The sequence below is a fragment of the Dipteris shenzhenensis genome, chromosome 32 (assembly GCF_047967505.1).
Source record: "Dipteris shenzhenensis isolate YYH24624 ecotype China chromosome 32, Dip_SZ_1.0, whole genome shotgun sequence".
NCBI classification, from domain to species: Eukaryota; Viridiplantae; Streptophyta; class Polypodiopsida; order Gleicheniales; family Dipteridaceae; genus Dipteris; species Dipteris shenzhenensis.
This window is the reverse complement of record NC_141627.1, coordinates 11,560,180-11,626,530: the sequence shown is the minus strand read 5'-3', so window position 1 is coordinate 11,626,530 and position 66,351 is coordinate 11,560,180. Positions and strand designations below refer to the sequence as shown.

Below are 66,351 nucleotides of genomic sequence, written 5' to 3'. Positions count from 1 at the left end.
TATTGGGCATGTATGCAAAATGTGGGAGCATGGAGGATGCACAACATGTCTTTGATGCCATGGTGCATTGTGATATGGTGTATACCCCAGAAGGACGATGGTGTGTGGCCTTTGGAGTTGTAGGTACCAAATTACTAATAAGTGGCTTTGGAGTCACATTCATTTGTAGGGACCACTTTGGTGGATAATATGTGAAATGTGGAAGCATAGAGGATGCACATCATGTTTTTGATGAGTTCCCTCATGATGATGTGGTTTCTTGGACTACCATGATCTTGGTTTATGCCCACAAGGAATAGGGGTTATGCCTCATCATGATGTGGGTTCATGGGCTACCAATATTCTTGGGATATGCCGAGCAAGAAGAGGGTATGATCGCTTTGGAATTTGGAGTTGTATGCACTGATGCACTAGAAAGGGGCCCAACCAATGATCCAACTTATGTAGTTCCCTTGAAGCCTTGCAATAGCTTGGCAACGGCACAAGAATGGGGATCAAGAGGATGGAAGCTATGTGAAAAGAAGGTGCCCAGAGAAAGGAAAGAGAGAGAGAGAGGGGGGAACACAGAGAGAGAGAGAGAGAGAGAGAGAGAGAGAGAGAATATATTATATATTACCTATATATTATATTATATAAAATGTAATATATTATATATTATATAATATTATATATATAGAATATTTCAAAAGACAATCTCTATTTTGGAAACAAGACCTTGCCCTACCAAGTACACCAAATTCATTGATGGTAGTCTCCATCCAAAGGGATAATACTGATGTTGCTAAGGGGAGAGAGAGAGAGAGAGAGAGAGAGAGAGAGAGACGTGTGTGTGTGTGTGTGTGTATGTATGTATGTATGTATGTATGTATGTATGTATGTATATATATATATATATACATATATCTTAAGGAGGGAGAGCTTCACGAGAGGCTGCCATATGGACATCGAGCCAACGTGGTAGGTATGTAGAGGTTTGGGAAGAGGAGGCCAGAGGTTCAGAGGAGGTTCGGAAGAGCAAACTCACACGTGGCACTTTGTATGGAGGAAGAGACTGAATTACGAGTCCAATGGCCAAGGGCACATGTGGGGCACAACACACACAGGTCTGACCAGTGTGCCACTAGAGACGAGCAACAATGGGCAAAAAATAGAGGGGCTAGAAATGACGTGGAAGAAGGCACAAATGACAAGTGAATGCTGACAAGAGGTAAAATTTGATCCTTTGCACATGTCGAACAAGTTCCAAACTCAACCATGCTCTTTACATTATGGAGTAGGATATTATGGAGTAGCATGAGTTTTCAGGGGAACTAATATCATATAGAACACCAAACTCGAACGTTATTATGATTGTTTGTTCAATGTTGTAATTCATGCTAATTTCAAGATACAAGGGCTAAAGGATATCATAAGAACCTACAAATGTTTAAATGTATTATGTATGATAAGAGTGTGAGTATCAAGTGATAGCATAGTGTCTCTCACTTATTTCCATTTTCAAAGATATAGTATGGGATCAAGAGGATGAGTGGAAGGGATCATTGTAAATACCATGTGTATGAATGATAAATACTTTGGTCTGAGGTGAGAGTTATTTATATATGGCACATAATGGCATTTTTTAGAAAATAGGAAGAGAGAGTCATATAAAGAGGTGGGTCTCATGTCCATGTTTTCAATAATGTAAGAGAGTTCACATGCCAAACATGTGGAAGGCATGTGGAGGAGTATGGGAGAGTGTGGAGTCAAGAGGAATCCTTCTAGAATTCCTATGTGGAAGAAGGAGGATGGTCATTTGAAAAAGAGAGGGTCCCTATGGGCTCCATGTGGGGATACCCTTGACTCTCTTAATATTTTAAGGCTCTTGATCATCTTTTGATGGGACACATGTCAAGAGTAGCCAAGGACATGGATGGTGACATACATGCTTATGTGATTGATGGGGAAAGGAATCTACAAGAAGAAATTGTAAATGGGTGAGGGATCCAAATGGAAAGTTGACTTTATGAAAATGTCATTCAAGAATCAGAGTTCACTTTCTCACATTGACATTTTCACATAATAAATTTCACAATATCTCTCTATAATGTTGCACTAATAATGCAAAAACTACTATTAAATCCTAATTTTGTATTTATTATTTTTAAGAATCCTATTCATGTTTAAAAAATTACTTGGGTTATTATTTTAAATCCATGAAAAACCACTTAATACCATATAAATGATTATTAAATTAGTTTAATCCATGCAAATACACCTAAAATTCAATGCAAAAAACTAGGAGAAAACTATAACACTCTTGAAGATTTAAGAAATTAAAAGGTTTATATAGACAACAGACATGGAAGACTCTTTTATACCCTAAAATATAGATATAGCTATGCTTGTTGTTTTAGATTATCATAAGTTTACAAGAAATATTGGTCTGGATGAGTGTTTGTACAAAGAAGTTTGTCACAGCCTTTTCAATAATTTAATTCTTCCTTCCCAATGAGTTAAGCACAAATGGGCAATCCTAACATTTTCTTATTTGAATGTCCAATTCATCATCACTTGTCGCTCGGGTGCCACCTTCATTCACTCTCATCTGACCATCCTCACCTTTAGTCTTTATTGATGCTTGAATGGTGTTACCATGGGCATTCTTCATTTGTGCTATCTCCTTCTACTTCCTCCTTAGCAAGCATTTTTAAGAACTCTGTAATGTTGGAAATGATTGGTTGTGGTATTTTTATTTTTTCTTCATCATCATACCCCATGTGCTTCTTTGTTTCTTTCATCCTTGATTTCCAAGATCCTAATACTATCACTGTGGAAAGCTTTGAAACTGTTTCATGGTTTGGGACTCATTCCTTTTTTAACAGGTAGTATATAATATATTGTTATCTTGGTTCTCCTTCCTATCCCGTGGCTCATACCATACCGTTGTAAATGTTGTAGCTCTCCCCTAGTCATCCATGCTCACGTCCACCTCTTTTGCAACCCAAAAGTTCACGTTCTCATGTTCATCATCCGATGGTAGAACGGCAACAAAACAATGGATGCCTATGTCTATTTGTGGCATAAACTCTTTCTACTTCGGTTCACAATATGGACATGGCAGTAGCAATTCAAACTCATTTTCAAAGAGACCACAAGCTTGGTGCAAGTCGTTACCAACATTTCGCCAAAATAAAGGCTGTTCTCTCTTTCTCGCATTTTCTCAAGGTAAGGTTATCAATTGGTAGGTCTTCCTAATTACAACAACAGTGTATTCCTCCAATCAGGAAATCTCTTCAGCATTTCCTCTTTGTATGTAATAAAAGCTTTTAAGCCTTCTATTTCACCTTTGGATTTCTTGCTGAATTCTTTTATAGGAGACTATGTTGGATGAATTTCTTTGCTTGGAATTGAAGTTAAGAGACTATAAGGTTTTTCAGGTTCCCATGTTTATCAAGAGAATAGTGTTGCCACTCCATCATCACTGATTTTTCATCCTTTAAGGAAAAGTGAAAGTAGTGTGGAGTGCTATGACCTGTCAAGGCATCACCACCTTTTTTTATGAAAGATAGAATAAAGCTTTTCTAATCATACATCCTTTCAATCATGGAGCATACTGTACCTTCCTTCTTGCAACTACCAACTTGCCTCCCACATTTTCTTATCAAGTCATCCATCGTCTCCATGTCCTTGGGTTTTAGCTCTCTTGAGATTGTGCTAAATACCTGATTGATATCCTCATGTTTGTGCCCAACCAACAAAAACCCAACTTCAATATCATTGAAGATTCAATGAGCAATTAGCATTGAGAAAATTACAAAGAAGAGTACATTCTTATTCACTAGTCCACAATTGTCTGACTATATTCTCAAATTTGTTGGTAGGTGACCTTTATCTGCATGTACACTGTGAATTGCCTTCATAAGGATGTCACAACTTGATTGCTACTATCATATAGATGCAAGGAATCAATCCATATGTCTACAAAAACTTCTATCCATGCACTAACACTCCACAGAAATGTGTCTTGAAAAAGTACTTTCCTTGTAGCTTAGGTGGAGTGTTAATGAATCTAGGTAATGTTGTTGTATTTTGATCCATATCATCTATAATAACGCATATGTACTCATTTGGATGATAAATAGCTTGCTTCTTCCAAAATGCATATCTTATTCTAGAATGTCGAACATGTCCATGATGAAATTCTCTCTTTTTTTTGTATGCTCTTTGTTCCAGAGACATTGCACTCTCAAGTGCTCGCGTTAGATCATCACAGTCATTGCTCTTTAATGACATTTTTTGCTCTTTGCAATTTTACATATCCGAATCTCTTCTTCCACAGAGTATACAAATTGTGAAAATATGTCCGAGCATGCCCTCTTTGCCTCTCTGTTTCTCTAATAGACTTAAATATTTCTTTTTTTGTCAAACCTATCAGAAGATGCATTTTAGATAGATGGGGTGAGTAAAGCATTTTAACGAATGTAGTCTCTAAACATTGATGTTACCGAGACCATTGGAGCTCTTTTTTTAGGCCTTCCTATGTTTCCATGAATGCTAAACTTTACTCCATACCTTGCTCTTAAGGGGTGCACTACTAAGAAACCCTAGGTATCATGTGCGTTCAAAAGGTATTTAAAAAACCCCTCACCTTAAAAAAAAATCTCAATAAAGATACCCCTCTTTAGTTATGAACTAATTGTTTTTTTTCTAAAGTTGAATTTAAAAACCCCTCTTGTTATTGTAAATCTGTTAAATTTTTTCCAAAAGTTTCATTGAAATATCCCTCCTTTTGAATGCACATGGTATACTAAAATTTTATGAGGTGAACCCCCCGAGACTTTTCTTTATTAAGCCAAATCCCAAGATGTTCCATGTGACAATCCTGTAGTAATGCAAGATGCATTATTGCAAATACTTTTTTCCTTTATGAGAGGATTTATATGTTGTCAGGAACTTTGCTTTTTTTTGTCATAATGATTGCACCGAATGAAGAATTCGTAGTTGATTCGCGTTTCTTCTTCTCCTCGATTTGTAAGCAGACTGTGCTTAGGTTCTATTCTCCTTCGTGATAATTATTACAAACTACTCCAAATTAGAAATCTCGAGCAATTGCAATTGATTGTGTTGAATGAAGTAATTGTGGAGTCTGAGGCCATGCAAAGATAGGTGAGGTTCTATGAGCCTTTTTGGTGGACTTTTGTTTCTTATTCGTGAGTTCTTGAGAGAGAGGATATTCGTTCGAGGCTCTCGAGTTCAGCAAGGTGAGGAAGAGGAGGAGGAGGGAAGGGGGAGGAGGGAGGGAGGAGGGGGAGGGAGGGAGGGAGGAGAGAGGAGGAGGAAGGGAATTCAAAATTTGAATTTGAATTTTGAATTTGCTGGCTCCAACCTAGGAGTAAGAGTTGTGTAAGAGGTGCAAGAGGTGGGATCACTTGTGAGCTTAACCCACCTAGGTGGAGAGGGGTTAGGACCTTTTGGGCCCTACTATGGCCCTTTCATTAGGACTAATCCATTTCTTATTCCATTTCTTATGGGGCCCTTTTGAGACCCCATTTCTCCCCTAATGGTTGTCCCATTGGTCTTAACAAGTGGTATCAAAGCATTTGTTTGAGCAACGTCCGTTGACTCGTTTGGAAGGAGGTTCATGGTTTGAGTGGGAGCAGTTATGGAAGAAGGCAAGTAAAAAATGAAGAAGCTCAATGGTAAGAACTACCAACATTGGATGATGAAGATTGGCGCTATACCAAGACATTTTCTTGCCATTAGGTGGAATAGAAAAGAAGCCTATGAGTATGTCATCTAAAAACCAGCAAGTTCTTGATGGAAAGGTGCTAGAAATGATGTGACTGTGTTTGGAAGAATCGGTGGCTTTCAATGTTCTTGAATAGAGGACAACAAAGGACTTGATGTGTGTGCTAGATACATTGTATCAAAACCATTAGCTTCTAACAAGGTATTTCTTATGAAGTGTCTATTCAATCTGAAGATGTCAGAAGGTGGATCTATAGTTGATCATTTGAATCAATTGCTCAATGCTTTGAGCTTGTGTATGGGCTATTGAAGCCATCTAGTCAGCTTGTTGAGGTAGATCTAGAAGTAGATGGAGGTCTTTGAAAAGACACTAAGCCTCTCAAAAAAAGGGCTTTGAAGAGAATAGCTGATTCTCTCTCGAAGAGGGACTGTCTCTCTCTCTCTGTCAGAGAAGAAATGACATATTCAAAACCTCTTCCTCACACTCTATTTCTCAACAAAAATTCTCTCACTCTTGACAAACTCCCATGAACACGTGAAAAACTCTCTCAAATGCAAAGGTGTCAAGGATGGTGTAAATTGCACCATCTACATAGGGCATAGAGGCAGACCCTAATCCTAACCCTAAGGGATTCACATGTATATCTTCATGTTCATGTTCAATACACTTAGTGTACAAGTATCTATATCGTGTGCACTCCTCTCTCTCTCCCTCTCTCACTTCTGCTATCATGGTATCACAGCTAATGGTGCTCCCACTCCCTTCGTGAGTGTCAAGCCCTCCTTATGTGAGGCATCTTCCATTGAGATATTTTTTCGTCAGAGAGAGTGAAAGCCCTTGCTTCTGTCAAGGCACAAGCCCTCTCCTTGAGGCATCTTCACAACTTCTTTTTTGAGCTATGGAGATAGACTTATGCTCATTTTAGCATTCATCCTTCTTACTGTTGTTTGAGGGATTCGAAGGTTTTTGTACTCAAATTTTTGAGTTTTTGTAGGGTGTTTCGAGCTAGAGAGTTCTCTGTAAGGTTTAGTGTAAGGTTTAGTGGGCATGTTCTTGGTCCCAAACCCTTCTTTGTAAGGTCTTTTGTCCAAGTAGTGAGAGGACTTTGGTGACCTCCTCCTATAGCTCCCTAAGGAACAACTCGGCTTCTACAAAGCTCATGTTGCAGCCAATTCTAGCATCCAACTGGCTCATCAAAGACTCCTCACAACAGCAAACTTCAATCCCATAAACAAACTAGCTCAGCGGCCTTGTCTCGACCCGACTAGCTACTCGCCTCCTTCATGCCCCATCATCACATCCAATGCTAGAAGCTCCCATCAGCCCCTCCCCAACTCCTAAGGCGACCAACAGCTCAAGCATCTCACAAAGCAATCTGCATGCAAATGAACTGCATCAACAGCCTTGAACTCCAATGAGGTTCATCTTCTTGTCTCCCAACATCCTTGCCATAATTAGAATTGCAGCATCAACATATCTCCAACGATGGCCGACTTTCAACAACAACTCCCTAAATTTCTCCCATATGCCTCCTCGATGCCGTTCACAGCAAAACAACCGCCTTCTACATCGCCCACTCCAAACAAAGCTTCAACGGCCACCACAACCAAAGCCTCGGCCAAACGAGCCTTCCCACGAGTGCAGCAACGAAATGCGGCCTCCAAACCTCCAAGCAGTAGTGCCTCCACACAACAAACTCCTTAACGATGGGGTGGTCCAAAGCAACGGGCCTTCAATAAACATGACTGCAATACAACGACCCGCGATAGGTTTCCTATGGCTCCGCTCCTACTAAGATTTTCAACCTTTTCCTTTTTAGCACTCTTTTGTGTTAGTGCTATGCATATATGATCACATGATGTTGATATGAATCCTCAACAATAGGAGATGCTAATAGCCTTTTACAACAATCATAATTCTTCTTTCCTTTACAATGGCCTTCCCAATTCTTGGTTTCTTTATAAAATAATGAAACACATGACAATAAAAGAAAACAATTGTCCATGAGCATGAATTTATCAATTAAAACCAATGGATCAAAGGCAAGACAAACCTCCCTTTCAAATCCCTTAAAGCAAGCCCTACTAAAATCTTAATTTACAAGCCATGAGTTTAATTTAAGTTCACCCAAACTACATTCACAACATGAACTCAAGATCATCATTGTCATGCATACTACTAAATGTGTCACAAACTCTAAATTATGAGGTTTCACTCTCTCCTATTACAACCTATTAATTAATTAGATTTAGTGCATGGAGGCTTAACTAAGCTATGTTTATGTCTTGCTTAATTTATTTATGCTTTAATTAAGCTATGTTTCTCTATGGCTTAATTTATTTATGGATTAATTAACCTATGTTTCTCCATTGCTTAATTTATTTTATGCATAGACTATGTCCAAGGGGAGCTTCCACAAAAGTTCAAGAAAAGACTCGACCCCAAAACCCTTTTTATCCCATGAGTAAGCCCTACCACTAAGCTATGAAGTAATATTATATGCCCATTATATAATAGTATTACCAATGCTCCCTCATCCCCCTCCCCCTTTGAGATGTCCTTTCCTTTTTAATGCGTGGTCCCTCCCCCCTCCCCAATCTCACGTCCCTCCTTCTTTAACGCCCCTATCCTCCATTAGTCCTTAATTTGTCCCTCCCCCCTCGATACCTTAGTTTAATTATGGTCTTGCCCTATTCCTTTTCACCCCAAATCCTTTCTCCATAACTAATTAATAGGAATTTTTCATTTTTCATATGATGGGGCACCTATGAGGTTTCATAGAGACAAATCTATATATATTAAGTCAAACAAAGGTGAAAAAGGAAACAAATTACAATAGCTTCTATTATGCTTTCCTCTCAAGTAGGTTGAGATGGCTAATTTGCAAGTCTTTTGCAACGCATCCTTTTGGTTTGGCCCATAATTTGACCAAAACATGAAATTGCAATTTTCTAGACCAATTGAGTACAACACAAATACATTACAACACACCAAGGTCTAAACCAAGTCAAAAAACCCTCCACACTTGCTTGTGAATACCACTTCACCATCCAAATGGGTGTGGCTACTAGCAAAGATCCATTTTAGACAAAATTCAACCCACGCCTTGATTTGCCTCCCTCAGTCTAGCCCCCGAGGTCCCTTCTCCTCCCCTCCTTATGTCTAGACCTTCTTTTCCCTCTTTCCCCTCCTTTCCCTTGTTATCTTCTTTCCTTCCTTTCCTCTCCTCTCCCCCCTCCTCTCCTTTCCTCTTCCCTCTCTGTCCCCTCCCCTCCTTCCCTCCTATTTCTCTTTTTTTATCCTCTTCCCTTTCCTTTTTAGGGAACATTTAGAGCTTTCATCGCTTTCAGCTTTTGCTATCCACCCTCCCTCCCTCTTATGAGTTGGACAAGTGAATCAGAATGTGCATGTTTTGCATGATCTTGCATGTTATTCGAAAAGAAGGGAACTCATTTTGGGACCCTCTAAGAAATTTACTATTTACCTTCTTTTTTTTTCACTCAAAATATGAGAAATGCCATAAAATACGAATACTTACTGCAAAAATGTTAGTCTAATACTCAGGCTTCACATTAAATGCATATATAAGATCCTTGATTTTCTATGCAGTATTTGATGATTCTAACATCGCTAGCATGTTCGAAGCGAGCCAAAACCCTCGAATCGACCCTGAAGGCATAAAAAACCAATGCTCAAAGATCCGGAAAAAAACAAAAATGCCCAAAATAAAGAATTTGCATGATGACATGGTTTGGTCAACTGGCACTGTAATCATCAAATTGAAATATAGCTTTTCCTGCCATTGTTCCCTTTTGAATTTTGGATATATAAAGTGACACTTGTGCCACTGAAAATCATCTTTTGAAGATCACGTATGTCAGACATAATAAAAGAAAAAGATTTTGAACATGACTTATTTTATATTTTTACATGGTTCATTGTATTTTTCCAACGTTACATTGATCCTCTTCTGATTGGTCGAGAGCCTATCCTAAAAGGTCCCAAAATGAGCTCCCTTTTTTCATAATGCACTAGCTACAACGACTAATTATGAGATGGGAATTGCATCGAGACCTTGTTGGGCATTCAACAAACGTTTTGACGCTTCAAAAGCAACGTTCTCATCAAAGATATGAAGAGATGCGATTACTTGCTCCCAAGCCGCAAGCCTATAGCCGCCCCTCAATGGGTGACTATGACACCACCATGCGATACACTTAATCGTGTGTGATGTAAAGGACAATTGTTACAAAAACCTTGAGAACCTTAACATCTTACTGATGCACCATGGCCTATTCTAATAAAAGACCAAATTTTCATGTGCGAAATTCTCACTAAAGTTGGATTGTGTCATCAAGAAAAAACACTAACATGGAAACAAAAAGACTTGATGAGAACTTTGAGAATAATCCACACCGCTTCTTCGTGCCTTGAACTACAATTTTCAAGGCTCATTAGGATTTTGTCCATGCCTACAATGTTTGTGGAATTAAATCCAAAAATCGCAATCGAATTTCTTAAGGCTTGAAACAAAAAAATTAATAACTTGACTATGCATTCTTCTTCTTTCATCATCCTGTTGAGCAAATGTTGCTAGATAAGGTGTGAGAAGCCATTAGCCGTTCGCAAGTTTCTTGCTTCAATTTACAAGCCCTTGTAGATGATGTGAGCTTGTCAACACTTTTGCTACCCCAACTTCCCTTTCTTACGTCAATGTTCCGTTAGAAAATCCTTTAAAATTTTAAGAGGGGTTATGATTTTTACATCCACCTTATGCTGGGTTCAACAGTTCAAACACACTTAGATTGCAGCCAACTGTGTGCATAACTATGAAGCTATGCAAGATCTACCTTACAAAGCATTGCTTATCAATAAGGCTTGTGGTCTTCTTTGTACATGCAGGCCAAGTACAGGGCAAGCTCAAAAAACAAGCTTGCCTTCAAGGCTTCGTCTTTTATTGCTCAAGGAAATTGTATCGCATCAGACACAGTAATTACACATTGAAAGTCTCAGATACAATAAATTGAAGTGCGATTTAAACATTAAAACGGACAATCTTTTCCTTACAGAATGATGCAAAATGTACTCCTTCAGGGAAAAGAAGGAAATAATGGATTAGGCAACTTAACTATCCTCTCATAACCCACATTACACGAAGTTCTGTATCTTCAAAATGCCAAAACGGTACTTCCCAGTGAACAAAGGCAACCCATCTATGCTTGAAAATCAATCTCAGCTTTCACTTAAAATAGGGTTTACGAGAGGTTTCCACTGCGCTAGGTAGACGATCGCCCACCTGCAAGTGAAGCAATCCAGGAAGATTTTCAGATTCTGAAATGATTATTAAAGCCATAGCTTTTATGAACATAGGAGGAAATAGAGAGGGAGAGCTTTGAGAAGCAAGCAATTCAAAGTAATAATTTAAGCCTTTGCTCTCCTTCTCACTCCAAAATCTAAGCTACCACCCAAATGGCAAGATAAACAGGCACCATTCTTCTCACGACACTTAAAACCATCAATTCCTTGATGTTATAATGGAATGCATGCATTTTTATCCATCCGCATCAATACAATGGCATAGGTGCACATTCATAAGTGTATCCAGCTTCACTTTCTAATTGTTGATGCCGCATGACAAAGCTCAAGTTGGCAACCAGACTTCACCATGACATAGTTAAAGGTAAGGCACAATTTCACTGAATGTCAACAATTCTACCAAGACCTTTTGAGTAAAATGTAGGGAAACAGGAAAAACACGACCAAAGTGGTACATGCAATTATGTCAATAAGGGAGTTCGTGAAGCATCTCCCACAGAGGAACATGTAAGAAACTATATAAATGTCCCCGAGAAAATCACTTCAAATATAGTGTGATAGTTGAGAAATGCAATACAGGGATAAGATGAATGCATAAATTATGTAATAACCGACTGGCTCAGCCTGGTCTATGCAAGTGATCAGTAGTATGAATCTGTACAGAATCTCAGAGTCTCCCTTTGTGACCCCCCCCATGGACAAATAATACCTATCGATGACTCGTCAAACTTCTCAATGCACAGAGCTAGAAGAAACGAAATGCATTTGGCTGAGAGGGCTGATGCCAACTTTTAGCGTGTAAACCATGCCCTACTCAGCCATTCTACACATGTCATTAGCTCAATCTCTGTAGTAGGTTCGTCAATAGATGAGGTGATAAAATGGGTGCAAGTGCATTTGTCTAATGACACAACATTGCAGGACCCTCTTATCTTCTCTCTCTCAAGTCGTCCACATCTCTCATATTCATCTTTGCCAGAGGAGTCAGCCATCCCATTGAAAGAGAGTAACATTCTCAATGGTCTACTAGTGTCTATCTGTGTCCATCCTGCAAAAATTGTATCGTATGTCTACACAACTCATGTTTAAGAAATCAACAATAAGATGTTTTGTATAATATACAAGCAGAATCAATGACTCTTAAGATGCTAAATCGTGGACTGCAGGCAGAAAGAAAGAAAGAAAGAAAGAGCGTAGGTCTCCATCACCCCTCACCGACACGAGAGTCTGGCACACGTATGCACACCATCTTTATGATGTCCCACACCAGCCCACTCCAGATCTCATACACACACCTTGCCCCACCACTTGCACGTTGTTCACCAGAGGGGGAGTCAAGGACGCGACATTGAAACTGCACAATGGCCGAGCTAAGGATCACGAGGGGCTATGCACTGAGTTTATTGCATATGGGATCGACACGTTAGCCCCAATCCTAGCAAAGCTATTCAATGACACTGTTTGCCTTGGCTTCCCCCACATTTGGACACTCAACACCATCACCCCCATCCACAAGGCAGGGCATCCCATGGACCCGAGTAACTACACGACTATCATGATTGGACATGTGATGTCCAAGATCTATGCAGCTGTATTGGATGCGTCGGTGCGTCAGTCAGCCTGTTTGCAAAGATGAGAGGGCTCAAAGCAGAGGGTCAAGCCAGTTTCAGGCAAGACCATGGGACTATGGATCACATACTCACACTCAGGAGTGTCACTGAGGAGGCTAGATCATGGAAGGAAAGGGTATATTGCTGCTTTGTGGATTTCTGCAAAGCCTTTGACACAATACCTCGAGCTTATCTCATCACACGCCTACAGACACTGGGATTTGATTAGGAGATCATCTGGGCAGTCATGGCACTGTATCAGAGAGTCTCAGGCCGAGTTCGGACAGGCGCAGATTGGACGGATGAGATCTTGAGTACCATAGGGGTCAAGCAGGGTTGTCCCTTATCACCGACCTTGTTAGGCCTCTACATCGATGAGCTTGAGACTTTCATGGGGGCCTTCGAAGGGACCGGTTGCTCACTTGCCGAGATCATCATCAAGATTCTTCTTTATGCAGATGACGTGGCACTCTTGTCATCCACACCCGAGGGGCTCCAGCGACACCTCGATGCACTGCAGGTTTTTTGTTTATCCCATGATTTGGAGGTCAACCTTGGCAAGACCAAGGTCATGATCTTTAACACCTCTCGAGTGTTGGGGTAAAGGCTCTATGGCCACCCAAGTACAGTTAGTACACTTAGTGCTTTATTTGTTAAGTACACCGTACTTAGTGTTGTAACCTTATCCTTTCATATAAAAGCTTCACTGTGTGCTAGGGGAGGTACACACATACCTTTTATCCCCACACTTCTTGTTTCTTATCCTGCTTGTGTGTGTGGGTGTGCTCCCTACTCTCCCCTTCCACAACTGGTATCAGAGCCTTGCATCCAATCCTCACAAGCCCACTCAAAGTGGTGGAGGAGGAGGACCAGCTTGGGCTGTCCCGTGCCCCCTACCAGCTTCGTCGATCCATCTCCAACAATCGTTCCATCACATACGGCCCCTATCCTCAGACTCTGCTGGCATGTGATCGCTGGGCGACGGCGGCTCCATTTTTCTCACGCACCCTGGCTGTTGCGGCTCCCCAGCGACGCAAGCAGATTTCGCAACGATGGATGGTGCCCATTTATCGATACCAACGAAGTCGTGAGTGATCGCTACTCCTGCTCTCCTCGCCCGTACCAGCCTCGACAGTTGCTCCTGCTCTCCTCGCCATTGTGTTAAGCTGCTAGCGCTAGCAGCCTTCAAGGCCATTCGACGCCAGGGCCAAGGCCACGCGGCGCCAACCAGAGCCAGCGGCCACCAGCGACGCCATCGGCGCCACCAACAGCTACCAGCGCCAGCCAGCGGTCAGCGGCCACCAGCGACGCCAGCGTCGCCACCAGCGCCATAGTATTGTAGGTCCTAGCCATCGCCACAGGTGCAGGTCCTCGCCACAGGTGCAGGCCCTCGCCATCGCCATCGCCGGAGAGCTCAGAGATGTTCACGATCATATAGCAGCCCGCTTCACCCGTTTTTTTTTTTGGTTCCTTCTGTTGTCAGTGAGGTAGATCTGCAGATCTATGCCTCCTATGTGAGAGAAATTCTCATTTCTGAATTGTGGAATCAAAGGGCTTTTGTAGCCACAGCCAAGCATTGGCTTATACACGCACTTATTTGCGTATATCCTCCTGATTGGAGTTGATTTGTGCAAGGATTTGATGCATTTTATGACTTACGGGACAGTGGCAGATGCATATGAATTGGGGCTTTTGACATTGTTATGCATATCAGTGTTGAGGGAAACACTTGGATGCTTTATGTGATCAGTGGAGCTTTGGGAAAGCTGTGTATGCACTAAAATCTTCAAAATTGGCTTCTAGTCAAGGGGCTTTTGCCTCATTCAAGTTCTAAACTGTGTAACACAGTTATAGAGGCAAGAGAAAGTCTAATTCTGACAGTTTTGGACAGTTATACAGTCAATTTCTGTTGCTGTACTAGAAAGTACAGTCCGGTACTGTCCGGAGTCAATTTTTTGGACTGTAAACAGTCACTTTACTGAAGTTTAAAGTGCATAAAACAGTGCTGTTTTCACTGTTACAGCAGGGACATACATTGTGTCAAATCAAGGTACTGCTGTACTGTACTACAGAGCCTCAATTAATGCATTAAGTATTATTTTTCTGGATCTGCAGCCGGCAGGAAACAGACAGTATTTACTGTTAAGTGGGAGAAAATTGCAGGAATTAACTTTTGAGCACAACTACAAGTGCATCTGTGCACTTAGTTTGCAGGGAGTCAAGCACCCAAGTGTGGGTTATATTTCTTGCTGATTGTAATGGCTTCATCCTCGGAATCTTCTCTTCTCAATATTAAAAAGTTGCAGGGTGCTGCTAACTACCCAATGTGGAAAAAGATGGTCCTGAATGTGCTAATTCTCAGGAAATTTCATGCTCCTATTATACACAAAGGTGTGAAGCCCACTGGCACATCTGATGATGCTTGGGCACTAGCTGATCTGTCAGCAAAGTCCATAATTGAATTGTCACTCCATGAGAGTGTTGTTTGGAATGTGGATGGTGAAAAAACAGCCTGGGGTGTGTGGAAAAAGCTACAGGACACATATGAGCAGCAGAGTGTAGCCACAAAGATATATTGGCTGCGCAAGTTCTTCAATCTGAAGATGAAGGAAGGGACCTCCATGGATGCACATCTCAATGAGTTTAATTCAATTGTCACTCAACTTGCAAATCAAAAATATGTGGTGGATGAGGAAACCAAGGGTATGGCACTCTTGATTTCTCTTCCTGAAAGTTGGGATACATTCACCACAGCTGTAACAAATGCAAACACTTTCATAAGTTTTTCACATATCACAGGGCTGATTTTGCAAGAAGAGCAGAAGCTGAAAGCTCAAAATGCAGTAAAGCCTAACAATGCCTTAAATGCAAGGGGGAGAAGTCAGCAAAGAGGCAAATCTCAGGAAAGGGGAAAAGGGAGGAGCAAGTCCCGCTCCAACAAAGATGTTGAGTGCTACTACTGTGGCAAAAAGGGACATACTAAAAAGCAGTGCTTTAAACTGAAAAATGATAAGAGAGACAAAGCCAAAAACACTAATGCGTCAGATGCAAAAGCAATTGTACCAGTAAGCAATGGCAAGAGCAGTGTGAAGATTGAAGAGCTTCATTCTACACACGGTTATGACAGTGAGGGAGAGGTTCTATTTCTCTCTATTTTGGATGCCCATTCTCTCCATGCAGGAGATTTTGCAGGGGATAATCATGCATGCAGTATTGTTGGTATTGGAGATGTCAGGCTTGTATTTGCTGATGGTACTCAGCTTATGCTTCACAATGTTAGGCATGTACCCGAAGTCAAGAAAAATCTGATTTCTACTGGCATGTTGGATGATGAAGGTTTTGTGACCAGCTTTGGTCATGGTTTCTGGAAGGTCACCAAAGGTGCCCTGGTTGTTGCCAGAGGCTCTAAGATTGACACAATGTATACTCTTCATGCTAAAGTATGTAATCATGCTGATAATCATGCCACCGAGCTGCCGAACATTTCTATGTGGCATAGCCGGATGGGACATATGAGCATAAGTGGAATGGAGCAATTGGCTCGCCTTGGCTACTTACCGTCTCTTAAATTTTCTGATTTAAAGTTTTGTGAGCACTGCATATGTGGTAGACAGTTACAGTGTCCTCATAAAAGGCGATTAGGACATAAAGATGCTCAACTTGAGCTTGTGCATACAGATGTGTGTGAGATGCCTAGTCCTTCACTTGGAGGTGCACGGTACTTTGTCACATTTATAGATGATTCCACAAGGAAGGTGTGGGTGTATCCTCTTCGATTGAAGAGTGATGTCTTTCCAGTGTTCCAGAAATGGCTTGCTATGGTTGAGAACCAAACAGGCAGAACACTGAAGGCTTTGCGGTCAGATAACGGTGGGGAGTATATGTCTAATGCATTCAATTCATTTTGTGATGCTAGAGGTATTAAAAGAGAACTCACTGCTCCTTACAGTCCAGCGCAAAATGGCATTGCAGAGCGTATGAATAGAACCATACAGGAAAAGTCTCGCTCTATGATGTCACATGCTGCTTTACCTCATGGATTTTGGGCTGAAGCTGTAAAAACAGCAGTACACCTCATCAATAGGTCACCAAATAAAAGACTAGATGGCAGAGTGCCACAGGAGCTTTGGACAGGAAAACCTCCTTCCTATAAGCACTTGAGGGTCTTTGGCTGCACTGCGTACGTGCATATACGCAGAGAAAATCGCAGCAAGCTTGATCCTAAGTCTCTTAAATGCATTTTTCTTGGATATGGTGACAGTGGTGAGATGGGTTACCGCCTATGGGATCCTGTGAATAAGAAGCTAATACGCAGCAATGATGTCTTATTTGATGAGTCATGTATGTTTAAGGCAGCAGATAAGCCTTCTGATGCTTCAGAGGTTGACATTGATGACTCGGGACATCCTGTACAATTCAGGCAGGCTGCAAATCAGCCACAACAGCAGCGTAATCAGCCAATGCATGATGCTGCAGCAGGTCCAAATGGACAGCCCGCAGTGGCAGAAGATGTACTACGGGACATGCCACCTTTGGAAGACCTCCCAGGCATAATTCTGCAGCCTGATTTACTCGAACAGCAACCTGTTTTAGGTAAGCAGCAAGTTGGACAGCAAGACCAATGGGTCCGAAGGTCCACTAGACAAATGAAACCGCCAGACAGATTTGTTCCAGGAGCAGACTTTATTATGCTTACAGATTGTGGAGAACCTTACTGTTACAAGGAAGCCGTGCAAATGCATGATAAAAGGCTATGGGAACTAGCCATGAAGTCTGAAATGGACAGTCTCCATAAAAATGGTACTTGGGAATTGGTGCAGTTGCCTAAGGGCATGAAAGTACTGCCATGCAAGTGGGTGTATAGATTGAAAGTCACACTTGGAGCTAAGCCAAGATATAAAGCCAGGTTGGTTGCCAAGAGCTTTAAGCAGGAGTATGGTGTTGATTTTGATGAGATCTTTTCTCCAGTGGTTAAGATGACCACACTCAGGATTGTACTTGCTTTGGTTGCATATGAGAATTTGGAATTATGCCAAATGGATGTGAAGACAGCCTTTCTTCACGGTGATCTTCATGAGGAGATCTACACGCAGCAGCCACAAGGATTTGCAGTCAAGGGCAAGGAGTCACTTGTATGCAAGCTTAAAAAGAGCCTTTACGGGCTGAAACAGGCACCAAGGGAATGGTATAAGAAATTTGATACCTTCATGAAGTCCCAAGGTTTCAGGAGAAGTGATGACGATCACTGCTTATATACCAAAAGGGCTGCAAATGGCAGCTTAATCATTCTCATTTTATATGTGGATGACATGCTTATTGCTGGTACAGCTCGTAAGGAGCTTGATGACCTTAAGAAAAGACTGCATGAGGCCTTTGATATGAAGGACCTTGGTGATGCAAATCACATACTGGGAATGCGGACACGGAGAGACAGGGGACAGCGTTTGTTGTATCTATCTTAGACCGAATCTATTGGCAAAGTATTGCACAGGTTTCATATGGAGGGGGGGAAAACACTTAGTTCTCCATTGCCTCCGTATGTGAAACTCGGTGCAATGGACAGCCCACACTCAGATGCTGATAGGGTTGAAATGGCCAAGATTCCGTATGCTTCAGCTTGTGGCAGTCTCATGTATGCCATGGTTGCTACCAGACCTGATATTGCGTTTGCAGTGGGAGTGGTTAGCAGGTATATGGCAAATCCAGGCAAGAAGCATTGGAATGCAGTGAAAGGTATCATGAGATACCTGAAGGGCACACAGGAGTTGTGCATATGCTTTGGCAAGCGAGATGCAAAGGTGCATGGTTATGTGGATTCAGATTTTGCTGGTCATCCCGATAACCGGAAGTCTACTACCGGTTATGTTTATACATTCACTCGAGGTGCAGTGTCATGGATGTCAAGGATGCAGCAGTGCATAGCCTTGTCTACTACGGAAGCTGAATATATTGCAGCCACAGAGGCATGCAAAGAGGCCTTATGGTTATCTCGGCTAGTGGGAGAATTACAGGTGATATTTCATTGTTGCATTGTGACAGTCAGAGTGCTATTCAGTTGGCACACAATCCTATCTTTCATGCAAAGACAAAGCACATTGATGTGAAGTATCACTTCATCAGGGAGGTGATAGATGATAAGCTGATTCAGCTTGTCAAGATTCACACAGATGATAATCCAGCAGATCTGTTGACAAAAGGCTTGCCTGCAGAGCGGTTTGCACATTGCCGACATAGGTTGAGCCTCATTTATTTTTACTTGAGGGCATATTGCCTTTAAGTGGAAGGTTGTTGGGGTAAAGGCTCTATGGCCACCCAAGTACAGTTAGTACACTTAGTACTTTATTTGTTAAGTGCACTAAGTACACCGTACTTAGTGTTGTAACCTTATCCTTTCATATAAAAGCTTCATTGTGTGCTAGGGGAGGTACACACATACCTTTTATCCCCACACTTCTTGTTTCTTATCCTGCTTGTGTGTGTGGGTGTGCTCCCTACTCTCCCCTTCCACATCGAGCAAACACGCAACGGAAGCAGTTTACTTTTACCTTCAATGGGTCACCAGTTGAGATCGTATCCTCATACACTTACTTGGGGGTCATCTTCTCCGGCCCGATCTTCACGATGAGACCAGCAATGCAGGCCAGATTGAGTAGGGGATACGCCTCACTGGCTCGACTAGAGAGACAATGCTTCCACTCCCACTTCCAGGACCCTCGCACCAAGGCTCTTCTCTTTGACTCCTTGGTCCGACCAGCCGATATGTATGGCAGCCCTTGTTGGGGGCCTGACATGTCAGAGATAGAGTGGACACCGGTGGAGCGCGTGCAGATTCTCATGCTCTCACGGATGATCCGAGGGAACCCATCTGTACCACATCACATCATTCAAGCCGAGTTTGGTGCTTCTCCACTCTAGCTAGATGCAGCCTTTCAGACCATCACATATCTACACCAGGTTAGATCATATGGGGACTGCACATCAGGAAGACAGAGGTTGCCATGGTTGGCTCTCGATTTCTCCATGAGGTTGGCAGCAGAGGGAGACGAGCGATGCTGGTATGCACCGACTCACAGATGGTTTGTGAGACTAGGGTTCCACATCGATAGGATACCTCCTTTTCAGTACACTTTAGATGTCCCTCCGGTACTCCCACCCACCATCCCGATCGGGCCACACACCAACCAGGTCGTTCAAGAGGATCCCTACTACAGCTACACACCTTGAGGACATGGTTGGAGCCGAGGGAGCTTCCAATGAAGCTGAGTTTCTACAAAGATTATTGTCTTCGTATTTCGGAGGAGGGATTCATCACACCACCGGGGTACACTGAGCTTCATATGCCTCACTCATTATGGATCGCCATCGGACAGTTTCAGATATCATCACACCGCCTCCGCATAGAAAGCGGTAGAGCAGAGGGGATTCCTAGGGAGCATCGCTTATGCATATTGTGCGACTGTCAGGAGGTTGAGTCGGAGGAGCATTTTACTTTTAGGTGCCCAGTGTACTACGAGATCCGAGGTTGCTACCACTGCCTCTTCAGAGACAGCTCCGGGCTCCTTTCCAGATTCCTCGCCTACCCAGATCAGAGATGCCTCGTGGCCTTCATTCACGAGGGTCCAACACAGAGAGTACTTACTCAGGCGACGGGGCTTGGCCACATCATCAGACACCTCCTAGAGCAGGATCACAGAGTTCTTCCAATTGAGTGACATTGATCGTCCAGTCTCTAGCCACAGACGTGACAGAGACCCCGACCCGACGACCGCAACACGACGCACAAGTCATAGAGGGGACACACAAATCACTCTGGGAGACCTCCCGTCATTGTTTAGACCCGGGATACGTCCCACGGGAGTCACGGTGGCTCTGGTCTTGCGTCAAGCCTCGTCTAGGAGACCGAGATGCACGGCACCCCTTGACGGGCACCAGCGTCCCATCACCAACTATGCACCAGCCAGGGCAACATGATATACGGAGGATTCCGCTCCACTTCAGTCCTTTCCTTTTCATTGTTACATCCAGATGTATTTGATTATGTATGATTAGACTTAGGATTCAGCACAGGTGATGATGCTCGTTTCAGTAGCTCCACCCTTACTGTGATTTGTATCATGTTTTCTTTCAGTCTCATAGACCCATCGGTCTTCCGAAGACTCTAATAAAATTTCTTTCTTTCTTTCTTTCTGGTTCATCTAATCTCCTAGTTTCTATCTCCAAACTAAGACTATGGGTGATTTACAGGCCCTCCTACAGCCTCGACACTGCAATAAGCCCCCCCAAGCCATTTCTTTCCAATCCTATTCATTTCCTACTCTAGGATGTACGTGCGTAGATGAACTTGGACCTATGGCCTGGGATTTTGACATTCAAGCCTTGCTGCTAGTATTTTGGTCTGACTTCGTACTGGTGCCACCATCGTGCTCCCAAGAGATGGCATCCGCTGCCTAAGTAGGTGCGACCCTGAGTGGCCGATTGTCTACCCACCTTGAGATCTTCAGAGTGGCTGAAGCTACTTGCATGTTGTTCTCTATCTGTTGTAGGCCATCTTCTGGTGGTTCTAGTGATGCCCTATAGGCCATGGTATGTGCCTTGTAGGCATAGATATAGGCACTTATAGTTTTAGTGCCTTTTAGGCCACATAGGACACTTAGTCCTATGTGACACCTACGACACTTAGTCCTAGGGTCTAGGTCTAGCTACAAGTACTATGTACTCTTTTTCTTTCATACTCTAGTTGACGTGACGGCCGTTCTTCATCGACCCTTGTACCTTGTACTTGCTCTCTCTTGTTGAACGATCCTACAATGGTATCAGAGCTAGGACCTACTCCGTGACCCCGAACCTTCATTGCTTTCTGCCCCCTCCCTTTTTCATACATACGTCTGTACGGACATCCGTACATACCTGCATCGTACATCCTGCTTGCGCTCTGTACAACAACCGTAGCATTCCGTACTTGAGCCATAGTACCTACATTCCGTACCTGAGCCACCGTACTTGCATCGTAATTGCGCCGCCATACAGCTCCGTACCTGCACGCACCGTGCAACCATACAGAAGGCTCCGCACCCGTTCCGTACTGCGCTCCATAACTACTCCGTACTGCGTTCTGTACACCGTACAACTTAGTACCTACTTCCGTACAGCCGTACACCCTGCATCCGTACATTGTACCAGTTTCGTACTTGCTCCGTACGATTGTACGTACACAATACATTGGACCAGCTCCGTACATTGTACATGCATCCGTATAGTTGTACTTGTTTTTGGATCTCCGTACAGTTTTTGCACGTGCGAAGTAATATTCAGAACATTCTCAAAATTTGGGGCTTTTGAGGGCTTTTGTTGTCCTTACCTTCCTTTTACTGTTTGAAATCTTCTCAAGCCATTTCAACAGTTTGGAAAGCCTACCTCTTGAGGTCTATACTTTAGGACAGTTGCACTTTTGCAGTCAATTTGTGGACAGCAAGTCCTAATTTTGCAATTGCAAGCCGTGAGGCTATCTTTTGGGATTTGGTATGCAATTTCTTATTTGATTGCAGTACATTTGGGTCAGATTGCAGGACATTGAGTCACATTTGCAGGACATTGAGTCAAATTACAATACATTGGGTCACATTTGCAAAAATGTCAGCAAAATTTGGGGCTTTTCTACGTTTGCCCTCTTTTTGGCCTATTTGCCTTCATAAAATTGGGGCTTTTGCCAGATTTGCTGTTTTTTGCAGTGAACATTGCCTGACACAGTCACATTTGGGTCAAATCTGCATTTGCCCTTTGATTTGGGTTGGAAATATTTGCTGTCATTTTTGGACAGCCAGCTCTTTGCAGTGATAGCCTTGAGGCTTTTGGGTTTCCAAGTCTTTTTCAGGGTATCACATTTGCAATGGCTGGGAACAATCATGATCTATTTGGCATTCTTCATGAAGATGATAAGTTGGATGGCACCAACTATCCGATGTGGTCTTATCTCATCAAACATATTCTTGTTGCAAAGCATTTATGGAATATTGTTTCTGGGGTTGATCTGAGGCCATCCAATGCTACAGTGGTTGCCTCTACTGCTGGTCCCTCTGCAAGGGGTACTCCTCCTGATGCCTTATCTTCTAGCACTCCTGCTACTGCTCCCCCAACTCAGGAACAATCAAAATGGGATGCAAGAAAAAATGCACATTCCTGTATTGCTTTATCATGCAAGAGAATCATTATTCCACACATCCGGTCTTGCAGGACAACAAAGGATGCTTGGGACAAATTGGCTTCTCTTTATCAGATTCGCAATTAGGCACGTGTTGCATTTTTAAAAAGACAATTGCAGGAAGTCCATATTTGACAAAGGTGAAAGACCTCATGGAACAACTTGTCAATATTGATGAGGTGGTGCCAAATTCTCAACTTGTCAGTACCACATTGAATGGATTGCCAGATTCATATCAAGGGTTTGCTACAACCCTTCGGTTAGTGGCCATGGGTATCCAGACCACTACTCTTTTGATCAGCTAGTCACTTGCTTTTGCAGGAAGAGCAAAGTCGAGCTAATAGATAAGCTATTATTCTCAATCATGCTTTTGCTTCACAGCAAACAGGAAGGGGCAATGCTTCCAAGCCTATGGGCAAGCCTAAATGTGCGCATAGCAATGGCAATTCCTCCAGTGCATCTAAAAATACAGCAGATAAGTCAAAGAAGAAAAGATGCAACTATTGTCGCAAGCCTGGACATGACATTTCAGAATGCAGGAAGCGCATTGCTTCGAAGAAAAAGAAAGCAGGATTGACGGTTAATGCCTCACATGCAATTATATCCCACGATCCAGCAGATGCTTCACATGCACATGCTCTTCAAGATGCTTGGGCATGGGCTGTCCATTGCTCATTTGATCCCTCCAAAGTTGATGCACTCTTTACTGCTAATGATGCTCAGTCTTGGTATTTTGATAGTGGTGCTTCCAAGCACATCACATCTTGCACACATTTGTTTCATTCCTTAGCTGATGCACCTGCGGGGGATTGTCACATGTGCTAATAATGCTTCCTATGCTGTAAAGGAATTGGAGATGTGCAGCTCATATCCATTTCAAACCATCCTGTCACTTTGACAAATGTTCTCTTTGTGCCTGGAATTGAAGTCAACTTGATTTCAATTTCAGCAATTGCCACTTCAGGTTTCAGAGTGATTTTTGATGGATACAGATGCCTAGTATATGATCTTCGTGATGACAATGCCATAGTTCTCACTGGCACTTTGCAAAAGGGGCTTTATCACCTTGATCATCACTCAGCTGCACTTTCTATTGAAGCAGTTGCTATTTCAGATTCACAATGCTGAAACTCATCTTTGGCATGAGAGAATGGGCCATCTCAATTATAGAGCTCTTGCAAAGCTACATTCACAGCAGATGGCAAATGATGTACCTCAAACTCACACAGTTTCCAAACATGTGTGTGAGGGTTGTCTTTTGGGTAAGATGCATCGGTTTCCTTTTCAAAAGAATTGTCCAAAACTCTCACAAAGGAAATTGCAGCTAGTATACAAGGATGTCTGTGGCCCAATGAGGACAATGCCATTGGGGGGTACAAATATTTTATGACTCTCATTGATGACTTCACAAGATATTGCTGGGTATATGTCATGTGCATGGTGTACCTAGGGTTGGATATCAGGTGAACGTGGGTTACGGGATAGCACAGGGCTAGATGGCTATTTTTAGCCGAGATTGCTATATATAGAGATTGATTCATATATAGTGCTCGCTTTATATGGAGGGAGCTATTCATAGCATTGTGCTATCTATAGCGGGTTTCCTTCATATAGAGGGAGGGCCAGTGCTATTGTGTAGTTCAGTTGAGTGCTCCTCAACTGATGGATGGGACTTGGACCCAGGCCGGGACTCTGGCCATCTACATGGCAGATCATAGGTGGTGTATCGAAGGTCCTCTGGACGGGCTCAGGTGGTATGGGACGCCTGGGTTAGATACGGGCCAAGCTCCCAATTTGTTAGTAGTATAGCTGCTGAATGTTGATGTGAGAGGTTTGGCTGATTATTTGTTTATCACCGCCCATTTGTTGGTCTTAAGGCCAGTTTCAGTAAGGAGCACCTACAGAGCGCTTTTTCCACGAACCGTGGATCACCTAAGGTTGAATAGAATGGCTCCATGCCCCCTTTTGCAGCCCCTCTCCTCCCCTTCCAAAGCTAATATTGAATAAAACATCGACAGTAATACTATATCAAAAGTCGCTAATTCTGGGCTAGAAACCCTGACCAGAAATCAAAATTCTTGAATTCTTTGTTCAAAATGAAAACCGTCACAAAAAGTCATCCAGTGACACCCATCTTCTATAATCTAACAAAGGGAAAAGATACAAATCTGTACAGAGGAAGAGATTTCAGCTCCAGTGCAGCACTTCATTAAATGGCGTTGAGAGGTGCATCTTTAGATGGAAAAGGAAACAATTGGTAATGAATCACACAAGGGTACTTACATAATCCAACAACAAACAACAGTTGTAATCACCAGTGTCTTATGCAACCTGCCAACACTCACACATATCAGTGTTCATGTAGAAAAAATTTTAGAATGCCAAAACTAGACATAATAGTATCAAGCCTTCAAGTTGAAGTACAAAATTAACATTAAGTTGAGACATTCATTGGGAGCTCCGTGAAATTCGCCTAATCCATCTGGCATTTCTGCCTTCATCTGTCCTACGCAGTAACAAATTGACAATGCTATAACCCATTTCTACATGGTGAGTCATATATACCTTCATAAGACTAGAATATATCCAACCTTAGAAATTAAATTTTTTTATAAAACAAGCAAAAGAACAAAGGAAAGAAGGGAGTTTGTACTACTTTGCATGAGTCAAGCTACAATGTGTACTACGTCAGTATGGTTGCAGCCTTTATACTTTTCTAGACTTCTGGTACCATGAAGCATTATGTGTAACATACTGTCTTGACAGTTTTAAATTTTTTGTTTTCTATTTTGTAACAGTTTCATATATTTTGCCATTAATGCTACATTGATTTTAAATATGCTATTCATGTCATGTGGAGGTGGTTGATGCTGAAGAACTTCGCCTTCGCTCGATTCTCCTATATTAAACATTGCGGTTTTGGCATTCCCTCACCTCCTTTTCGGCAGTTCTAGGTTCTTCGCAAGAAGTATTCCTGTATCTAGATTTGCTTTCTGTCAAGATCACCACCTTCCCTAAGAACCGAACAGTTATCTGCCTCCCTTTCATTTCCCCCTGTTCTTAACGCTTCCCTCTTAATCAGACGTTGCAGCCTCAGCATCAATACTCAGCTCCTATGCATTGCATTACAAGCGGAGGATTGGATTTGATCCACCAGCAAATATACTTTCTACAACAAGAAGTGAGAGCTCAGACTTATGGTTGCAGCTCTTGAAAGGAGATGGCAAGAAATGGTAAGCAAGAAATCCTTGTATAAGTCATACAAAGTGCAGTACATCTCCACCAGCACCAACACTTGCCTCTACAGTCAAAGGGATGATTACCACTCAAGTTCGTTCAGCCAAACAAGAGATGGCCTGTTGACACACTAGCTACATCGACAAGTGCGTAATAGCTCCCTAATAGGAGTTTTGTCGTATGCTGTGACCCCTTTGCGAGCCATTGTCCAAGGACAGTCAGGCACAAGCTATGTAAGTCAGTCTCTCAGCCTTAGGTCAAGTCGGAAGATCAGTCCTTGTTCACTAGTACCCACTGGAGAACCGTAGGGTAGTGTTTCCGTCTTAGGTTTAGGGATAGGTTTAGGTCCAGCCTAGGATAGGAGACCTTCTGGGCCCCCTCAGGGCTGGAACAAGAGAAGAGAACGGCAAGGGAAGGGCTGCCTTTATAGGCTACCCTGCACCCCTCCCTAGGCTGCCATTTATGGGGCCTCGGGCTGCCTTTATGGGGCCTAGGGCTGACATTTATGGGGCCAGCCACAAAGCCCTAAAAGCCCTATAAATAGGGAGCCTCCAAGCCCTCTTTCCTCCCAGCACTTCAGCCTCCTACAGCTCCTCCTCAGCCCCCTTTGAACAGGCTGACACTCACCCCCAGTGACCAGCCTCAGCCTTTGGCATCAGTTCAGCCCTTGGGAAAGGTGTTCACGCAGCGCATCAGACGGGGAGTCGGGACAGCGAACGGAGTAAGGTTTGGGGCCTGTTTCAGCAGCTCTTTTCAGTTCTCTCTTACAGTTTTACACAGCTCACTCTCAGCTCTATATTTCAGTCATCTCTCAGCTCTCTTATAGGATCTATCACTCGTAGCTTTCACTCTCACTCACGCAGTAACCCTGCATTCCTGTGGACAGCACAAGCCTCTCCCTTGCCTTGCAGAAGCGTCCTACATCATCAATGTGGACAGCATCAAGGTCTCAGTATTGGTCGGCTTTGCCCCTCAGGTCTTTGGGTCTGCTCTACGTGTGCACAGTGAGATCTTAAGAAGTGCGTTTTCCGTGCTCTCTAGAAGAGTGTTCTTTGGATTTCTCAATTCTCCAAGTATAAAGCAAATTCTCCCCTGATTGGGGGAGGGGGCCCTCAGTGGGTACAGAGACCCAATCGGTTGTCAACTCTACTCTCTCTCTACCCTCATCTCCTTTCCCTCTCTATGGTAAACAACGCTAATTCCTCGCTTAAGGTTTAAAGAAGGCCTTGCTGTGAATTACACGATCAGATTACCGTTGCATGTTACATGGCCACTATGGTCAACAACAAAATCAATAAAGAAGATCTTTAATAGAAGTTAAAGAGCAGGAAGCCAAAGTGTATAATAAGAAAATGCAATGCATTGGGGGGTTATCTGAAGATTGCCTTGGCTGCTTTTTGAAGATGAGGAAGGATAAAATGAAGAGAAAATCACATGCCTCAAGAAGGAGATAGAACAAATTGAATGGGATGCAAATGATATTAGTTGTATCCCTAAAAAGGGAAAACAACTATAGGTTTATTTCAATGAGAGGGCAAGAAGAGTAAAGATCCTCCGCAAAACAAACAAGCTGAAGGATACATGAGTATGGATATCTGAGGAGCTTACTCCAGCTCAGCTCAAACAGAAGAACATCGAACTTACCAAAGTGAAAGATGCATGCAAAACTAGAAAATGGGCAGTCTACCAAGATGGATTGGCATTAATTAGACATTTCAAATCTAAACCCCAAGACCCTTAGTTTTAAACTGATGTAATGAAGGCCATTTTATTATAAACTAGAATTTAGATATGTGCTATAATAACCTCGAGCTGAGATGCCATGTGCACTCCTCGACTCTTTGGTTTGTCCAGACGTTGCTAGTCCTTTTAACCATTTTGTCCCATAGGCCCGTGAGGCCCCCTGCGAACGTTAATATTACTTTCTTTATTTCTCTCTCTCGCGACACTTTTTGAGATTATTGGAGGATAGACTCGTCATTATACCCCAGTACCTTGAGGACAGAGGAGTCTCACATGCATTGAGGATTGCCATCGGGAAGATGCGGGTCTCATCACACCAGGTGGGGATCGAGGCTGGTAGAGCTGCAGGTATACCTAGAGAGCAGCGGATCTGCAAGCTATGCACATTGGGGGAATTGAGACAGAGGAGCACTTCTTATGTGTCTACCCAGCTTAGTATGAGATCCGAGGGCTATACTGCTCCCTCTTTCAAGAGGGGTACGGCTTTGGTCCACTCTCACGACTTATCGTTTTTCAGGACCAAGCCTGCATTGGGCTTATTTGATTGAGATGAGACGGCACCGAGACACGCTACTAGGACAGATCAAACAACAACAGGCAAATATAGCATCACAAGGTGTGGGGGCAGACCGAGTACAGCGACGTGTTACAGATTTTTATGCATTTGAGCCGACTCCAAGATATAGTGGGATGGAAGAGGAGAAGCTAGTTGACTTGTGAGCATTGTGGATTAGTAGAGGGCGATGGGTGACCGAAGGAGGCAGAGTCCACACACGACACGGAGAGTGACCAAGGCAGGCGGCATCGAGGTTCCGGCCTATCTCCACCCTCCTCACCCCGAGACGAGGAGCCATCCTTGACATAGCCCACCGGATACAGAGGTCAAGGAGACCACGCCCTCCACCACAGCGTGAGACAGCTTGACAGACACAGATTCGGAAGATCTTTGCAGCCCACCAAAGAGCTACTATAGTGGCAGGTTTCGGTTTTTGATTCATTGCCGAACCCTCAGCTCCAGTTTTGTTTGAGTTTCTGAATTTTTGAGATCTATAGCTATAGCTTAGACTAGCATAGCACTCAGCAAGGGCACTAGCGCCCTCTTTGCTTAAACCCTTGAGGTTTGTATGAGTTTCCACTTCTATTTGGTGTACTTTGTACCATAGGCCCGCGAGGCCTTCCACAGACGTTAATCTCTCTCTCTCTCTCTCTGTGCTACTAACTTCTACTAAGCTGAATCCATGAGAGACACACACAACTCGTGTGCTTTGCTGTGAGTGTGTGTTAGAACGAGGTTGCAACAGTTCCCTCCTCCAAAGAGAATATTTACTGTTTATTTCTGAGCCTTACCACGGTGAGCGGTAAGCGAGTACAATTGTCTTAAAAAAGCCCTTCCTATGAGGATGGACATTGGAAAAAGGCATTCTGGTCCTCCGCTCCTTCTCTCTGCTACTGTCCAGGTTGAGAAGCTTGTAAGCTGAGCTGCTGGCTGAGGGGACTCCTGGGACTGAAGAGGAGTCCTTTACATAAACCCCCATCCTGCTAACAACCAACTGGAGCCTAAGCTGTCTAAAACCCCCCCCTGGCTGCCACTAGTGCCACCTACCCCGACTTGCCATGCGGCAATTGGGTGTCTGCTGCACCTGATCTGTCTGGTGTACGGCCACGTGGCCTGGACCCGTTGCAGACCAGTACTAGCACCTGTACGTGCCTATGCACCTGCGGATGTCAGCAGCCTGCCCTGTACTTGCCGAAGATGTCAGCGATCTGTGTCTTCTCTGCTGCTATGGTTGCAGGGTGTTACAAAGCTGCCAGCAAGGATGCCATGCAGATAGAGGGTGCTCTCATATATTCTCAACTTTCTTACCTAAAGGGGGCTAATGCTCACCAGACGAGCCTTGGATCGCCACTGCTTCGTCTGCTACGCTAATTACACTGCTCATCTGATGAGTTTGTTTGGAAGCGGGCATAAATGAGGCCCTAATTTGCCAACTTTCTGTCCAAGAACATGGCTTTTCAGCTGCTCTTGCAGAGTCTAGTGCAAGCTGCCAGCCCAATTCACTGGCGTGCCCACACAACTATGGAGGGATTTGGCCAGGAATACCCGTGGCACATTGCTGCCACTTTCCTATAGACTTATGTATTCTGAAAGAAATCCAAAATATGGTTCAGGACTCCTTGTTTAACCTACTCATTGGGAAAAGCCTTGTGACATCATGAAGCTTTCAGACTGGAACAACTGCTCACATAGATGTGAGAGCTCGAAAGCCTACACAGATTCGAGGGTCACAAGCACAACTCAGGTGACTTGGTGTACTCAAAGTTTCATGGCTGGGAGGTGAGCTAGACTCCAAATCCCTTTGTTATCTAATTGGTGAACTCAGAGTCAAATACCTGCCAACAAAAGGTTGGTGTGTTAGAAGACTTTACAAACACCTTACTGAGCTAGAGCAGCCCCATACGACAGTCCACCATCACGCACACCCCAAGGTGTGATGCTGAAGCCTACATCCACGTGCTATCACTAAGGAATCCAGCTCACAATCACCGTAGTCAAAATGTGAGGGCCAAGCCACAGCAACTACGGTTATACTTAGCAAGGCTTGTATATGCATCCCAAAACTCAACTTAAACGCCAATTACATTGGCTCTTAGCCTCAAGAGGTAACCATCCTGACTATCCCTTAAATGTTTATATACAAGCTATCAAGGTTAGCAATAAAGGACTTGCAAGGGCAGAAATTACTCGGAGATGATGGCCTCAAACCTGCATTGCTTTGGTATTATGTCTACTCCTCTTCGTCTCAAAACTTGATGTGGAGATAATCTCACAACTATGTTTTACTAAGTCATACCAAGCGCAGAGATAAAGCCATCACAGAGTATAAAGGCCTTCTTTTTGTTTTAAGAGCCATGACACAGTATAAAGGCCTTCTCCCTCTCTAGATCTGTTCGGTAAGGTTGCCCTTTCTAGTTTCTCTTTGTGGTGAAAGCCCTCCAGTCTTTCTTTCGCTCACAGATTCCAGCCTAGTGAGTTTGAGACTGCCGAGTCAACCAGAAGAACATCTTCCTATCTTAGACACCGTTTTGGGCGTAGAGAAGGCGGGCGGGCAGGGGTTGGAAGGGGGGGAGGGGGAGTGTGCCTAGAGAGGACTACAGAAACTTGAATAACTGTTGCCTAGCGTCCAGCACGGATCAACCAGCATAAATCAGTGGGCTTTTTTAGACACAAAGGGCACCCTTTGTTAGAAATCGACCGACGGGGGTATGCACAGCGGAAGACTGATAGAATTGCCCAGGAGCTCACACAGTGTGGTGTGAGGTGTGGAATCAGAAACTTCTTAAACTTATGTGCATAGGATAGATGTGCAAACTCATCAATAGACAATGAACCAGCCAGATATAGAAGACACCAAAATAATATATTTCCATCCAAAGCTATGGACACAATACAAAAGAGAGAGATCCAGAGTCCCACCAATGGTGTGATCCTCAGATCTTACCACAAGGTCCTTCTCCTATCTGCCGGTTATCTCTAGACTGGAGCCCGCGTGCTCCACCTCAACATCTGTAGACTTTCTGTCCAGAATGTTTCCCTCTACCTTACTGCCTGTAGATCAGCCTAGGTACGCAGCACCTTGAGCTAGGTCTGCAGCTTCCTCAGCCTTCTTGGTCCTCCAGGATAGGCTCCAAGTGCTGGTCTTTTGCTGCTCCTGCTTGCTGCTCCAGAGAATGAGAAATGAGGCCTGAAGCCTCTCCTTTTATACCCCCAAGGGGCTGTCATAAAGACCGACCAGGCAGACCTGGTCTGCCATAAACGCCCCATTGGGGCTCTCTTTTCCAAGGCCTTGGGCCCATACTTCTAGGGCTTTAGCCCTCCTTTCAAGGCAGGGTCCGAGCCCCTTCTGTCTGCCTATATAAGGCTTGGTTGGCTGGCTCCAACCAGCCCAACCAGCCCCTCCAAGATGGCCAACACTCCTGCTGGTTCTCCAGCCATTAATGTGCCTCTGCCACGGCTCTTTTGCAGGTCCATAGCCTGCCCTTTGCAGGCACCTTTTGGCCTGCCATACTGCGCCATCTGCCAGGCCTTTTCTGCCTCTTGTGCGGCTCTATCAGGGACCTGTTCCAGCCCGCATATCCATGCTATGCTGCACCTTTTCCATGCTGCTGTGTGCTGTCCACATGTGTCAGCCCGTTCAGCCCTTTTCCCTGTGAGGTGCCGCCCATGTGGCAGCCACCTCTCTCCTTTTCTTTTTGGCACATGCCCTAGGTCTCCCTCCCCCACACTCTCCTCATTACAGAACACCCTTTTGGGTACATTGCTCCAACCCGTGTGTTCAACGTCAGTCCTTAGTTCCTAAATCTTTAAGGCCCCTGTGTGAGAAGCAGCCAATGCCAACGGACAGAATCCAAAAGAACCAAGCTAATCCAAAGATCAGCCATGTACTAGGTATATTGCGAGGCAGCAAAGGCATTGAGATGGTAAAGCTCCGGCCTGCAACGTCAGCTAGCACATGGAGGTTTACCACATGGCAGCCTGAGTGAAAGCCGGATCATTGGCCAAAATGGTCATGCTTGGTCGGGGCAAATGCATCACATAAAATATGGATCCCATCCACAACGATTTCTCAAATTTGCATCTTGATTTGCAACCCCAAGCTTTTTGGTAAAGCATTACTTGCAGCTCATACCACCGCACTGAACCCAAATGAATCACACACTCTTTTAATTCCTCTCATCATGACGTCAAATACCACTCTCGCATAACTCAGCCATTGATCCAGTGTGTCGCTGGGTTAGTAAAGTTGTGAGTTGCTCCACTTGGAGGCTCCTTCCGAAGAGTTTTGTGAAGCTACGATGGATGGATAAGATTGGCTGAGTATCACAAGAGATCGCTGCAACGTTTGAATGGCTCCTTTAATCATTTCTACAATTCAGCGGCCAACAATTCCTGTACAACAATAATTTTGCTGGCTGAACTCTGAGATCCTCTTTCTCGAAGGATACAAGTATTGATCAGATGGTAAGCCGTCAAGTTCTAAGATCCCATTTCTCGGGGGACGCGTGAGGAGTTCATTTTGTCCTCGATGTTCTAGTTGGGGGGGAAAAGGCTGGGTAAAGGGATCAGATGACGATCCTAGAATAAAAGCGAAGATTGGTGGGCAGGGAAAGGAACGTACAGATTAGTTGAGGGGTTCTTTCTGTAGACAGCCGAAACGCCAACGGTACCAAGGAATCCGACAGCGGCGTAGATGATGGAGGTGAGAAAGAAGACCAGAACGGCGCCCATGACGATGGATGGAACAAGGGCTGCAACTACAAGGGCATCTAATCACATGAGGGGAAGGGGGAAGGGGAGATGTACAGTTATGTACTGCGTCGATGAAATATTGGCAATACTTATCATCAATAAAACTTTTTGGCCTTCCACTTAAAAGTGGAAGTCTATGTAACCGAACGCGAAAATAATTTCTAAAAGGCCGTTCCCGCATCTGCATAACTTGCAAATATGCCAAGGTTTGCCCCATCCCCCCGAAATTATCGCAGACGAAAATCCGGCCTCTCCACCTAGGCATTTAGGGGCTGAGCACACTTCAGGACGAGTTTGGCATTTAAGTACCGCTTTCTAGGAGAGCTTGGCTTGGTTGTGGGTGTGCTGGGCTTCGAAATTCGAATAACGTGACCGCATTGAACGTAAGCATGTGCGCAAATTTCTACTGGTCTGGTGCAGCATGCCCTTCGTGGGGACAGATGCTAGGCAATGCCGGGGGGTTGGCATATGTGCTAAGGTTGGCGAACGCAGGAATAGCCTCTCAATTGTGCCCTTCTCTAATTTCCAAGTTCCCTCTTTCTCTCTTTCTATTTCAAGGCAAGGCCCCCTTCCCCCCTCTCTCTCTCTCTTCTCTCTTCTCCTAGTCCTCTCTCTCTCTCTCTCTCTCTCTCTCTCTCTCTCTCTCTCGCAAGCCTTATGAATGCTTCATGAGCATTCATCTTGTTTTTTTATGGCAAATAGAGAACAAAACTCGAACTATACAAAAGCAATTACCAAAGAACTGAAAAGTGGGAGCTATCGCATGAGAATAGAAGATTCGACGAGAGCATAGAAAATCTCTTCTTTAAAACAATGAAATTATTGGTACTAAAAGTCTTGTCGTCGACTTGGGTGGGCCTACACAAAGGAGAGCTACACGCAAAAGATTGTCACAAAAATACAAACATCAAACAAATCTTAAATTCTAGAATAGGATACAAAGACTTCAAGGCTCAGAGCATGTCAGCTCACTACAAACAGAAGTTATATAAAAATGTATTTGATATGATACCCCAACTTGGCCCACCAACTTTTTTCATCACCTTCTCATGCAGCAAAAAAATATGGCCAAGCCTTTTTGTACGCACGACATCTTTTCCACTTGAACCCAATTGCATCGGCACGATACTACATCCACTGCTTCCAAGCAATTAAAAGTGAGCTAAGGAGAAACAAACGAATTGTAGGTGAACTTCTAGATTTCTTCTTCGTAACAGAATTCCAACATCGAGGAAGCCAGCACGACCATGGGCTGCAATGGATAAAGGATGCACCAGTGTTTGATCAATTATTGACCCTTGACATAGTTTCGTTCATTGACTCTTTCATTTCCGTGGATGGAAGCCTCCTCAAGGAATCTCTACGTGCAGCCCACACACATCACCATCGCAAAGGATGCAAGAAAGTTAGCAAATGATGCAAATATGGTTTTCCCAAGCCACTGTCTTGCACAACATGCATCCTACTACCACTCGACCAAGGTAAGACTCTCAAAAACGTCGAGTTAAAACTATTAGCCAAAAAAATCTACTCGGCATTAAATGACTTAGATCGACAAACAGGCATTTCGTTTGATGACTGGTTGCCCCTACTAGGTGTAACAGAAGAGACTAACATTGAGGCAATCCACACTTCAATAAAGAACCCATTGGTCCTAATGAAGAGAGAGCCAAATGACATATACAAAAATAACTTTAATCCCAAGCTTGCAACAATGTGGGACACAAACATTGACATACAATTCAGTTTGAATCCCCATGATATATTGTGCATCGTACATGACAAAAACAGACACGACAATGACAAAGGCCCTAAAAAAAGCTTTTGACTATACCATAAAGAACCAACTTAGCGTAGTGGAGCAGTCGTGCGAAAGATTGGAAACTCACTCATAAACACTCAGGAGCTAAGCTTACAACAAGTTGCATACAAGTTGTACGAGACAATTTGCTTTCATCAACACGAACTTCTAAGAAGATAGAACACTACTTCTAAAAGGAAAACTTTGCAAACCCTGCATGACCAAGTTGATCTCCATTGCGTCCATGCTCTCTTACATTATCGTGTTCTAGCATGCCCTTACCCTTGCACTCTCTACCCTTGTACTCTCTCCTCCTCCTCCTCCCTCCTCCTTCCTCCCTTTTCCTCCTCCTTCTCCCTCATCCTTCTCCTCCCTCCTCCTCCTCCACCCTCCTCCTCCTCCACTTTTCTCCTCCCCATCCCATCTCCTTCTCCCTCCTCCTCCTCCATTCTCCTTCTCCCTTCTCCTCCTCCTCCCTCCTCCTCCTCCTCTCTCCTCCCTCCTCCTTCTCCCTTCTCTTCCTCCTCCCTCCTCCTCCTCCTCCCTTCTCTTCCTCCTCCTTCCTTGTCCCTCATCCTCAACCCTTACCCCTCAAATCCGCGAAGCAGACTAGCTCTCCACTCCTCAACCTTGGACTCCTCCTAAACCCTGCAACCCCTTCTAAACCCTAGAACTCCTAGTTAGCTCTCTCAACCCTGTCCCCCTTTCGAACCTTGAAATCTCCTTCCAAACCCTTGAACTCCTGTGGAGGCGAGAGCCTCCATCAATCGTTATAATCAAGCCCTCTTTCTCATTCACGTGCGCATGAGAGCTGCTTTCCATGCTTTAGCCTACACCTCTCATTGGAACTCATTGGAACACGACCTAAGGACCTATGCTACACTTGTGAACACCTATGCTACAACAAGCAACGACACGACTGTAGGTGACCAACACCCTCGGAACCTGCATTTGGGTATAATAGAGACAACATTTAGCACCACTATCGGGGAGGTTAGCGCCTAAAGCGAAAGTAGAGCACGTGCTTGCATGTGTGAAAAAGAACCCCCTTTGAAAAACCATTCAAGATACATCCCTCAAGGCAAAGGAGTGAAAAAATGCTTCCAAATAATGCAAAAGGATAATGTTGACTTACAAAATCACATTAATACACTAAACACCCAAAATTAACCCTTAATCCCCCCACATCCTATAAAAGCAACACCAACCTCCTCATTTCTTTCCCCACACTTTTGCTAGCCACTCCCTTCTCCAAATTCCGTTAAGCCTCCATATTTTCTGTCTATCTTTATTTTTCATCCTCTAACTTTCGTCCACCATTTCCACCACCACTTGTTCCGTCAACCCCTCCTCCACCACCACTTTTTCTATCACCCCCTCTTCCATCTCCATCTCCACCTCCCATTATCTTCCTCCCCACCACCTCCACTTTTTCCATCCATCCCCCAGCTTCCCCACTCAAGGTAACCATCCTTTTCCCCTCGACCATCTCTCTACCTCTCTCTACACCCCATCTGACCTTTCCCCCTCCCCCTCCACCTCCCATCTCCTCCACCCCCCAGCTCCATCACCCTCCACTCCACCATCTCTTTACCTCTCTCCATCCCCCATCTCCTCCACCCCCCCATCTCCTCCACCCTCCACTCCACCATCTCTCTACCTCTCTCTACACCCCATCTCTCCTTCCCCCCTCTACCTCCACCACCACTACTCCTCCTTTTCCTCTCCCCACCACCCCCCCATCTTTTCCCCCCTCCACCTCCAACCCCCTCCTCTCCCACCCCCACCATCTCTCTATCTCTCTCTAAAAACCCCCATCACCCTCCACTCCACCATCTCTCTATCTCTCTCTACACCCCCATCTCCCCTTTTCTCCCTCCATCTCCCCTTTCCCCCACCTTCACCTCCGACCCCACCTCCACCCCACCTCCCACCCCCCCCCCCTCCCCCCACCCTCTCCACCCGTCCCCTCGCACCCTCACCCCCACCCCCACCTCACCCCCACCTCCACCTCCCACCCCACCTCCACCCCCCCCTCCCTCTACCCTCACCCTCACCCTCACCCTCACCCCCACCCCCTCTCTCCTCCACTTCCCTCCCCTCTCTTCCTCCACCCCCTCTTTTCTTCTCTCTCTTTCCCCTCCCCTCTTCTCTCTCTCTCTCTCTTCTCTCTCTTTCCCCCCTTCTCTCTCTCCCTCTCTTCTCTCTTTCTCTCTCCCACCCCCCCCCTCTCTCTCTCTCTCTCTCTCTCTCTCTCTCTCTCTTTCTCTCTCTCTCTCTCTCTCTCTCTCCCCCCCCCTCCCTCCTCCCCACTCTCTCTATCTGTAAGGCCTTTATAGGCCTTGGCTGTCCCGCCAACCAGTTGTGGCGCCCATTAATTACGACGACGACATTGATGCTAGCAGCACAGTGGTGCCCGCCTGTCATTCAGCCACTAGCTCTACTGAGGGCCTTATGGCCCTCCATAATCCTCTCCCCCCCTCGGGCCATTCGCAACCCCACCTTCTACATTTTCAACACCCCCCCCAACACAAAAAACCTCCATCGCCCGACGCGCCCACTGTTATTTCCTTCAAAAACCCCTAAACTAGCTAACTTTAGTTAGGTTAATTCAACCCATATATTCAAATGAAACCAAAGCCACTTGGTTTCCGATGGCCCTAAGTGATGAGGTTTTGGAATGGTACCTTGACCTTCTTGTAGAGGAAAGAGCCACATGGACACTACTATCTGACTAGTTCAAAAGAAGATTCCAAATAGAAAGGCTACAAGATGACCCCGCATTACAACTAGGCAATATAGATATGCACAAGAAAGAAAACGTCTGAACATACTTAGGAAGAATAAAAATATTAATAGCAAAGTGTGATCCCCATCCGGACAACAAGTACCTCATAGCATGGTTCATCTCTGGCCTGCTGAAAAAATCCATTCACAAGGACATGAAAAAAGTCAGCAGAGCTATGCACATTTCAGCGACGCTCATGAAGCTGCAATTGACATTGAGGACGGCATGACAGATTCTGACAGTGACAGTGATGGCTATAAATCAAGTCAACACGACAAGAAATCTTCAAAGAAGGGAAGCACTTCCCATAAAGATCTCACCACTGAGGACAGAGTGGAAGCCATGACCCTAAGAGTAAAAGATGAAATGATGCAGGCCATCGAGCAAAAGCTACGTGTCTCTCAGCCACCACATTACTCATGGAGAGAAAATGTTTGGTGCCCATACTATATGGCCAACCATACAACCAATGAATGCCCAATTTTAAGCAATAGACTAAACCCACCAAAAGTGGCTTAGCCCCCATGGTTATGGTATCCCATTTGCAATGCTGTCGTGATCCTTTTTTCCTGAGTGTATGCACAAGTCGTCAAGGAAGACTTGTGGGAACTTGTTGAGAAATTCCTTGAAGGCGGTGTACATTACCCTTTGAAAAGTAGATGGGGCATTGCATAAGCTAAATGGCATGACTTTGTATGCAAAAATGCCCCATTTTGTGGCAAACAATGTCTTTGCCTGATCTTGAGGTGCAATTTGTACTTGGTTGTACCCACTGAACCCATCCAAGAAGCTATACATGTTAGATCCTGCTATTCTTTCTAAAACTATTTTAGTCAATGGTAGGGGATAATGATCTCTTATTGTTGCTGCATAGACGTTCTTGAGATTCACACATATTCTGAGCTTCTTGTTTTTCTTAGGAACAATCACAATTGGTGACACCCAATCAGTATGCTCGATCTCATAAATGAAACCAACATCCAATAATTTTTCTATTCTTCATAGACATGGGTGCCATACTTGGGATTTGTCATGTAAGGTCCACATATCTTTGGTTTTGATCCTTCCCTTATTGGTATGGTATGTACTGCAACTTTTGGGGAAATCCCTTTCATTTCTTTGTGGGACCAAGCCATGCAATCCCTATATTCCATTAACAATGCTTTCAATTCTTTTTCTTCTTCTAGAGTGAGCTTTTCAATTCTCCGCCGTCCAAGGCAAGATCAGTTTCCTTGTCTTGGCTAGTCCTTCATAAACTGGGGTATCCTCAATATTCTCTATTTCTTTGAGCTCTGATTCCCTAACTGGCCTAGGCATTACTATTGTTGCTTCTCCTCTAGTGTAGTTTTTGAAGTAATCGGGAACTTCCCTTAGGCCTTCATGGCACTTTGAGGTGCTTACTTGGCTGCTAGCTCGACTGGAAGATATTTGGTCCAACTCACCTGTGTTCCCTTGTTCTTCTTTTATGTTACTATTCACCATTTCACTCTTCATTCTCACATTGGGTTTGAACTTTCTAAGCTTTTTGCTTTGTGAGACAAGTGATGGATTATTCCCAAGGAGTGGTTCTTTGTCCATACAATCACCTTCAAGCCCTTCAGGATCCCATTTTAAATTTGGGGACTCAGGTGCTTTTGTGGACTTAGTTAAGTTCAATTCAACCACTCTAGTCTGCATTCTTTCGAATTGGTCGAAGTGCTCTATCTTGGGCCTTTAGCACTGTACACCCTCCTTTTTTTCCCTGGACTGATTGCCATTGGATTGTGCTGGAGGATTGATCTTGGGGTATTCAATGGCCCTGAGTGCCTGTATGATTGCCAAGTCATTGTCAAATACTTGGCCTTCCAAGGTTGCATTATCAGCTTCTGTTTCCATATCCCACTCTATTTGGCACTGTAGCCTTCTATTATGGACTCTTCAGGGTCATTGTCCCATTCGACGCCTGTCATGAAGACTGGCATTTCTACTACTTCTAATTCATCGGTGCTTCTAGTTGTATCATTTGGGCATCCACATCTGGCAACATTAGATGTGTTGTTTTACAATTATCTATTGTAGCCAATGTCTGTATCTAATTATTGATGTCACTTTGTGTATCCCCTTCTATGGGCTTTAGTGCATTGGTAGCTACAGGGGATGTTGGCTATACTGGAAGAAGTGTCTTCAAAATTTCTAGGAATAGTGGGTTTGATTTCCCCTATTCCCAGATTTATCTTGAGATAGCGGTTTCTCTATTTTGGACGGTGATCCTATCGATGCCCCAAATCATGGAGTACCGACGCTTCCTAAAGCCATGGTCTTCCCAACAATATCTAGTATGTTGTGGCACCCTTAGGAAGATCCAAGATAGTAAACTGGAGCATGAATCTTACTCTAGCAATTTTTGTTGACACATTATCAACGATACCCAATGGCTTCATTTTTGTGTGGTCAGTTAGGCGGATGTTAAATATGGCCTTCTGCATTGGAGGTAGACCCCATTCTTCATATAGCTCTCTTGCCAAAATGTTTACTCCGACTCCGCTATCCACTATTGATGGGTAAAGACCAAAGGCTTTATGCTCTAGCGGGATGGTTACATTTTTTATGTCATCCCTAGCACCGAATTTTACTGAAATTACCTTTTCCTCTTCTTCACGTGGGGGGAAGTATTGTGAAGATTCAATCCATCTCTTGAAACTTTCCCACATTGTAGGGCAATTTCTTAGTAAGGTTCCAATTGGCATTGTGATGGGCTAGCTTATCAAGCTTACTAGTGCAGTGCCATCCAATTGGGGATTGTTTTGCATGTTGCTCTATTATCTGTTGGAAGTTGTTGGGATCAATCACCTTGTCAATGCTGGGTGATGATGCTCTGACCTCTGCTGCTGCCATCTAGTATGCATCAAATTTTTCTTGTTCTTGTTGAACCCATTGCTTCAAGGCTTGGTAACGTGTCTTTTCAATTTCAGCATTGGGATATGCTTCCTTGGCTCCTTAGGTGGCACTTTCCATGGATGTGCTAGGCATGGTCTCAGTGTGTAGTGGAATTGGCATGGCTTGTTTTGCCAGAGGGCTCTTTGCTTTTTGAGCAAAAAGGAGTTTTTACCGTGCCGCTTCCTTCTATTGTCTTGTTATGATTAAGACTGGCTGTGATGCCACACTTCGTGTTGCCATACTGTGATTTTCCACACATATCATCCCCAAGTGTACATTAGGTTTTACTTTCGTGGTTGGTTGAGGCTTTGTTCTTAGTGGGCAATCCATGCAAGCATGCCCAACTCCGCATTCCCTGCACACAAGTTGGAATGTAATGGGGTTACCCTCGTGTAAGCATTCTACTATGCGGTGGTTTCCTCCACAACCAAAACACTTGATGGGTGTTCGATATGTGGTGGGCCTTACTTGATTAGCATACACTGGGATTAGTCCTTCGACACCATCCATGTAGTACATAGGGTATTCTATTTCATACTCATAGTGAGGTTCTAGCTCTTCAGGTTGGAGTTGTTGCATCGAAACTACTAGAGTGAGATTAGGAGCCTGTGGCTATTGTGGTGGATTGGGATTCCTCATTAGTTGACTTGTGTTCTCACTGGGATTGGGTTGAGATGTGACACTTGTGCATTAGGTGCCAATGCCATTTGTCTATACATTGGGATTGGCGACGGTACTATTGGGGCTGGGGTTGTGCTACCCTCATATTGTAGAAACAAGTATTTGCATCATAGTTTCACATTTGTATCTCTCTCTCTAGAGTTTCCTTGAGGGCTTGCATGAAATGATGGATGTTTGCTCTTGCTGATTTGTAGGTTGCTATTATCTACAGGATGCTATACGTCTTGTTTTGCGAAAAGTTGTGCTTACTAGCTCTATATTATTTTGCACGTAGGTTGTGTGTGCGCATAGTGTTTATGTCTCTTTGTATAGAAGTGCAAGGCCACGGCCATCATAGGTGCATATCTGGTCAAACACATGCAGATAATGGTAGTCTGTCGGTCACTGCTTTGTTTCTTGGAGGGACAAGATGTCAGTTGCTACTGCCATGATGCTATTGTCATGTAGTATGTCATCTAGATGTGCATTTAGTGAGACTATGTTGAGCGATTCAATTACTATGTATGCACTGGCATAGGCAGATAGCTCTTTTTGCAACAATCCCATTTCACATTGGTTTGTAGACAATGAATCTCTTGCAATACGTCAGTGTCCACTTTCCTTTAATAACCTTCCACATTTTTTTTTGCAAATGTGGTTGTGCAACCGTCATCATCCAATTGCCATGTGCTAAAATTATGTTTCTTTTTAAATCATCAGGAACATGCCTTACCTCTTTTAGCAACCATTGGTTTCCATTCTACAATTGTATCAACACCTTGCCCTTTCCAACAACTTTCAATGCTTCATCATCACCTAAATGGACTTCTCCAAAATCACCTTGAATATAGTCTTGAAAAATGTTCCTATAAGGTGTAGCATGAAATGAAGCATGTGAGTCCACTACCCATGCATCAATGACAATGTCTAATGAAATAATTAGAGCACTTGCAACATAGTACCTATTGCATTGCTTCCTGTGTGTTCTCTTGTTGTCCATCTCCTCTCTTTTTCTTTTGCATCCAACAGTCTTTTTGTAGGTGTCCTTTCTTCCCACAATGCGAGTGCTCTAGGTTCCCTTTGTATTTGGATCTACTTCTTCTTACGTTGTCTTGATGTCCTGGGATCTTTCCTCTCTCCCATTGTATTCCCTTGTTCTCAAGAGTCAAAGCATTACCTAAGTTTCACCATGCCTTTCCGTCACATTTTCTTGCTAAGGAGAACACCAACATCATCATCAAACTTTAAATTGCTTGACCTAGAAACAGAGTTACTCTCACAACCACAACTAAGCTATTCCAACTTTCTGGCAATGAGCACAAAATTAGGAGAGCTCAAACCTCATCATCAAAGTTTACTCCTACAAACCTGCGCCATCAATGACCACTCTAGCAACCCAACCGTCGACACACACATGACAACAATAGCCTCTAGCCAAGCTCCTACAAGGATACCCATTAGTAGACACAATGACTCCAAAAATATCAGCAAATAGCTAGCAAATCAGCCTAGTGACTAAGGTGCAAGTCCAAGGCAGACAACCTAGCTTTGATAGCAAGCTTTAGCAACAACTAACTCTAGTAACCACGCTCAAGCACCGACAGCCTCCATTAGCTATCACAATAGCTCTAACGCTGTGAGAAATCGAAGGCAGTGCAATGCCACATGACCAACAACCTACCAAACTCTACGATATCTAATTGGCACTACCGCCTTGTGACTCATAGTGCTAGATAAACTGCAACACCAACAGCATAGCAACCAATTCTCCAAACGCCCAAGCATTGACTTAGTCAACTCCACTTGCGACGAACAAGCCACAAGCAGACGAGCGATGCTCCTGCACATCCAACAACTTCAACCTCAATGCCAAGGAATCACAAGTCAAGATAGGAAGCACATGCTCAGCATACTCCAGCTATAACACGAACTGAGCGGCCAGATGATCAGCCTCCAAGAAGTAATGATGCACCCTAACGAAAATGACAGAATCTGGAAGATTTTTTTCGAATCTCTAAGATTCCAGTGAGGCCCTCAAGGACACCACGCATCATCTTATCTTCTTTGGCTTCTCCCACAACAATAGGTAGCAATGGGGTTATGCACAGACTCATGGCATCAATGGTTCACTGTACTAGACTTTCATTGACAACTACAACAGATATTGTGGGGTCTATTTTTTGAAAGAGAAATTTGAAGTCTTTTCCAGATTTCAAGAATTCAAAGCCATAGTAGAGAACCAGAGAGGCATAAAAATTAGAGTCATGAGATCAGACAGAGGAGGTGACTACAGTTCTTCAGCATGAACTTTTGTAGAAGTAATGGCATACAAAGACAATTCACCTGTGCAGATACTCCTCAACAAAATGCAACCTTCCACTAGGAAAGAAGGCCATTGCAAACAAATGGGTTTACAAAGTGAAGTATAATCTAGATGAAAGCATTGAAAGATACAAAGCTAGACTAGTTGCAAAAGTTTTGCACAACAATACGGTCAAGAATATGATGAGACTTATTCTCTAGTATGGACCCGATGATATCCCTAGCAGCACTCATGATAGATGAAATGTATACCAGCTAGATGTTTCTCAATTGTTACCTAGACGAGGAAGTCTACATGTAGCAACCAGCAGTGTATGTTGTACCAAGGAAAGAGCATCAGGTTTGTCATCTGAAGAAAAGTTTCATGATAGATAAAATGTGTACCAGCTAGATGTTTCTCAATGGTTACCTAGACAAGGAAGTCTACATGCAGCAACCAGCAGTGTATGTTGTACCAAGGAAAGAGCATCAGATTTGTCATCTGAAGAAAAGTTTTTATGGCTTAAAGCAAGAACCCAAAAGATAGTATAGCAAAATCAACAAGTATTTTGCTAATATGGAGTACATGAAGTCCAATGTAGATCATACTCTCTACTACAAAGTACAAGGGAAAGACATCACTATTGCACTTTTGTATGTAGATGATCTGATTAGGACAACATCAACAATTTGAAACATGACTTACTTGTAGAGTTCAACATGAAAGATCTTGGACTTATGCACATTGTCTTGGTATTGAGTTCTGGAGAGACTCAAACAGCACCTTCATGAGCCAATAGAAATATGTGGATAGTCTCCTGAATAAGTTTCATATGGTAGATTGCAAGATTGTAGCCACTCATATGGAGCAAAGTTTGAAACTTACAAAAGATCCAGACAAGTATACTGTGAATAACTAGTACCATTGATAACTCATTGGATCTCTTATATACCTGACTATCACAACACCATATTTGTTATGCAATAAGTTCACTTGCACAGTTTATGGAAAATCCAAAGTAGTCTCACTGGAATGCAGCTGAGAGCCTCTTAAGGTACATCAGAGGTACAAGACAATTTGGAATAGAATATAGAGGAAGTCATCCAAGGTTGCATAGATACTGTGATAGTGAAAATGTAAGAGATCATGAGACTAGAAGATGCACACAAGGATATCCATTTTTCCATGGTCAAGGTTCTATATCATGGTTGTCAAGCAACCGACTGTTTCTTTGTCTTCAATTGAAGTAGAATATGGGGCACTCACAACATGTGCATGTGAGGCTATATGGGTAAGAATACTATTATAAAAAATAGATTACTTTGATGAGTCAAAGCCAACAACAATATACTGTGATAATCAATCAGCTCAAGCATTAGCCAAGAATCCAATAATATATCACTCCAAGTCAAAGCACATTGATGTCAAAGAGCACTTCATTAGAGAAAGAGTGTTACTTGGTGACATCACACTATAACATTATGACAACAAAGAGAATGTTTTAGATATCTTTACCAAACCACTTGAAAAAGAGCCTTTTGGGAAACACCGACAAGCTCTTAGTTTGACTCAGAGGAAGAGCATTCCCATTAAATTGGTGTGATGGAATGTAATGTTCATTTCTTTTTTAATTCCCCATAACCATCATCTTGAGGGAAGGCCTCCTTCATGATGTTGATCGTAAGGGAATGTGTTGAGGATTCATCTCAACATATGTGCCTAGGAAAGGAAAGCATTTAAAACCCTAACCCTAACCCTAAAGGGATTTGTATACATTCTTTATTTTCAACTAAGTCTAGTGTAAAGTTAGTCATTTGTGGTGTGCTCTCTAGCTGTGCCCTCTCTCCTCATCTCCACTGTTCTTCTCTCCTCTCTCCATATTTGGTCATCTCCCTTGAGGGATACTAAGTTGGTGTGCTTGTTCAAGAACTTAGAATTGTGTTTTAATGGTGGTATGAGTACATTATTTTAATAATCATGATATTAGTATTTATAGCAAAGACTTGTAACGAAAAAACTTCACTAGGCACATTTTAAGGTTTCTTTTTGGAACAATTAAAGTGCCACTTCATTTGAATGGATATTTGGTCTTTTTCTTCTCTTGTGCAATGCTTATTGTACTTTTATAAAGATGAGCATGGTAATATATCATTACTTTAATGAACCTTGATTATTTAATTTGTGTTTGGTGGGTGTATTGGCCGATCTTGCTGTCCTCTTGTCCTAGTTTGTTCAAATTCTTCCTTTGCACATTGAGAGGGTCAATCCTCATTATCCCTTCCAATAATTATACTACAAGGTTAGGTAACTCTAGTTTTCATAGTCTACTCTTCACCAGAAAAAAGAAGAGGAAGGGGCTTAGGTGGGTTGAAGGATTGATTCAAACATGTAATCCTCTAGATAATAAAGACATTGATATTTTCATTAGAGGTTATTGCCGAAACTCAGCAGTCCAAGTCTCTTATTAGCACCATGATAAACGTTGAACGTCTAGAAACATAACATGTGATCATTTTAGTATAATTTAGAAATAAAATCACATGCATCACACAATTGCCTACTTTCCACTAGGTTATTAAGAGAACGGATAATAAGCTAGATGGTTTCGGGAACAAAGTTCACTTTCCCACCCAAAGTTGGTCCTTAATGTTTCCTTCGTGTTTTAGAAATAAAGATATACAATAGTATTTTAGACTCTTGAATGCTCAATTGTCATGAGTTTAAGGTGATTGCTACATAACTGTAACAATACACCATTTTTTAAGCATAGGTTAACGTATAATATTTGCAACATAATCAAAATGTTGGGACATAGCATTAGGTTAATATGGAAATAAAATTAAGTGAAAGCATAATATTTGCATAACATAATCAAAATGTTAGGACATAGCATTAGGTTAATTTGGAAATAAATTAAAATTAAACATAATAATATACCCTTATATTATGCAAACATGAAATCCGATAGGATTGGATTCCTTTAAAATTAGTGTAAAAAAATAAAATTATGTCAAATTAGAAGAGCCACTTATTTTGGCAAATCACCACAACCACTACATTTAGCCAAACTAAATCCAATCAAGATTCAGATTAGAAGAGCCACCAAATAACCACAACCACTAGATTTAGCCAAACTACATCCAATGAAAGCCAATCAAATCCAATGAAGATCTAGGGGAGGATTGTCCAACCTCTCATCCAACCTCTCTATAAGAGACTGCTTTTTTAGAACTAATTTCATGCATTCTTGTTTAGAACCTATCCATTCTTGCAGGAATTGGAGCATCATTCCTCCATCATTCATACCATTTGCAAATCATTATCATAGCACTATGGTGATGAATCAATGTCAAAAGCATGGGAAACAAGTGGATGCATCAATTTTATGAGCAAAAACCTATGAGCAGGTTTATCCGAGTGTGTTTTTCAAGAGAGTTAAAAAATTGTATTTCTTTAGGGAACATGGTTTTTACACTTTTATTTTCATTGAAACTAGATCCCTTTATCATAAAAATATATAGAATTGTCAATTTTACATAACATAAATTTTCTTCGTCATAGACATTCTTTGTATCCCTGTTATTACCTTAAAAAAGTGTTGAAAATTAATTCCTTTAAGAAACATCCCTCATAATCACTCTCAATGTAATAATATTATACATATATAATTACTTATTAAACACATTTATATCAATATGACAAAGAGATTCCTAGTGTTTTAATAGCATAAATAACAAGATATTTATGGATATGTTTCTAAAGAAGTCTAAATTACTATAAATAAGTATTAACTTGGGCTTATATATCACTCTCATAAAATACATGTAATATTTAATACTATATAGGTAAGCTTTTTCAAAATATAACCCCACATATGTGCTCAAATGGGGTTTTTTGATCAATTTGAGTGGCTGAATGACTATATTTGGACATTGGATGTGAAAGTTATGCCACTTTTAAAAGGGCTGTCCATGGTAGTTTCACCAGCGAAACTACCTTGGAATACCTACTTCAAAGGGGTTTTATTGGCGAAACTACCTTGATGGCTTACTTGAATGAGGTTTCTTTTGATAAACCCTTTCATGACGCTACGTTGAGAGAGGGTTTTCAATGTCACCCCTATTAAGTAAAAGTTGTAAGAAGGATCATAAATTTTCATAGAGAAGTCTATTCTACATGTGGGTTTCTTCAAAAGCCATCCCATTATGTTACTTACCATTACCAAGATTCATGTAAAGATTTTTGTATAAAATAGGCATTGCTATAATACTTTGCATGTTTCTAAGTGAAACTATGTTTTGTTCTAATCTATTTTTGCCATATTTTAACATAGTTGGAAGCTTTTTTTTCCTTTGCTCGGGAGCTCGAAAGATTTCGCTCAAAAAATGCTCATCCCTAAAACAAGCCACATGACACTATACCACTTGCTTGGAAGCATTGTTTGATATATTTTGGGCTAGAACTTGTGGTACTCCTAATAGTCATAAGCAAGTATGAGGTGCATTCCATAATGTGTTGGTGCCTTGTGACTTTGCTATTGGTTCATAACATCAAAAACTGCATGTGATACATGGTTATTGCCAAGTATGAATGAATCGATATCTATTATCGATTAAAAGCACCACATCTTAAAATTACCTTTTATGAGTAAAATATCTATTAAGAATACCAAAAGTTACGAATTACAATCCTTTCCCCTTTTAATAACCAAACATAATAATGCATATGTTTCTCATGGGCTACTTTCCTTTGCTTTTACATTATAATAGGACCATCATCATCTATAATGTTATAGATTGTTAGTTGCCATCCACGGGCCAAATGCAGAGTAGAATCGCAACATGAATTGGTTTTCTCTTTGCAAAAATTTGAAGCTATTTAATGTATCTTGCCACATTACCATCTCCCACATCACATAGAATCATATACAAGTTTGATACACCATAGTTGCACCAATGGTCTTTCCATTATATGGAATGCACATTGAGCCTTGTAGTACCCGACTCCCTCCTGAAGCTTTATACTAAGTTTTTCGTGTTTAGAAATATGAAATAAACCTTGAATATTTGCATCTTGGTGCTTTAGTTATAACCATAAACCTTGTATACAGGGTAAACATACTATAGTTGTACCAATGGACACTAAGACATGTAGAATCCCACTCCCTATTTGAGTTTAGTATTAGGTTTTTCACAGTTAAGGAATAACCTAAATCTTTGCATCTTAAGTGCGTTATAGGCACCAAAAGGGTATTGATAAATTCTTCATGTATAGTTTAGGATACTATAATCATGGAAATAGTATGCATACATTACATTAAGCCGTGGTGGGGACCATCCATGTCCTTGTTAATTTTTGGTGGATCTTTAAAGTCAATGTGTAATACCTAGTGAGCCTACTCCCATTGACAAACTATGGAGGGACTATACCCCCCTCAACTTGAAGGTACCATGCATTGTGATTTTTTAGTGACAAATGTAATGGTCCTTTTTATTTGAACTTTACTTCCTATGAGTACTTTGCAATATGACTACTATTAGTACTAGCTCAATCCCTTTCGTTCTATCATCAATGTACACACTCATACATTTGACACTGGCTCACTATTCTTGGTAGTTTGACAATTCATCACTCTAGAGATCTATTATACATGGCATAGTTATCTTTGTATTGGATTCAAGACAACTGCATACATCTTGCAGAAGCATGCTACCCATGTAAAGTGATTTTTTTGTTGTATGTGGAGCCTAATCTTTTTTAGAGATTGTTTTTAGCCGTGCTTGGACCTAGGCATCTTTATAGCCATACCATGAAGGGAGGGTAGGAGGGGAAACACCCCCTAGTACTGTCACTGGGGGGCTCGCAGTGCCCTCAAAGCCAAAAGTACATGAAAATTGGTGCATGAGTTGCTCATGAGTTGTGTGGTCAAAATTGTAAGATAAGGGTGTGGCTCATATAGCAGGAGAGTAGTGGATATACTGCTTGTATCTTGTATCTTCTCACTTGCTGGATAAGAAAAATGCAGGATTGGTTTTTTCTTCATGCACGTAGCCCACATTGGGTAAACCACGTATACCTATGGTATAAGCGTACTGACATATAATTTTTTGGCACTTATGCACCATTCATAGTGAAAAATGAGAAAATGTGCATATCTCACCATAAAATAATGTCAAAAACTTAGAAAACTTTGTAAATATAAATCAATTACTCATTCAAAGATCTCTTACAAGTTTCATGACCAGTAGACACATATACCTAGGGTATAAACATCCCAATGCACAATTTTTTAGCAGTTACGCACCATGCATGCTTGAAAATGAGAAAATGTACCTGTACCACCGTACAAATGATGTTAGATCCTTGAAAATTTTTGTGAGCATAAGGACCTTCATCATGGAAAGGTCTTTTTAAAGTCTCATGACCATGCCATACAAACACGAGCATGCTAATTCACAATATTATGGACAAGTAAGCACAATATGTTGTCAAAAATGGAAAAACATGCATGTCCCACCATACAAATGATGTACCATTCTTATAAATCTTTGCCACCATAAGGGACTTACTCATTTAAATGTCTTTGTAAAGTTCATGACCATCAAACATATATGAGTATTGTAGAAGCATACCAATGCACAATTTTTAGCAATAATGCACCATCCATGGTCAAACATGAGAAAGTGTGGATGTCTGACATACAAATGATAAGAAACTTTTCAAGTAAATAGGCCTTATTTATCCAAGGTTCTTTCAAAGTTTCATGACCATCGAACACATAAACCTATGATATCAACATACTAACTCACAATTTTTCTACATGTATGCGCCATCCATGGTTGAGAATGAAAAAATGTGCATGTCCCACCATCCAAACCTTATGAGACTTTGCAAGTACAAATAAGTTACTCATTCAAATTTCTCTACAAATTTTCATGACATCAAACACATACACTTCCCATATAAGCATCCTGATGCAATTTTTTTGGGCACTTATGCAATGTGTAGCACTTACACACCGCACGTTCTCAAGAATGTGGAAATGTGCATGTACCACCATACAAATTATATGTGATCCTTATGAAACTTTGTAGGTATTCTTATGCATTGAAAGTTCTTTGCAACGTTCCATGACCATGACATATGTACATGTATGGTATAAGCATGTCGATCCATAATTTCTTGACCATTATGCACATTGTGTTGTAGAAAATGGAAAAATGTGCATGTCCCATCATATAAACGATGTACCATGCCTATGAACTTTGTCATTATAATAGAACTACTCATGTAAATGTCATTGAAAAGTTGTATGACCATCAAATACGTAATGTATTGAAAGAAAATGGGACATAGCGCAAAAGATAAGAATGGAATGCCAACTATAGAACCTTTAGAAGTTGTAGTGCTGAGTCGACTATGGTTCGTATACAAGTCAAACGATGGCCCTCGGACCCCTTACTTCTTTGGGAGGATAATGCCCCCCCAAACCCCCCCTTGAGGATGGTATCAAACTTTACCCACTTGACTAAATGTTAGGTCTGCATAGGCCATCTGGTCCATAAACTGAAACCCCTTCTAGTGTCTAGAATGTGGACCCTCCCAATATCAAGTGCCTAATATAGGTACCTTACAACATTGGTCACTCACAATACTAGTGGGCAAATTACCTAAGAGGTGGACTTTTGAGCTAACTCTAACAGGTATGGTATATGCATATTGATGCACAATTTTTTGGCCATAATGCACCGTGCATCTTCAAAATTGAGACAATATGCATGCCCTACCATAGAAATGATGTCTAGCCTTATGATTCTTTGTAACTATATAAGCCTTATTCCTCCAAAGGCCTTTACAAAGTTTCATGACCATTGGATACATATACCTATGGTATAAGCATACCGATGCACGATGTTTCCTTATGCATAATCCATGGTTAAAAATGAGAAAATGTGCATGTCCCACCATACAAATGATTCCTAACCTTATCAAACTTTACAAGTATAACATTTGTACTCATTTAAAGGCCTTTGTTAAGTTTCATGACCATCGAACACATACATCTATGGTATAAGCATTTTGATGCACCATGCATGCTCAAAAATTAAAAAATGTGCAGATCTTATCCTGATGAAACTTTGCAAGTATAAGGGCCTTATTCATTCAATTGGTTGGCTATTTGGCAAGGGCCCCAGCCCTATAAACGATGGCCCTAGCGGCCTCATAACATATCACTTCAAGCAACAATCCAAGAGAAAGAAGGTGTAGTAGGAGGACCACATCCTTGGGCCTATCCACAGGAGAGAGGGAAGGTGACCTACAAAGGCTTGTAGAGTTAGCTCAAGGAGCTGCCTACCAAGGTTAAGTTTTGGAACAACAAGGTGGAAGAGATCCTTTAGACGGAGAGTCTACATAAGCTCGGTAGAGCACGCTGGCAGAAAGATCTAGAGGTCAAGCATATAGTAGGAGAACCTTTTTGGTATTGTATCTTGTCCAGTTTGTGGATGGACAGAAATATATGAGAGTTGCTTCTATATTGTCTTTTAGCACAATCTATTTGCTAGTCTGCACACACATGAATGGTTGTGAAGTACATACATGGTTAAGAAGCTTGATTCCATAGTGAAAAACTTTCATGTGTAATTCCTACACTATTTGTCAGGCTTTTGTTACAGGATACCCTTTGATGGGATTTCATTTTCTAACAAAAAGGCTCATGCAACAATGTAGACATGTGTGACGTTTAGAGCCCCATGTAGAAGAAACTCCCCACGCAAACATTTGGATGTGGAGAACTCCCATGAGGCTCAATGTACAATGAGTGTTTTAGGGTTTAGATGGTCTACAATTCAATAGAAAACTTAACCTAGGTGTGGTGGATGGTGTTAAAGGTACCAAGGTAAAATATAAGGGTGGAAAAGGCTTATGCAATGATGTAGACACGTGTGACATTTAGAGCCCCATGTAGAAGAAGGTTCCCATGCAAACATTTGGATGTGGATAACTCCCACGAGGCTTAAAGTGTAATGAGTGCTCTGTAAAAGGAGAGCATGCAAAAGGGAGAGACATTTGCCTTTCACCACGTAAAGAGGGATGCCTCATGTGATCGGATAATCAACAACTTACCCATAGAGTCGAGTTTGGATGGTTGAAGTAGTGAGGTTAGAGGGAGCAGGGTAATGGTCTAGTTGCCTTACCACTTCTAAGATTATTTAAGGGTTGCAACTCTTAGTTGTGTACACTACGGGTCCCTTTTGAGAACCCACTATGGTCAATTAGATCCAAGAGCACTTTGTGGTGGATATGCACTAAAGGGCTTTTGGTAGGTTTACCAATAGAGTATCAATAGGATGCTAGGAGTCTAAAGTCCATCAAAGGACTTTGAGCTAGTTCTTAGAAGGTCACACCCAAGAGTTAGTTGTGTATTGTGCTCAAAGGTTGTGTGCAACAAATTAGCTTGAGGACTCTACCTTGTTGGGTAATGATTTGATGATGATTAATGTTTGAGATTCATTTTTTCACTTAACCCTTGACATATGAAATATGTGATTTTCCTTGACAGCATCATTGGATTAGACATGTGTTCTTTTTATTGCTTTTGAAAGACTTTTTATTACAATTGATTTGTATGGTATATCTATTAGGGGTATAGTAGTAAGAGATTATAGCTAATACACTATATTGTAAGATTATATGTATGAGGTCAGCAAATTATGTGAGTTATGGTAGAGAATCAAGCTATGAATTGATTGCTTGCATGAATCATGGAGATTTCCTTTTGTATGGAATCGATGAACTACTTGTTAGTGTCTAATGTGACTAATTTGAGTTAGCAAAGTCTAGTGCTAAGACTATCGGGCTTACATAGTTTGATTAGAGAACTACTCATAGTATAATTATAGACAGTGTCTCTTTTCGAAACAATACTAATGCTGCTTCTTTCTTTCTTTCTTTTTTCTTGATACTAATGCTACTTCTTTGTTGTAAGGAAAGTAAAACTGAGATTGTCTAATAGATCAAATGTGGCAAATGCCATAAGTCAAGTTAGTTCTATGAAGGGATTCATACAATCACATTTCTATGATCACATAAATAGCATATAAGAAGGTGAACTACATTCATAAGGCCTACCTGGATGAATGAGTTATGAGACACAAAAGCACAGAGAACAAAATAGCAACATTAGTGCAAGATATGTGAACTACAGTCATAAGGCCTACCCGGATGAATGAGTTCTGAGACACAAAAGCACAAAGAACAAAATAGCAACATGAGTGCCTATAAGAAAGCACGAGTCATGTTGCACATCCAACCTATGAGACAACTACAATAGTTATGATATGAAATGTGCCACCGTCCACCCACCATAAGAAAACATATTAGTAACATAGCTATTCCTTCATATGAATAAAACGTTAAACAAAAAACCGTGTAGTGTTTCAAAACATTGAACCACAAATACATGACCTAACCTACAAGAGCTTTGCAAAGGAGGTGCAAGGTGGTGGGGGAGCTACGGCATCCAGTAGGCCATTGCAATTGGGTACTACTCCTATAGCTAAGCTGGTGATGGTAGCATGAAATCAAGCAACGGTGGGATTGTCAAAAGTTGTGGAGATTGCAGACAATTAGTTGGCTCGTGTGGATGATGTTCTTGGAGAATTGGGGCTCCAATATCATCATTTCCTCCCCAATTCAATTGTACCAATCCACACATCACATAAAATCGAGCAATAAAAAATACAAGAAAATGCATTTTCTCTTTCAAAACCTCAAATCATTAGTAAGCCCTACCCCTCTAAAGGACGTGATTCAAAGAAGGAATTTTCCTCAATTCTCATGTAGTACTGTAAACAAGCCATTAAAAATATGGTTCAACAACCAATGAAGGACTGCAACAAATCTTGAAAATTATGTTGTATTAGTCTAGAGTGTGTGATGACTAAGATAAATAGTTCTTTGGTCACATCACATTCTCATATCACAGCCTTGGTTTACTTAGATAAAATAGCAATTTCCTTTAAAATAAAGACTTACAAGGTTGTAAGCATGACTCTTTCATGGGAAGGAGGGAGGCCTATCTTTCTTAAAAATGGCCAAAAAGGCTAAAGTCGTAAAGCCCAAAAGCAATCCGCCCAATCTACAAAGTGGGAGAAGCCAAATGGGTAAAACTATTAAGAAAACTTTGAGTCCCTTGACCTGCACTACCTCTTCCTCTTGGGCTAGATTACATATGTGAGAAGGCATGAGAGCTCTCCAAATATTGGGCCTTTTGCCCCACACTAGACTACAATAACATTACAAGCATCCTTACCTTTTATGAAGATTTTGTCCATTGGAGATGGGGTATGAATACTTCTAGGATAAGAATTTCAACCTCTAAAAAAAGGAAAAGGAATTTACAAGCAGGGTCTCAATGATTAAACTCATATATTTGGGAGAAAAAGCATTTCAAAGAACTCTAAATCTATTGTTGATCTAATTAAGCCCATAGAAGGAAAATAGAAACCAAAAGTACTCGAGTGGCTCCATGAGTATGAGGGCCTATTCCATGAAGTACTGTCAAAATTGCCACTAGAAAGGGAGATTGAGCACGCTATAGATTTGATACTAGGAGCCTAGCCCATATCTTGATGCTCTTATAAAATGTTAGTCCCTAAGGCCATAGAGCTTAAGACCTAATTCAATTTACTTTTAAAGCACTGCTTCATTAGACGAAGTATCTCACCATGGGGTGATCCCCTTTTTTCCAAAGGAAGAATGATGGTACTTTTAGGCTTGCATTGATTGAAAGAAACTAAATTGATGGAACATTAATAATCAACACCCTTTAGCCTGGATTGATGAATTTGCTTGATAAACTAAGAGTCTGACATCCCAAAATGGCATTCAATTCTCGATATGGCCTAACCAATACTTCAATAGCCTGTAATTGTTTGATGCAAAATTTACCCCGAGAAAACGTAGATAACATTGTTCTAGTATTCTTTGATGACATCTTGGTATACTTAAAAATTAAGGAGGATGATGAGAAACACCTAAGGAAAGTCCTTGATATTTTGAGGGAGAACAAACTTTACCATCATGAGATCATTGATTTTCATGCCAATTCAATGGTTTGGGCTCTTTAACTTTTTGGTTACTTTTGCATTAGTTCTCTTTTGGTTCAATTTGCTTTTGGGTAGTGGATTAATAGCAACAAAATACATCAACCTCAAGCATTTGGTGCTTATTCAAAAAGTTGAAGGCAAGGTAGATGTAGATGAGTATGGCCATGCATGTGAGTGGAGAAGGAAAATATCAAATTTAATGAGTGTGGGGGGGGGGCTCTTGTATTGATTCAAGATTTAGCCTAGTCATCGTAGCTTCTTAAGAAAGATGCATTGTGATGCAATGGATCTTCCTAGTGTAATCTCAACAAGCATTGCTATTTTTATGACATTACCATTTCTCTTGGATTCCCATTGCCCATGTGAAAAGTGGTGCTAAGGAAGAGAGAAGGGAGACCACCTACCACAGGAAGGATGGCATCAAAGCAACAGTGAGTGTGTACTTCTTGTTGGGAGATGGAGCCATCACTCTGCAAGTGAGAATATTTTGTCCACAAGGCAAGGTTTCAAAACTTGCTCATTGGTTGTCAATAAGTTGATAAGTATGGCTTGAAACAAATTGTCATTCTTGAGGTATGAATCATTAAAATTTTAGAAGGCAAGACCCGCAAATTACAATGATTTAAGGATACATGAGCTAGCCCTTCGGCAATAGCTTAGATCTCCCCTCGAGCAGTGACAAAATCACCTACTATCCTTAGAGTGAACAAATTTCATTGGGACAATCACATGAGTAGATCAACCCACTTTGGGATAATTATCGAAGCAAAAGATTTTTTGCAAAAAGTCCCATATTAAATGTTTTGCCAATTCATTTATGGAACACAATTTAATGTTGTGAGAAGGTTGTGTCCCTCTCTCTTCTAATGCATGTTTTTGATTGTGAGGGAGCATTGGGGAATCGAAATACCTAACCATGATGAATGTGAGATCAAGTGTCCACACCAACATTCATGTGTCGAAAAGCACAAATATTTGGCCATCGGTAATTCGAGATTAAAAGCACTACCCAAGAGATTTATACGGAGAATCGTTGTGATTGTGATTGCTGTGCATCGTGTCTCATGCCTATCATTCCATATGTTCCTTTTGTTCCCCACATTAGCTGTTATTAGAAGATCCATCTCCTATTTTGGATTGATGCAACATATGATCGTATGTTTCCCAGTGAGCTTTATGGGGACTCCAGCCTTTTCAACTCCAACCTCTACCAGATATGGCTAGCAGTGAGGTCTTTGCTATTTGGAGTTCGAGGAACAATATAATATTTGCTACAAATGCAATAAAACTTTGCTTCATGATGTAGGCTTTGCCTATGAAGGCAAGCAGGAGGATTTGGCCAGAATGTAATGAGCAGAGATTTTTGGGATGTAATACCCTTTTTTTTGGTAATCAGGTCCTTTTGGGGTGGTTTGACCAACCTGCAATACAAGTCGATTGTTTATTTATTTATTTTATGAAAATTAGGATTTAGCTAATGTTTTAAGTTCTAGGTTAGGGTAGTTACACACTGAGGGTGCTGGCCCAAGATGAGCTGACGTGGCAAACATGTCCACTGTCCAAAGTTGATGAGGTAGCACAGCTAGACGAGTGGGCACTATAGGGGGATCCCATGTTGAGGTTCGAAAAAGAGTATGCTTGTGAGTAGCTGTTGTTGGAAATGTCGTCCGACACGAAGTCGTCACCCGAGGCACGGACGAAGCAAAAAATGGTGACATAAGTTAGCAGCCCGACGATCGCGGGCTGCACGAGGTGTGCTGCAAAGGCCAGTTGGGAAAAGGGGGAGGTGGTGTGGGAGAGGGAAGTGAAGAAGGTGAGCAAAGAAATGCAAGGAAACAAATAGAGTTAATAATAAAGAAGGGGGGTAAAACGTAAACGGAAACAAATGCAAAGGGTGTGTAAGGAATGTTGAAGGGGCAGGGGCTAGTGTTGAAATCCTCTTCATCTTCCTGTCATATCTCTTCTCTTTCCTTTTTACAGCCCCTGCTTGTGACGACCTCGTCTGCTTCTTCTCCGCCATAGCCAATCTTCGCTCTCTCCTCCCCCCATTCCTCTTCTTTCTCCCTCCTTTTTGCTTGCTTCCCCCTCCCCTCCTCTTCATGCTTGCAGATTTCCATCATTCAGTGTTGATTTTCGCCTCCCTTCCCTTTCACAACCTCTGGGAAACTCGGCCGCACCGTAGCATCGTCCGAATCTCTTCTTGGCGCAGTCGGTCTGCGTCTCGACGTTTGTGGTGCCATGTCGGCGGTGGTTTGTGGCAAGCGTTCTCTCTTCGACGAAATTTACGGATCTCCTCCTGTAGCGAAGAGACTGCGCTGTGGCGGGGGAAGCTCTCCCATTCGCTTCTCATCGGGAGCTTCGTTGAGGAGTGGCCCAAGTGCAGGGCCCTCCGAGACAGGCTTTCCTCAGCATACATCGGCTGACCCTGGGGACCAGCTTTCGCAGCTTCGAGCTCTTTTCCCTGACATGGATGGACAGGTAGACGATTTTTCCCGACTAAACTGCGTTTGCTAATTTCAAGAATCAACTGCGGCATTGTTTGGTGTTTGAATGAGAGGCTCGAACGTTCCAATCTGATTTTTGTTACGAATTTTTCATACATGCTGGCCGAAGAATTTCTGCTGTGTTCCTCGTTGTGCACCCACTTGGCTTTCTCAATATTCTCCCTGCAGGGAGATCTGCTGAGGGGAGGTATTTTCCAGGAAATGCCATCTTTCTTTTTCTGGGAAATGGCTGAACTTATCCCTGACAGCCAAGGGCACCTCTGGGCTTCTAATGGTGACCTCCCTTTACTTGATTTAGGGCTGATGGTGATCTTCCTGACCTTTTTACAGGTCCTATGCTGATTTTTCCCAACTGTAACAGGTGGCAGGGCCTTTTTCCAGGTTGCAGAGCGACCCTAGGACCTTATGCGTATTCATTATGATGCAAGCCTTTCTTTATCCTTCCCTTGGAGTCCTAAAGGGAAAAAGGGGGGGGGGGCGCGTATTCATTATGATGCAGGCTTTCTTTATCCTTTCGTAGGAATTCTAAAGGTGGGGAGGGGGCAGGTCCGCACCCTATTGAGTCTGAATAGAGGGCCGAATAGGCCTGCTCTGGTCAAGTTTTCTAGCCCACCAGACCGTGTGAACGGGATGGGCTTGTGTGTAGAGCAATCAAGGTGGGTCGTTATTGTTGGCTTTGGCTAGCTGAGGCTGAACCTACAAGGCACAGGGGGCTGATCAAAACTTGTGTAGAATGCAGAGGGATGGCCCTAAAACGCATGTGGGCTGCTCCAACTAAATGGCCACTTTGCTTACAAAATGGGGGCTTCACATCTTCACCTCATGCATATGATGAAGCAGCCCGGAGGGATATGTGCATTGCATTCTAGAGTGGATGGCTTCAAGCGTGAGGAGACCTAAGCTTTTCAAGCATTCACTTCGTCATTACTTTTAGCAGCGTTTGATCAATTAGGAGCCTCATTTTTTTCCTTTTCGTGGGTTGAATTTTGAACGCTGGATTGGAAGGCAATGGAGAGGGTGATGCATTTTCGTAAGTCTGTTTACAACTGTTTACCCTAACCTTACATTGGTCTCTGTGTCTTATATCTCCCAGAGTTTGATTAACCCTCTCAATTTGTCTATCCGATTCAGGATGATGGGTAGACTCATTCTAGGCCGACTGTTCAATTTTGTGGACACAACTCTTCAGAAATCCCTCTCTATCTCTAACTATTTCATACAGCAAGCCATATAGGCTAAACAACTTTTGCACAAGTTGAGTGGCTGAAATATATTGTCGTACAAGAATAAACCTTGAAAATAACTTCCTATTATTACTTGAGAGAATACCAACTAGACAAATCAATCTATGTGGCGTTGATTGTGGAAGAAAGTAAAAAGAAGTGATGGCTGTTGTCCACCCTGAGAGAACCCAGCTTATTGCCTAGGGAATCTTAGAAATAGGGGCAAACAACTAGGGTGGACGACTATACAACTAATGGATGCTTGGATAATTGTATGTGAGAAGGCCAAGCCTTGCTGAAACGCGCACACCTTTCGGCTGTAATCCCATAACCCATCGTCCCTCGTTCCCCCATGTGGTATTGATAATTTGGCAAATGGCAACTTGGGTGGCTATTGGAGGTCTTTGTTGGTCTCCCATCACCAAACTGCAATGGGTGACCCAGATGTTCCAACTAGTAATGTTGGACACCATCTCCCAATCACTGGCGGGATGGAGTTTTGCACCTCTATCTGGAAGACCCCTTGTCCAACAATCATGTAGGTTGGTGAGACCATATTGATCGAATAGGCGTAACAACCCTTTGTCAACCAGGCTGCGATGTCCCAATTGAAGTCGTGTTGCATCCTTTGTGTCAGAGCCACAATTCGAAGGTTCCGTGCAAAATCCTCTGTGCTACGGGCAACTCCATAGACAATGTGGTATCGTCTTGAGGTCTCTCTCTCTGCATAGCGGTGGCACCTCCCATCCACTCACATCTACTCCAACCCAAGTGGCCAATGGACATAGTCCACAAGCGGGTCTAGTATTTGGTAATGATCTCCTTGGGCACTTGCTGGTCTACCCAAGGCCGATCTCCCTAAGGGAATTCGTGCAGCCGCGTCTAGCTATAGATGTCAGCCAATGCGTGTAGTGTATGAGAAGAAGGGGTGCCTTTATAAACCTCTCCGATTGCCTTGCTCTAAACGGCCCAAACCTCTCACTCGGGTCCCATCCTACCTCTCCTAGGGGTTGGCTGTCCCACAACCAAAGCTGCCACCGAGATTGGTCCTACCCCAAGGTGATTGGTACTGGGTCCATCCATACCAAGGTGACCCACAATTATGGTCCCTTGCCACTCCAACAAATCTAGGGCCTGCTCAACCTTCGGTCTCCCTTTGCCTTTGGCTGAAGTAGACCCCCTAGCCCCATTCTATAATGCATGATGTGGGAGTGATGCATGAAAAAGATGCGAAAAAACACCCGTGTCTTGGAGAATTGCCCATGCCAACTAAGGGGATCTGAGGCCTTGTGCAAACCATCCCTTTGGGATTTGGGATGGCGATGTTTGTCTCCAACATTTGTACTCTCAAGGTAGCACACCCGAATGGCACACCAAACTCCCTTTAAGCTCTCAATTAGTGCCCTCCACAAAAAGGGCCGTATCATCCGCAAATTCATAGTCAAGCAACTCCTCGTATCGGATTGGGAGGCGTATTCCTTTGAGCCCCGTCGCATGAGAATGGAGAAACTAATCCAAGTGCCTTTGCCATGTATAGGGATAAAATGGACAGCAGCCTTGGCGGGGAAAGAGAAAAGGCCTCTCTTGTATGACTTGCTATAAGCATCTGACTCGTGTATACTGTTTTGAGAAACCCATCCTTTGCATGGTGCCCTTGAACAAAAGCCCAATCCACCTTTCTCAAACTCGAAGAGAAGGATTGTGAGAGGTTGAGATTGCTTATGGGCCAAGTCCATTGCCTCCGAGAAAGTGAAGAGTTGTCCTTAATGTGCATTTGTGAATGAAGCTTGTCTGGGTGTCATAGATAATGTCGACAAATGCAAACTTGAGACCCTAGCGAAGTCTTGTAGGTGGTGTCAGGCGCCATTGTCAGATACTTGTACAGACTCCCCCTTTTTCAAGATCAAACATCCAGTTGCGGCTAAGCGACTTTGGGAGCAATCCAAGTCAAAGATCTCTTGGAAGGCCAACCGTTGTAGGGGAGGAGGAGTTACTCCCAAAAACCTGAAGAAGAATGGTGTTAGGCCATTCTCGCTTGTGCACTTTGGGGTGGGAGGACGTTGAGGGCCTCCAACAGCTCCTCATTTGTGAAAGGGGCCTCCCTTTGTATCATGATGCACAAGGTGATCATTGAGGGGGTGTGAACCCAAATTACCTCTTGTTAGTTGTAGGAAGATGAGAACTCGTCAGCACACTTTTGGGGTGGGAGGACCTTGAGCGCTCCAAGAGCTCCTCATTTGTGAAACGGATCTCCCTCTATCCCGTGATGCATGGGGTGATCACCGAGGGGATGTGAGCCCAAATTACCTCTTGAGCTGCAAGAATATGAGGGGACTCCTCCATCAAAAAAAGCTGGCGGGAGAAAGAGTCGTCATCTCTAGGGGAAAGAGTGAAATTACATGAAGATCATCGCGCGGCCTTATGCCATTGTTAAGTGAGTCCTAGCATCCTATCTACCAGGACACCTTGTGGTGTTGTCAGCATAACTAGGTTACTAGGTCTCTTCAAAAGATCTATGGTTAACCAAGACAAGCATACCATTTAAACTTAAGTCTATCTTTATAGCTTCATCCCCTCTAGGCATTCCCTTGGCCGGATCAGGTATAAGCTAACTAGAGTTTACTTTGGTACATAACAATATGGAGCCTTGATGCCTTGCAGGTATGCTTGTGGAATTGTTGTGGTTATGGAGTAAGGGGGCTGGAGATGTCTTAGAGAATGCAGACATCATTTTTCTGGGTGAAACTTGGGAACATGATGCATGTGAAATACTGCTGAGTGATAAGTATGAGGTACACTTTATTCAGCGGCCTAAGAAGCCTGGAGTAAGAGAGGGAAGTGGGGTGGCTTGTCTTGTTTGCAAAACTATGTGACCAAGTGCAAGTCGTCAAATTGAGTCTTGGCACACAGTAGGTCACCTGAAGATTTGAATATACGGTTTATAGCAGACTAATTGGCTATTGGCCGAGCCTTTGGAAGTATTGGCATCTGCTGAGTGGATCTAAATGATTTAGACCATGTCAGAAAGCCTAAATACATCTTGATAATCAGATTTGCTATCAATTTGCACAGTATCTGCAAGCTGTGTGGCTTTGGAAGCAGTTGCGCATTGATGTTTGCTGATTTGATATATTTCCGAGTGGTACATTTTGCATTGCAACCCTACAAGGTAGTTCGTGACACTTGAGTCCAGACGATGGCTGGAGTCTCTGCAAGACACTGTCTATATGTGTGATTTTAGTTCTAACACTAGTCACTGCTTCAAAGATGTGGCTGTAACTTGCTTATTGCTTAAGACACTAGTGGGTGCTGATTTGATTGAAAAACTTTGGGTTTGGTTTGTTCAATCTGTTCCGTTTCTCCTGCTCCTGCTTCTTATAAGCCACTACAGCTCAGGGATTAAGGTGTTTCTGTGTTGTGGTCTTCTTGGTGACAAATCCAGTTGGTGGAGAAGATTTTGGAATCTAATGGATACAGTTTGGACTCTGCAATAAAGAGTCTCAATGAACTACGCCTAAGCTCAGATGGAAGGGCCACATTGAATTATGCCTCTGAAGATGCTTCAGCCAGATCACAAGGTGGACTCCTGATCGAAGGTATGTAATAAACATGTCATGAACAATATGAGGCCCTTTTCAGTCATTCTGAGTCTAGTAGCTCTTTGTGTCTAGTTGTGACAGTGGACAATCTTTCTGCAACTCTGTGTATCAATCTGTTCAAGTATATGTGATAAATGGATCAGCTTTTCAGAATTCAATAAACTTGGGGTTTGTTTTAAAATGAAGATGAGTTTTTATCTTCTAGGGTTACTAAGGGGGCTCACAGTGGAATAGTTCCCATGCCTGTTGTAGTCTCCTTTACATTTGGAAAGAGAGCCCTGGCCTGCACAAGGCTGCTTTGTTTTAGGCCTTCACAGGTAGCAGTGGTTGCATGCATGTGTCCTTTGGGCAGTTTTAGTTTATCTACTGCTTTGTATGTATGGAATCCGAATTTTATATTTGATCTCCTTGTGCATTCATCTGAATTTGATCTTCAATTGCCGTTACCTGTCTATTTGATTAATGTCATGTGGGTGCATGGTCGTGCATGAATGCTTAGAGGCAGTTTCAGGTGAATGTTATCTTGGTATGTTTGGAGAGTTGGTGCAGCTTTGTTTTTTGGTGTGGGTAGCTGTGTGGTCATGCATAGGCGTGGATAGATTTCTGGTTTATTTAGAAATACATGCATGTTGCTTAGAAATAGGTTTCTGCTTTGTTGAGAAATATATTCATGTTTGAATGTGGGCAGCTACATAAGCCTTAAACCATACTGTGTTTCCAGTGTTTGTGTTGGAGTGTAGACTGTTCCATATGTCGAGCCACAAGTTTCTTGTCTACAACTTGACAGAGAAGACTTTCTGATTGCAATGGTGATAGAACCATGGTTTTGGGTGTGGCTTGCATGAGATCCATGCTTGATTCCCAGGTTCATTGCTTGAGCTGCTTTAGGATCATCTGTTCAATGACGTGCCTTGGAAACTGGTGTAGTGCAGCAGTATGGATAGCTGTGGTTGTGGGGGCATAAGTCCAAGCACATCCTTTGCTGACCGATGAGCATAAGTAGTCTGCCACATTGTGGCATGGTCGTCCTACAAACAGGGTGGCCATTAATGTCAAGTCTTTTGGGACGATTTACTGTAAGAATTGATGCATGCTGCCAGTTTGTGACAAGACTGGAAGCCCACAGCCGGCAATATCTGAACGGCTCTTACATAAATTCTTGCAACAGCACCATTTCTGCGGCAGCAGCCAGCTTTATGCTGGTGGCACCCTTTTCAAGAGACCTGTAAAGTAGGCTATACTGTCTGCAGCCACCCCTTCACCTGACTAGGGCTTGTTATTCTATACGCTGGTGTATAGACTGCCCATAAATGCTACTGTACCTTCTAACTCTGCCTAGGGTACATGTAATGCCTAGTAATTCCTGAGGATTGGATGATCAACAGTGTCACTAACAGTTGATGGAATTTTGTACAGGATGCTGCAACTGGATCAAACTATATAGCTCAAGTTTGACTCTAAATACCCTCAGCAAGCACAGAATGGGCATGCTGGTTGCCATCAAAATCTGCCTTGACTTACAAATATCTCTTCCCGCTTTACTTCACCTTGGTTCCCTGCAACACCCAACCTTTGAGGTGGGTCTACATATTCCCACTCACAAACAGGTATTGGACGAGCATCTCGCATTCGACATTATCCTCTTTGCGTCCAAGGTCTTGATGAAGAGCAAGTGCAAACAAACCCACCTCCCCTGCTTCTTCTCTCTCTCTCTCTCTCTCTCTCTCTCACGCATTCGACATTATCCTCTTTTGCGTCCAAGGTCTTGAAGAAGAGCAAGTGCAAACAACCCCACCTCCCCCCCCCCCTCTCTCTCTCTCTCTCTCTCTCTCTCTCTCTCTCTCTCTCTCACAGCTCAGACAGAGGGTTGACGCACAGATTACACTTGGGGATATCCCCTCTGTGTTCAGAGTTGGGGCTTGACCGATAGGGGTCACGGTAGCCCTTGTTAGGCGCAGAGCTATGACGAGGAGACGACACAGGACCACACCCGCGAGCAGCCGACAACACTATCGCCGACTTCATGCTTCTGTTGTCTCATCCACTTGGATGACCTGATGATGATGATGATGATGATGATGATGATACTGATGTGTAGTCGATCACTCTGACATGACTATGTAGTACATAGCACTAGCTTTTTGCATTCTACATTGGTGTGGATGCTCGTTTAGTAGCTCCACCCTCATAGTTTGTTTGTATCAGGATTCTCACAGTCTCATAGACCCATTGGTCTTCCGAAGACTTTAATAAACTTTCTTTCTCTCCTTCTCTTTTGGTAACTTGGACGAAGTTGCTTTTGAAAAGAGGAATATGCTAATCAATGCAAATTTGAGACAAGAACTTGTCTTGGGCACCCAATACATGTTCTTCGTCTTTAACATAAGAAAAATATAGAGTACTCACAACAGGTGCATGTGCGGCTAGTCTTTATGAACTGGGTTCAATTCACTCCATAAATATCTGCATATAGCCTCCAAACGAGGAGAGTTGAGGCCAAATGAGGAACATTTTTGGGTGTTTATCCTTGACCCAGGGTTTCACAGTAGGACCATTTTAGGATAAATTGTAGGGCCTCTCTAGGGCTTTGATAGGTTTATCAAACGGCTGTCTGTTAGTCAAAACAATATCAAGTGTTTGGATGATAAATCACATCAAGCCAACCTTAGGTTGGTTTGTGTAAACCAACCTGGATTGGTCAAACAGAATGCCTGCATGCTAGTTGGCATGCCTAGTGGCCCATGGGGTTGGGTATCAAGCCGATAGGGGAAAGGCTTTGAAAGAGGCACGTGCTGGTGCTACCCCACCCATTGCTGACTCTCTTAGTGTGCAGATAATGGAGGTTGCATTGTTGAGTCTACGAGAGCATATGATAACGGGAAGCAAACCTTTAATATGGTGAACCAGCCGACTACCTCCGTTTTGGGAATGATAGTAGGTGCTTGATGTAAATCCATTGAACACATCCTTGTAGGACATTGTGGGAACGTGGAGAGTCTCCTATACTTGAGAGTGGAGGATGATTCAGTGCAGGATTGCAAAAAAACCCCACGATTCTTGATGTCAATCACATGCAGGGCTGGTACATTGATATTGAACATTTGCAGCTGGTCGTTGATACAAGAATAGGCTGCTTTAAAGAGCAGGTCTTCATGTGACATCACATTGTAGCTAGAACGATATATGGCTATGACCACACCCATCAGAACTCAGGCATTGATGCATTCTCTACGGGCATCAGTTGATAGAATCCTCCTTCGCAGTTAGTTTCGGACCAATAAGTGGCGGTCTTTATATTTTGACAT

General features: G+C 42.7%; 2 protein-coding genes across 2 annotated transcripts in view; one reads left to right on the top strand and one right to left on the bottom strand.

Annotated features, from left to right (window-relative positions):
- Positions 1-10,745: 10,745 nt before the first annotated feature.
- LOC147880298 (V-type proton ATPase subunit e2-like) lies at positions 10,746-33,257 on the bottom strand. Its single transcript, XM_087371241.1, has 3 exons — positions 33,013-33,257; positions 25,139-25,186; positions 10,746-11,027 (listed from the first exon to the last, which is right to left on the bottom strand). Exons 1-3 carry the CDS (start codon positions 33,120-33,122, stop codon positions 10,964-10,966), a joined length of 222 nt encoding a protein of 73 aa, XP_087227367.1. The 5' UTR covers positions 33,123-33,257; the 3' UTR covers positions 10,746-10,963.
- Positions 33,258-57,605: 24,348 nt separating this feature from the next.
- Positions 57,606-66,351, top strand: part of LOC147880297 (uncharacterized) — a 19,237-nt gene continuing 10,491 nt past the window's right edge. Inside the window, exons 1-2 of the mRNA XM_087371129.1 lie at positions 57,606-58,198; positions 62,890-63,043. Of these exons, the coding sequence (XP_087227255.1) occupies positions 57,959-58,198; positions 62,890-63,043 (394 nt within the window). The 5' untranslated portion in view covers positions 57,606-57,958. The remainder of the gene's footprint in view (positions 58,199-62,889; positions 63,044-66,351) is intronic.

Excerpts from the sequence above, each read along its gene's own strand:
- LOC147880298 (XM_087371241.1), bottom strand. The coding sequence starts at position 33,122 with ATGGGCGCCGTTCTGGTCTTCTTTCTCACCTCCATCATCTACGCCGCT. Across the intron at positions 25,187-33,012 it reads AAGAACCCCTCAACTAATCT|GTTGCATAAGACACTGGTGA; the intron begins GTACGTTCCTTT and ends GAGTGTTGGCAG. Across the intron at positions 11,028-25,138 it reads GTTGTTTGTTGTTGGATTAT|GTGGGCGATCGTCTACCTAG; the intron begins GTAAGTACCCTT and ends CTTCACTTGCAG.